Genomic DNA, 72,089 nt, shown 5'->3' on the forward strand with positions numbered 1-72,089 from the left:
ATGTGTTAAATGAGTGGATTCGTTGAATGATTTAAACTATATTTTTGTAAAACATTGAACAACATTTTGAGCATAATAGTTTGTCGGTTGTATGAGCAAATAGGAGAATATAGAGTTAAGATTTGGAAAAAGTGAATTCTGAAACCTTAATGTTTTAATTCATTTGATTTCATTATTTTCTTTAGTTTATGTTTTGTTTGCAAGTAAAAATCACGAAACGTGGAACTAGGTTAAGATAGGATTAGTTTAAATTAAAAATTGATTTTTGCAACACAACTCCTTGTGGATCGACCTCACACTTGCACACGCTTTACTGCATACGACTCGTACACTTGCGAGTATAATTAAATTTGTACATCAACGGAAAGAATACAATGGTAAGCTTGACGACTTAGTAAGTAAAAATGTACATGACATACATGTCATTAAATGATGAACTTAGTTGTTTATGAACCATTAGCAGCATTATGAGGTGACAGTTTATCATGAATGCATTATGAGAATCGTGTCATAATTCAACTATATGGTCTACTTGAGATATTACTAATTCTCAGTAAGGTTGGTTCTATCCCGAGGGACTTGTAATACAATATTGTTGCCTCGGATATTGCATGCGACCATCCATAACACTAGCAGCCCGACCAAATCCGACCTCGGGTGCCCACGCTACTAATGATGGACGTCTAGTAGTGACCTATCAATCAAACATGGTTGTACCAGTGACGAATCAACCATTGGATCTAAGCCCCATATAAATACACACATTTGACCATAGAGTTAACTTGTATAGTAAGCCCATGACCGTTATCCTGCACTTACTAATGTACCATGTCATACGATGCAATTAGTTTTGTCTGTCTTTTACATGGATGCTCTTACAAATCTCACGATGTTCATTATCTTGCTTAATCAACACATGTTTTTGACAAAATAGAGTTCATCGTAGATCAAAGTGTATTTCACGAGAGTTGTAAAGATGCATGTTTGGTACACATAAAATAATTGTATAGTGAGGGAAAAGTAATAACAAGTATTCATGTGAGTTTGTACTCACTCAGGTTTTATTGTTTCACATATTTGCAATCCGTGAAAAGACTTAACATTAGTTTTAGATCTGAGCTAAAAAGAGTCCTAGACCTAAACATGTTCAAAAGTAAGTTTCTACCTGATTATTGAACGTTCGGACAGAATAGCTCGAACGTTCAACCTTGACCTCGAACGTTCAGCCGTAGAGGTTCAAACGTTTAATGCTGGGCATAAAACCCTTTTTGAAGCAAACAACCTCCTAATCACTTTTAAGCAAGTTATAAGGTCATAATAAGATCTCTAACAGATTCCTAGCCTAAAATAACGTCTTCATGAAAAAAAAATTTACGTCTAATCATCGTTAAAACGCTAAACTATGCTTTACCCAAGATTAAAACGGATAAACGTTGAATGTTGCATATTCAAGCTTTTAACTCGCATATGTTAATTCCTTAGCACTGTTATCTATTTAGTTTTGTTGTTGTTTTAGTGTTTTTAGGTTTTTAATAAAGATGCAAGAAATTCCATTGATTTTGGGCTTAAAGCACACTTTGAGAAGACCTACATAATGTGGTTAAGTTTAATCAAATCAAGGAAATGATGAAATCAGAATTTCTCTAATTGGAGTTAAAATTGGATTGGATTAAATTTCAGATTCTGCACATATCTCAGTATATTAACCATAACTTTCAGCTCAAGTATTGGATTTAGGTAAAAATAGCAATTGAAAGCTAACTTAAAATGATACAAATCATTATGAAATAAGATTTTCCTAATTCGGATGCTTTCTATGCCAAAATTGTCCCGCAATATAATGAAAAAAATATAGACAAATCCTATTCCGATTTGTACTAGGATTTCTTCCTAATTGGACTAGGAGATTGAAGCACGCTTTTCTGGGATTTCTAAGGTTTTTAGGATTTTTTTTACACACTATAAATAGGGCTCTAAGCCTTGAATAGAGTGTGCTTAGCTTTAGACAAAAAATATTTTTTTGGAAGCTTGAAGAGTTGAAGAGAAGATGAACATAGCAGGAGGCCACCAACAAAACAATCATCTTTTAATTGAGTTATATTTAATCCTGAAAAACTTGATAACTACGCCAACACAGTTCTTGAGGTTCGACACCCTTTATGTAGCCATATTCTACAAGGATTTGTTCTATTGCGAGTGATAATTTTACTATTGATATTTTTGCACACAAAAAGACCACATCAAACACCTAAAACAACAATATAAGCCCAAATCTAATAGCTAAATTATGAAAAACACTTAACTAACATAATAACTAGGTAAAGAACAAGTCAAGTTAAAAATGTTACCTCTCTAGAAGCAAAGGCTTCAAGAAACTCTCTCCTTCCCAAAACTCACAAACACACTCAAAAAGGGTTTTCCCAACCCAACAAAGGAGAGGTCTAAAGGGGCGAGGGAGGGGGTATTTATAGGGTTGGAAAAGCTGTGGGTGTTGCTGTGACAGTTTTGCAGGTCATCGAACGTTTGGTGGTCCGTAGTTAAACGTTCGATGTACTATTACACAGTGGTTTTAGGGTTGTAGGTCGAACATTTGGTCATTACCCAGTGGTTCTAAGTTTGGTCAATGAACGTTGGTGGTCCCCTTTTAAACGTTTGGTGTACTATTGCCCAACAGTTCTAGGGTTGCAGATTGAACGTTCGATAGTCCCCTTGTCAAACATTTAGTTAAAACCAATAAATCAAAAAATCTTACTTGCAATGAACCCTAATGAATCAGGTGAACTTGGTAACCCTTCAACTAAGCTAAACACAGTCTAGTAATTACTCGGGGCACTACACTATCAAATAGAAGGAGATAAAGACGCTTTGAAAGTAAATATTCTGATTCAATCGGGAAAAACATGCAGTAGAAGGGTAAGATTAAAACTTGATCCTCTACCCTTTCCTAAGCGAAGTGTGCATAATGTCCCGGTATACACAAGAGGTAAGTGGACAATATATGAATTTTCCATGTAGCGCTACTACAGATTAAAAATTAATACTTGCAGTAAAAATATTGAGTATAAAATTTTTATTTCCTTTTTGAAACTACAAGCTCACCTCAAATCATAATGTATTAGAGCATCTAACATTTGTAATAACTTGAGAAGTTAATTAACTGGTAATTAATTTCACGGTTTGCTTGACTGTCCCATTCCACAAGGAATAAGACTCAAGGATCTCTACTCCTAAAAAAGAGAATACTAAACAACAAAACATTATAATTTCTATCATTCTATCAACATTAATCATTACAACCATAGTATCTACGAACAATCATCACATTAACTAAAATTACACGATAGATATCATCGCTACAAAGGATCCATACTATACCTTAAGAATATACAAGCATATTTGAAAACTATAAGTCTACTGCATCACCAAAAAGTACTAATTAGCTGAACAACTGACCTGATCTAGCAATAAGTCTTCAATCACCAACTGGATTAATATCATTATGCCAAAGAGCCACATCTGCCTCAAGGTCCATCTCGAATTTGACATCTAAAGGTAGTCAAACTATAAAACAACACATGTCATAGGTGGAAAAGCTACAAGTATAAGTCCATGACTTAGTGAGCAATAATACGCATGGTGTACATGTTATCATGTAGTGAACTTAGTTATTTATAAATCAAATGTACTAATGTAAGGTTACCATTCATCGTTTGACAAAATAATCATGAATAGATATAATATATATGCTATAATAGGAGAATCACACCATAGTTCAACATCATATAGTGTAATGACCCCAATGGAAAATCAATTAACCGGTAATTGACCCCATGGTTCGTCTCCCTTCCCTATCCCTTGTGGGACAGGACTCAGGGATCTTAACCTCTCCTAAACGAGAGAATTCAGCAAAAGACTTTGTTACTCTAGGGAAAAAGGAAAGCAATAACTAAAATGACCACAATTTCATACACTAGAGTAATCATAATACTCCATAATATAAATAAGTCACCAAATGTATTGGTCAAAAGACCATCATCAAATAAGGGTTACAGATCATAATCATTATTTGGAAATAAAACAACAAAACAGATTAACTCTTAATCTTAAGTAATGCCAACGAGATAAGAATCTCGATCATGTTGCCCTGGGTGGTTCCTTCGTCATTCCATATAGTCTTCTCAACCACACCGGATCCATGTCCTAAAAAACGACTCTAATCAAGTCCTGAGCAATCAACCAAGTTTTGTCCGTAGGCATCCTCCTCTATGCTAGCTAAACCGCACAATTGAATAAAATGGAGGGGGAGACATAAAAGTAAACGAGAGAGGGGGGGGGGGGGTAAGTTCAAGGACTTAGTGAAAATTAATGCACATAATACTCGTGCCATTTTAGTGATGAACTCCGTTTGGTAAAGAATGCAACAGGTCATGACAATTATCCAAGGATGCGATATAGATATAGTACATGCTTATAATCATGAGTAAGAGTGATAGTTCAACAGTATGGTGTACCCGAGATATTACCCCTTCTCAATAGGGTTGGCACTATCCCGAGAGACCTGTAATACAATGCCAGTGCCCTGATGTTGTACGCTACCGTCCATAACACTAGCAGCCAAACCAAGTCCGACCTCGGGTGGCCGACACTACTAATGATGTACGTCCTGTAGTAACTGTCCGTTAAGGCTGTGTCGGTCACGAAACAACCATTGGATCCAAGGCCAATATATCATACACACATTTGACCATAAAGTTAACATGTATAGTAAGCCCATGGCTGTTATTTTGTTCGTACCGGTGTACCATGTCATACGATGTAATTAATCTTGTTCGTATTTTACATGGATGCTTTTACAAATGTCAATGTCATTATCTTGTTAAGTAGCTCATTTTCACAAATGATAGACTTCATGCTACATCAAAGTGTATATCGTAAGAGTTGTAAATATGCATATTTTAGTACATGAAATAGTTGTGCAATGTGAAAAAATAAATGACGAGCATTATGTGAGTTAAAACTCACCTTGGTAGAATGAGTTTTTTGATTATTCTTCCGAACGGTCCGAGTTCTCCAAATCTGTGAAAAACCTTCTATTAATCCTAAGTCCAGCTAAACAAACCTAGAACGTGAAAACAGAGGTTATCGAACGGCTGGTCAAAATGGCATTCAATGGAACGCTTTTGGCCGTACGTCCGGACTTGTGACCATACGTCCGCCCAAAAGGTTCAAGTAGAACCTCATTTGTTCCAAATGTCCTCCTATCCTGTAGTGACCCAAATAATTAACTAAGTTTAGCTAGCTTAGTTAGGAGTTTAATTTGGACTTTGGGTCACTAGGGGTAGCTAAAAGGGCATTTTAAGAATTTTGGACTTTCAGACCGGATGCACGCTAGGGGTGCCGGACGTACGCTGTAGTGTCCCAGATTTTTAAAGTCTTATTTCAGAGATATTTATTTGATGATATATTATTCATATTAGGTAATGACATTTATTTTGAGGTGGAGATATTTATTGATGATATTAGGTAATAATATTTATTCTTGAGGAATTTATTAGATCTTATGAATATTATTGGAATGAATATTGATTTGAGGTTATTATATCATGATGTTGATTTTATATGAGAGATTATATCTTGATTATTTTATTGGGAGATTTAAGAGATATGATAACTGATGATTGATTGATATAATTTGGAGTATGATTGTAATAATTTGTGATTGATTTTATGAGTGAGGAATTTGTGGGATTCAGTTTATTAAGGGAAATTAGGTGAAAATAGTATTGGAGATTTTATTAGATTTGTTTTTAATAAATTAGAGTGAAACCTAACTTTCACGTCTACTTTTCCCAATTTTCTCACCTGCTCCCACTCTTTCTTTCTTATTCCTTTTTATTCTTCTTTTCTATTATTTTCATTCTTTTCTCCCTCCGCCGACAACACTGCCCCTTCCACTTTTCTTCTTTCTCTTTTAGTCCTTCCTTTTTCTTATTTAAATGCCTTATTCATACAAAAGAGAGGAGAGAAACCGAGAGTGAGATGGGGAAATTAAGACAGAGAGCTGAAGAGGAAGAAAGAGAGTTTAGGCAAGAGAAAGAGAAAGAGAGAGAGAGAGAGAGAAAGTCAGTGAAGGGATAGTTATGGGTAAGGACCAACTACAGCAGAACGGGTTTCGAGTAATTACCTTTGATGATCCATTCATGTAATCCACTGTAAGTATTCTTACTTACTGAGTATGATATTGATATCCAACAATACAGATTCTTGTGGTTTTATAACTTGTTTGGCATTTTGATATATATGATTCAACAATGATTTATATTGTCGGAAATCAATTGACTCACTACTTCACAATTTTTGTAGTGCTTCCAGGAATGGAAAATCAAGGTAATTATGTAGTTGTGATTAGAGATTCATATTGAGATGTACAGAGATTCCAAGTTGGTTAAGTTTTGTCTAGAGTTTAGACTGTCGGATAGATTTTTATAAATGCCTTGTACGACATAGCTTTGGGTATTTTTGCATAAAGAAAAGTATTTTAACGGTATTGTTTTGTATTCATAATCACAGTTTTTTCCACTATATGAGATTATTTCAGCGTAACATTCGAATTTATTTACAAGATAAAATAAGAGAAATATCGGGATGTTACATACGCTCCTGTTTTTAGTGCGGATGTACACATTGGGACCACTGTACGTATGCTAACAATAGTACACCGTATTCGGCAAATAGTACACGGACGTATGCTATTTTTGGAATACCTCTTGGATATTACTTGGACGTATGCTACAACCTTTGGACCGCTATATAAACAATACCGGAAGTACGTCCCAATAGTGCCCGGACGTCCGCTACTTTTCAGAGTAGTTGGTAGCACCCTCTGCTATAAATACCCCCTACCCTCAACGTTTCACACGCCCATTTACGCCCTAGGCTCTGTAAAATCCTCTTGTGAGTGTGTTCTTATGAGTTTTGTGTGTTTCGTGGAGAAGGAGGAGTGATTCTTGAGGTTTGGCTCCAAGGAGGTAACTTTTTGAGCCATACTTGTTAGGTTGTTATTACTCTTTTACATGATTAGCTTAGTTGTTGGTTTGAAACTTTAAGGTAGGTTATGCCTTTGATCTTGATTCAAGTTGGGTTAGCGTTTAATTCTTGTTGGGCATATTTCCTTTTGCGTGGAGGTGTTGTTTTGAGATAGGAGGTCCTAGACTCCTAGGAATCCTTTTGGTAGCTTTAGAACCAGTTTGGGAGGATAGGAGGATAGTTGAACCAAATGAGGTTCTACTTGAAACTCTCTGAGCGGACGTACAACCACAAGACTGGATGTATGAGCCTTCTAGGCGGACGTACGACCATGAGTCTGGACGTATGGTCAAAAGCATTCCAGGGAGTGACACTTTAGCCAGTCGTCCGATATCCTCTGTTTTCATGTTTTAGGTTTGTTTTAGTTGGATTTAGAACTAATGATAGGTCTTTTCTTAGTATTCAAGGTTATGGAGCCTCAATGGGATTTTATCGAGGAGCCTTACGACCCTGGTGGGTACAAACTCTCATGGATGCTTGTTGTTACTTTTCTTGCATTTCACGTCTATTTTATGTTTATCAAACATGCATATTTTGTAATTCTCATGAAATACATTTTGGAACTATTTTGAACTCTCTTTTGTGAAAACGTGTGTTGATTAATAAGATAACAATGAGGCTTGTAAAATTATGCATGTAAAAGACTGATAAGACTAATTGCATCATGTGACATGGTATACCGGTAAATGCGGGATAACGGCCATGGGCTTACTATATAGGTTAACTTTATGGTCAAATGTGTGTATATGTGGGCTTTGGATCCAATGGTTTCGTGACCAAGGCGTAGCCATTCCCTAATGGATGGTCACTATAGGACGGACATCATTAGTGGTGTCGGCCACCCGAGGTCCGACTCGGTCATGCCAGTAATGTTATGTATGGTAGCTTACGTTATCCGGGGCACCGGTGTTGTATTACAAGTCCCTCGGAACAACGTCAACCTTGCTGAGAAATGGTAATATCTCGGGTAGACCATACAGTTGAACTATTATTGTTACTCATGATTATAAGTATATATTATATCTATATCACATTTATAATAATCTGTCATCTCATAATGTTGCATGTACTTTATAAATTGAGTTCACCATTTAATGACAGGTACGTCATATGCATTTATACTTACTAAGTCGTCAGACTTACCCTTGTATTATTTCCCCTTTTTCTCCATATGTACAACTGTGCTGTTGTAGATAATTTAGCAAAGAAGGATACTGCGAAGCATCCAGTTATCTTGGAGGATTAGACCCGATAGATGCTTGAAAACTTATTGCAACCTTGGGCGGGTACTCATGGTAACTAGTACTTCTGAGTTATGTTGTAGACCTAGAGCTTTGATGAATGCTTTCATATTAAGGTATAATATAGATCTCTTGTAACGATGATGTGTATAGTATGATTTTAGCTAATTTGATGTTCTGTGATAGATGCTCTAGTTGTAATGATTAATGTTTATAGAACTTTAATACTTTTCGCTGCTTAGTATCCTCTATTTTTGAGGAGTAGAGGTCCCTAAGTCTTGTCCCGCGAGGGATAAGGTTGGGAGACGAATCGTGGAGTTAATTACCAGTTAATTAAGTTATAGTTGGTATCAGAGCAATTTCTCTTCAGACCATTAGAATGGACCTGTGAAGTGTTAGGTCTAGATTTATCAGAGCTTTTGACTCCGCGAACTATAGGAACTAATCTCTAGGAGATGATCTACCAGAGCATAGGATTAATTTAACAAATACAAGGGATACCGAGTTTTGATACCTATGATCTTGAGGATGTTGGACTTGAGGATCTTAGGAATTCAATATTGTATTGAAGTCAAGACTATGACCGCCTTGGTGATTTGGATTGATCGCACTAAGATAGTTGCATAAGGTCTTTAGCTTAGATCTACATTATGACATTGGATAAGGTGGTAGTAGCTTAGGCCCTTAGTAAGGATAGGTTTGGGATTAGGTTTGACGTTTTAAGTGAGACACGATGTGACGTTTTGATGATCGTTGTGACTGTAGAGATGTCACTGCATGATGGCATTAGGAGCAACGATGGTAAGGGACCATCCCAACCCGATGAAAAGACGAGGAACGTTCTGGATGCCACCCAAGCATTGGAAACTGTGGCAAGTATTTTGGTGGAGGCTTTGGTCAATGTACAAGAAGAAGGGACTCCAAGTGGAAACAAAGGTTGCTCTTTTAAGGAATTTTATGAGCACCCTTTCCCTATATTTAAGGGGAACCTAAACTCTAGAGAAGTAAGGGATTGGCTTACGAACTTAGAGTAATTGCTACGAGTTATGGACTGCACTGAGGAGCAAAGAGTCAAGTACGTAGCCTACAAGTTCTCTAGAGAAGCAAGGCGATGGTGGTACGTTAAGAGGAACTCGCTAGTGATGGAATTTGGAAGCGAGGATGCTATTATGTGGACCCAGTTCAAGGAAGAATTCTATCGGGAGTACTCGTGGAGCTTAAGGAGGAGGACACCCTAAGAGTTACGGTCCAACAAGAAATAGAGTCGTTGGTGCCATAGGTGTGGCAGGCTGCATTTTGGGAAATGCAGATCAAGGAAGAATTTGTGCTACGGGTGTGGCAAGGTGGGGCACTTCGTTCGAAACTGTAACCATGCCAAAACAAATGGTACTGGTCTACCTGGAAGGAAATGATGGCAGGACAAGGGATAAGCGTAACCATTAGAATTGTTTAAGGCATGCGGGTTCGCTTTGTTTTGGAGTTAGGGGCTGAGTTATTGGATGTAAACTCAGACATCAACTAGTTGTATTTTGTTTCGTATTTGCACTTGATTTGGGGTTTTGGACCTAAAAGTGTAACATTAACTAAGAGTTTTGTTAATACATGATGTTTGTTATGTTGTGTTGATGTGTGATGATAAGATTCTTGACCTTGTTAATTGTCCCTTTAGAAGGATGGAAAGGCGAGATATTCTTGAACTTGAATTTTGGAAAAGGGCAATTGGTGAATCTTGTACCTTTGGATCTTGTATATATGAGCTAAGAGATTCTAGAGGATCTTTCTGTACCTGAATGGACTAAGGAGTTATAGGGTACAAATGTCTGTGGAGACAAAGGAGGTGGCTAGAGCTAATCTAAGGATTTTGATCGCAAGATCAATTATCATCTTGGCAAGGCTAACGTAGTAGTTGATGCATTAAGTAGGAAGTCGACGGTAGAGCTTGCCGCTCTTGGAATTTCCCAACCCTAGTTGGTTATGGAATTCGCTAGGATGAGAGTAGAAGTGGTAGATGAGGGTGTGCTTGCACACTTGTCTAATCCGGTGGTTGAATCAGAATTGCTTGCTAAGATTAAGGTTTCTCAGTTGGAGGACCTTGAGTGCACCACGATTAAGTAGTTGCTAAGGTACAAGAGTTTTGCCTTAAGGATGATGGGTTGCTCACCCATTTCAAATAATTGTGTGTTGGGGGATAGAGGACTAAGAAAGGAGATCATGAGCGGCTCATCATTCTCCGTATATTGTACATTCCAAAGGTACCAAGATGTACAAGGACGTGAAGAGGATGGAATTAAAGTTTAATACCGGTTTCCACTCATAGACGGATGGTCAGTCAGAGCTGACTAACCAAATCTTGGAGGACATGTCACGAGCTTATGTGTTGGACTTCAGAGGTAGTTGGATTTAGTACCTTTGATCGAGTTAGCTACTGGCGAGTATTGGAATGCCGCCTTACAAAGCACTTTATGGACATAAGTGTTAGTGTATTGGGAAAATGTTGGAAAGAGACGAACGTTGGGGCTTGAAATGATTCAAGATACACATACCAAAGTGCTTACCATTAGACAAAGGATGAGTGCATCCTAGAATCGGCAGAAGAGCTGCGCTGATAACCGGAGACGACCTTCGGAATTTGAAGTAGGAAATCGTGTGTTCCTTAAGAAATCATTGATGAGGGTAGTGATACGATTTGGGGAGGAAGGAGACTAGCATACAGGGTTGCCTTACCCCTAGACTTAGTTGGAACACATGATGTTTTTCATGTCTCGATGTTAAGGAAGTTGATGTGGTATTTTTGTGACAAAAAATATCACTTATAAAAATAACCACTCGCAATAGGACGAATCTTTGTAGGATACGGCTATAGAGAGGGTGTCGAACCTCAAGGACTGCTGGGGTTTTATTATCAAAATTCGAAAGATTAAAATTAACTTAATTAAAAAGAGAATTGATTTGATTTTCTTTAAAAGTAAAATGCATGAAAATAAAAGAGATTTAAAATAAGAGAGAGAGTTTAAGGTATTGACTTCACCTCTATCCGCACAACAATGGCTAATCATAATTAATCATAGAAATTCATTCTATGCATGTTATAAATAAACAAGAAACTACCTTATTAAAGAATAAGCATAATCTATCTTCGGTTGGCACAGATCGTCCACCTAACCACTAAGATGCGGTACGACTCATCTTTCCTAGGTATAAATTATCAAATTCGTTAAAAGGATACATACAATCAATGAATAAGTGTAACCCATCTTTGGTTGGTACGGATTGTCTACCTAAATTACACTAAACTAGGGTGTAGTACAATCTGTCTTCCCAAAGCCTATCAAATCGTATTGATCATATGTCAATTAAACCCATTGTATAACCATCATCCTCATAATCACAGAAAACAAGAATGATTTGAGATCAATAAAAGTAAAATATTTTCTAAGACAAGAGAAGAATTTCACAAATATTGATTTTGAAATTTAAGAACAATTGCATTTAATATGCAGAACAGAAATCAATTGTAGCAATCCTCATAGTTATACAATCAACATGCATAAATTGAAAATATAGAAATTAAATACAATCAAACCATTGTGCTTGGATAGGGTTACATCAACACCCTACAAAGGGGTTTAGCCGCTCTTGATCTTTTAAGCTCCAAAGACAATTTTCTGATTTCTAACTCTAGAAAGCGGTGTGTTTTTTTCTCAATGCATAGAGGCCTATTTATAGGGCTTAGGAGAGTCCTAGAAGCCTTAGTAATCCTAGAAATTTCAGAGCTTTAAGTCAAAGTCCAATTAGGATAAAGAAAACCTAAGTCCAAATCGGAATAGGATTCGCCCAAAATTGCATTCCTATCTTGCGGGGCGATTTTGGCATTTCGACGCTCTGAATTATGAAAATGCTATTTCACAATGATTTGTAGAAATTTGAGTTAGATATCCAATGCCGCTTGAATCACCTTAATCAGATATTTGAACTAAAAGTTAGAGCCAAAATACCGAGACGTATGCAGAATCCAAATTTGAATCCAATCCAATTTTGACTCCAATTTGAGAAATTCCGAATTAATCATTTTCTAGGTCTTCCTAATTTGCCCTTTTAAGCCCAATTTTCAATGGTTTGTCAAATAAGACCTGAAACACAAAAATAAAACAAAATCAAACAAATTACAATGCTAAGGAATTAACATATGCAAATTAAGGGGCTTGAATGTGCAACATTCGGCGCTTATCAGAAGTAGACCACCAATTTAGACTTAGTGGTGGAATACAAACCTTTGAAGATCCAGGAAGGATTGATGTACACCGAGGAGCCGGTGAAGATCATGGATCGGAAGGAAGAAGTAATACGTACCAAGACGATTCCCATCATCAAAGTCTTGTGGCAATCATGGTGAGAAGTGGAGTAGGACATGCAGAACCATTATTCGCATTTGTTTGAGACTCTTTCTTGACTTCACAAGATTATACTTGGACAATATACCTATTCCTGTTTTGGTTGAAGGGATAGTTGAGTAAAAAAGAGTTTCTTTTCCTTTATAGGGTTATGGCATAGATACCCATCGATCCGGCCTATATTTGGAATTACTCGACTTGGGTGTCGAGATTGACGAGAACTAGTACAATGTAGGAAACACTAGGTACGATGTTGTTCATATCTTTACATTGAGGTTCAAGGATTTTATTCGTACAGTTAATTTCTTTTGTCTTGGACTATATGCCTATTCGTTACGGTTATGGAAAATTGTTACATTTGGATTATCAAAGAGTAGTCGATTAGAGATAAGTTTGCTTCCGGCTAAGAAGTATGGCATCATGTCAAAGATACCCACGGGCTTGACCCCATGCGGAGCTACTTGTTTTGGTAAATTTAGGGGTTGTTGAGTTTGACAATGATTGATATAGTGTAGATTTGTTACAACTTGCCATCGATTTGGTACAAGGTGCATCCCTCCCTAATCTCCCTACATATCGAATGAGCCCCGAGGAGCATCAAGAGCTGCAACGGCAAGTCCAAGACCGCTTAGACAAGGGATTCATTAGGGAAAGTCTTAGTCCCTGAGTTGTCCTAGCCTTACTCACTCCAATGAAAGATGGTGGTTGGTGGATGTGTATCGATAGTCGGGCCATCAACAAGATCACTGTCAAATACCGATTCCCCATTCCCCGGCTTGATGATATGATCGACGAATTACATGGATCAATGGTTTTCTCCAAAATAGATATTCGTAGTGGCTATCACCAAATTTGGATCCGACCCGGAGATGAATGGAAGACCGTCTTCAAGACAAGAGGTGGGCTGTTTGAGTGGCTTGTTATGCCATTTTGTCTCACCAATGCACAAAGTACATTCATGTGTGTGATGAAACAAACACTCCGGCCCTTCACTGGAAAATTTGTTGTCGTATACTTCGACGACATCCTTATATACAGTCGGGACTACACCGATGATAAGTGTTAAAATATTCATATTTTAGTCCCTTAATTTATATTTGTTAATCTCTCCGTTTTGTTAGTTTGTGCTTTTACTTCCTTTTTGTGTTTTCTATGTTTTTGTAGGTCATGGAAGAAAATGAAGAGTTTCTAGAAGTTCTGGGCTTAAAAGGGCAATTTGGGAATTCTAGAAGCTTTGGGATCGAGCACAAGACAATAGGCTCGAGTGCTTATACGCTCGAGCGCAGAAAGGAGTAGGATCGATCGTAGAGGTGCGCTTGAGCGCACCTCCCCTAGGATCGAGCATACTTGGGCACTAGAAAAAATTCAGATGCGGTCAAGACTCCCTTTCCTTTCCAAACTAGGTTTCCCAAGTCCTAGTTGAACTAGGACTTAAAACCTACGATTTTACTAGGTTTACTAGGATTTTTAGGTCTTTCCTAAGCCTATAAATAGACCTCTAATCCTCACCAAATTACACACAACTTCAGAGAGGAGAATTTGGAGACTACTTCCTGAAACTTTTCGATTTCTTCTTACCCTTTTATTTTTAGTCTTTATTTTAATTATGTGTAACTAACTCTTACTTATGGGCTAGATTGAAGCCCTAATCATGTCTTTTCAGGATTTCAATATTGGCGCCTTTGCTACAATCATATTTTGGTGTATTTAACTTGATTATTTCCTACTTAATTGAATTCCTCATATGAATGTGCCTGATCAAAATATGCATGTGGTATAGATTAGTTATTTAAGTCAATTTGGATGACTGAGTCTTGAGCTTAATAAAGTAACAAAAGATACTTTTGCGGGTTCTTGTGGTAATCAACATGGAGAACTAGGAGTATACACTCATGCCCTAGGCGTCGTGTGTTTATCGATTTCCATAGATTTATGCTTTCTTAAAAAACAACTTAGTATACACTCATGCTAAATCCATTGAGAAAGAAAAGAGTTAGGGCCTGTTTGAGATTGCGTTTGAAGGGCCTAAAAGTGCTTTTAACACTCAAAAAGTCTGTTTGAAGAAAAACGTACTCGTTTGGTAACACAATTAAAAGGGCTTTTAAAGGTCCAAAAAGCCTAAAAATGGCCAAAAAGCACTTTTGGCTAAAGCTTAAAAATGAAGCTTTTGTTCAAAAGCTCTTTTTGACTTAAAAGCTCAATTTCTCAAACTCAATCCCAAACAGGCTCTTAGAGTATACACCCATGCCTAATTCGTTGTTTAGGGAGATCAATAGCTTAAGGAGTATACATTTATGCCCTTAGGTTGGCAAACATTAAATAGACCGGTATGATTGGCGCATTGGCATATTGTTATCTTAATTAATCTGATTAGTGGTGGATATTGAATCCCTAACACTTTCATTTATCTTTATTTCTTTCATAATATCAATTTCATGACAATTTTAGTATTTTAATTTATAAAAACAATTCTAAAAAAAATCAACAATCCTCGTGGGAATGATCTCGTATTTGTTGTACTATACTATCGTTTGATCTTGTGCACTTACGAGTTAAAACGTACCTAGTATTCACCTATTAATTTAGGTGAGTATTTGGCACAACAGCCGAACATTTGGATCATCTCTGACAAGTGTTGCACACTTTACGGTGTCAGAATTTTTTTTATCCATCTAAACAAATGCTCTTTTGCACAAAATTCTTGGATTTGTGGTGTCTACGCAGGGAGTTTCAGTGGATCCCTCAAGGGTCCAAGTTGTTCTAGGTTGGCCAGTACCTTCCAATGTGCATAAAGTGCGTAGCTTCCACAACCTCACATCCTTTTATAGGCGATTCATCAAGAATTTCAGTTCCATAATGGCACCACTCATCAAGTGCACCAAGAATGGTCCCTTCCTATGGAGTAAGGCCGAACAGATGCATTTGAGACCATCAAGTGAAAATTGATGGAAGCTCCAGTCCTCCGCCTACCAGATTTTGAACAACCTTTCGAAGTCACTTGTGACACCTCACATGTGGGTGTAGGAGGCGTTCTCAGCCAGCAAGGCCATCTTATAGCATTCTATAGCGAAAAGCTGAATGACACCCGAAGGCGCTACTCGACATATAATTTGGAGCTTTACGCCATCATTCAACCCCTCAAATATTGGCGTCACTATCTCATTCACTACGAATTTGTGCTTTACACCGATCATGATTCGTTTCGTCACATAAACTCACAAAAGCGACTCAATGCACGACACACACGCTGGGTTGATTTCATGCAGCAATTCTCTTTTGTGCTCAAGCATAGGCGTGGAGAACAGGGTGTCATATGTACTTAGTAGAAAAACCCATTTACTTGCTTCCCTTGCGGTGGAGGTCATAGGTTCTGAAGAACTTAAGCAACACTACCACACAGACCCTAATTTTGGTACAATACACAGCCATATCTCTACTGGGTCCACCCAAGAGCATCCCAAATACACTCTTATAGATGGGTACCTATTTTATGACAGTAGATTGTGCTTGCCCAGGACATTTATACGAGAAGTTTTGATCCATGAGCTTCATTCCGGTGGGTTAGCGGGGCATTTTGGTAGGGACAAAACCATACGCCTTGGAGGACAGATTCTTTTGGCCAAGGCTAAAACGGGATGTATCTCGACAGTGGTTCAGCGATGCCAAGTGTGTCAACTAGCTAAGGGGCACAAACAGAATACAAGGCTATATGGCCCCCTCCCAATCCCAACTGATCCATGGGAAGACTTGAGCATGGATTTTGTACTCGGCCTTCCCCGTATTGTTTGCGGGAACAACTCTATCTTCGTGGTCATTGACCGTTTCTCCAAAATGGCACACTTTGTACCATGCTCCCGCACCTACTTTGCTTTGCGCATTGCCTCACTATTCTTTGCTGAAGTGGTCCCCCTTCATGGTCTACCAAAGTCTATTGTATTGGATAGAGATGTTAAGTTCATGAGCTATTTTTGGAAGACCTTATAGGCCAAGCTTGGCACTAAGCTCAAATTTTCAAGCGCCTTCCACCCACAAACTGGCGGGCAAACCGAAGCGGTTAACCGGAGCTTGGGAAATTTGCTCCACTGCCTCGTGCAAGATCAAACCCCCACGTGGGATCTTCTCCTCCCACAAGCCAAATTTGCATACAATAACTCTGTCAATTGAAGTACTAGTCATTCACCTTTGGAAGTTGTTACCGGCATTAAACCTCGGACCCCTGTTGATCTTCTAGCACTACCCCTTCGACCACGAGTCAGTGCAGGTGCAAAGGATTTCGTGACCCACATCTAATCTGTCCATGCTGAGGTTAGGCGCCAGATCGCACTCCACAATGCTAGTTATAAGCAACGGGTGGATGGTCATAAGCGCCATGTTGAGTTTCAGCCAGATGACCTTGTTTTTGTTCACATTCGTCCAAAACGATTTCCCAAGGGGTCTACCCATAAGTTATACCCTCGCAAGGCTGGACCATTTAAAGTCATCAAATGGCTGGGCCCCAATGCCTACCTTCTTGACCACCCAGTTGAAGCATCTTCCAACCCCATCTTTAGTGTGGCAGACATCACACCTTATCCAGGCCACGTAGATGAGACAGCCCCACCTCCACCTACATTTCACCCCTTGCTACTATCAAGCAAAGGGATGAGATTGAGTCCATACTTGATGATCAGGTTGTGTCCACTAGAAAAAGAGGCGGTTACCAGAAATTTCTTGTTAAGTGGAAGAACAGGCCCTTGTCCGACTGTTGTTGGCTCCAAACTGAGGAGGTCCAGCAGCGAAATCCCAACCTCTATGAGTTTTACCAAGCTCACCATTCATCGGAGTCGAATGCTTTTCTGGTGGGGGGAAATTGACGAAGTCCGTTCAGTTTTAATAGCTATTTAGTTGAACTTTATATGTTATTTAATTTTAAGGGTTGTATTATTTTAATTCAGTAACGGGCTTGTTTGTGGGCCAGACCCAAAGTTGATTAAATTAGGGTTAGGGTTTTATCAATGACGCTATTTAAGCATCCTTTTGTAACCTTAGAGGGATCATTATTGAATAAGAGATTATTTTCCTACGTGTTTTGAGATGAGACGTCTCTTGGCTCGGTGAGACGCGGTTGCCACAGGTGTGAGTGTGAGTTTTCCTCTCCTTGGCTGCGTCATTCCCATATCAGATACTTTTCGCAAATCTCATTTTTCTTCCGAACCTCAATCTCTTTTGTAAACTACTTTCCTTTTAAAGTCATTTTCCATTTAAACATATGTAAAACATCATAAAATATATTCATACATGCATTTAAATAATAGGGCTCAATGAAAACATATACCATATGCTTCTATAAAATAACGTAGAGCCAATAAACTAACAATTTGGGCTTAACTTCCTGATCTAGCTCTCTTTGTATGGATTTCTCTCTATGTATGGATTTCGTACTTGCTTTGCATTTCATTTTATAACTGCACATTAGGCTATATACTTTTCTTGAATCTTAAAAATGCTCTTCAAACCCAAATGGTGTATTTCTTTTTGTTGGATCAGTTTGTTATTAATCTTTTTCTAGTATCTCGTTTGAATGGAATTCCGAACGAGGCTCATTGTTTCCTTAATTTTTTTCTTTTATTTTGTTGTTTCAAAATTCCAATGAAATCTGAGCACCAGAACCTCTAATGTACTACTAATAATAAAACACTTAATCGACATAATCCAACCATTACTCAAATTAAACGGAAAGAAACAGGTAGAACCATTACCTTTCTTAAGCTCCAACAAAGTTTCTTTCTCTATAGACTCCTCCAAGTAATTCCTACCTTTCTCCTATAATTGACAATCAAAATCTTCTTATAGACGTTTATAAACTAAGAGGGAAAGTAGTAAATTTCTTCAATCCAAATTGGCCTATTTATAGGCAAATATTTTATGAACATGCGTTTCTTCGTTAGTAAGGAATTTGACATATGGCGTTGATGTAATCAATTTTCGACATATCGCAATTGAAGTGTAGCGTTCGCCTTTTTCGTTCAGACGAGCTAAATTATTGTTCGGACGAATTCCTTAATACTAATTTTCGGCTCTGCATGTTTTTTACTATCGTTCAGACAAGCTTCTTTGTCATCTGAACGTGATTTAACTAAAATTGAATTTTCTGTAATTACCCTCTAAATTTAATACCTATAGATATAAGTGAGTAAATCAGTCATAACTTTTGTTACAAGTGTTAGAATCACGCATATGACCTTAATTCGGAAAGATCATTTTGGCACACACGTTGTGGTTACCGAGAATAGAGTATTTTTGAGCTCAAAAGCCGTTGTTTTCACCTCCAAACACCTCATTTTCTTCCATATTCTATGTCAAAGTGTTTTTAAGGAGTATTTTTTGCACCTCATTATTCTTTAATCATTGTATTGTGTGTTTTATTTTATTGGGCATTATAGTGTTGCCCAAGAACCACCCCCTGATAAATGCCTCTGTTTTGGAGCCTCCTAGCGCTTTGCAAGAATTCATGGCTAAGGGAGAACAATTCCTGTGTGATGGGTGTTGTGGTGCGGTGGTAGGGCTTATTTGTTGGTGGGTTGTTGACGCAATACAGATAAAGAACAATATAAAGATAAAAGATTGGCATCTCACAAGAAACATGGAGTCTTACCACATAAAAGAGCGGTCACAAATCTCAAAGAAGAAAACATCTTTTTTCAATATCATAATCTGTTCTCCATAGGAGTACAAAAAGCATTTAAATAGACACTATAAAGTAAACCATAACCCTAATTTGAATGACTTTGGGCCAAGCCCATTACAACAAATGTTATAATATAAATAAAACATCAATCTAAATACAAACAACCTAATTAACTAATAAGACCCAAATGAAGTTAACAGGTGTTGATTTTCTATTTTGTTTTCTGTTTGGGTTTCCTATGGGTTCTTTTGGTGGTGGCCCACAATGGATGATGGTGGCTTGTGGTTTCTAGGAGTTTGGGTATTTTGGTGGAGTTCCGGCAATGTTGTGGGATGATACCAAACAGATGTAGGACAAACAAGCAATTGACATGAAAGTTTATAGAGACAAGAGAAACATAAAAAAGAAAGCAAGAAAGGAGAAGAAGTGTAATAGGTACTGTTATAATATAGTTTAGTTAGCTGAGAAGGTTATAATACAGTTTAGTTAGTTGAGAGTTAGTTGAAGTATTAGTTGGGGGATGTATAAATAGCTTGAATGAGAATGTAATCAATATCTTGATAGTCATTTGTTCAATTGTGGACCGGAGGAAGAGTCCTTGAATACTTAAAGAGGTTTAGGTATCCTCCAAAATACCCGGTTCAATAGTCAATTAAATTTTTCTTTCTATTCCTTCTATCTTTCCTTTTCATATTTGCATTCATTAACAGCTGTTATAAAAACAGAACTATTACAAGTAGCACCGAAGAGAAGAGAAAAGAAGAAGAAACAATAGTCAATCAAAATTTTTTTATTCATCATGAGTTGTTGAATACAATATTAGGTTTAAATAGACTAAGAATTAAACCCTAATCCTAACCCTAACCGTACTTGGGCTAATGGCTAGCTAAAAATAACATAAAGCCCAAAATAAAATAATAAAACGAGTCTAAAAAACAGACAATAAAACAAAAATGCAAACAAATAAAACCCCTATAATGATCCAGCTCCCAATTAGGCTAGGCATCCTCTGATCTATGGCTTGTGTCTGGGGTCCCACATCATAAAGTTGTATACGCACTACTACAACATTCCAAACCTGTTCATCCAGATGCTTTCAATTGAGTTAAAAATAGGAAAAAAGTACAAAATCAAGCCTTGTGGTTTACCTGATTTGTAATTAAGTTTCTGTGGTATCAAAATGAACTCAAAGATCCTTAAAATATGCCAAAAAAATAATTTACTCTCTACTACCAGATTCCGTTCACTGACTTAGCAGATTATGATAGCGTAAAATGTTAGAACCAATAAAATTGTGATACTTGTCTTATTTAAGTCAGTATCACACTAACAGAATCTGTTAAATTAGTTGACGAAATTTAACTGTATGGACGAAATTGTTTTTTTTTGGCATACCTCCTCAGAGACCTTTGAGTTCATTTTGATACCATAGGGAGCTAATTGTAAATCAGGTAAACCACAAGGATTAATTTTACATTTTTTCCTAAAAAAAGTAAGAAGTATTTACAAGAGAGAGAGATGGAAGTCTATGAATCTGATCAATCACCTGTAAAATTGAAATGATCACAGATTCAGTTGATGGGGTGATATTGATCTGAGACACGCCTAGGGGGCAACTTTCGCAAGATGAAGAGCACGAGAGCAGATGGGATAATCTCTACCAACTGTGCCAAAAGAAAGGTCCAACACAGTGAAAACATATAACACTATAATCCTTAGTTCTAGACTTAGCCATAAGCGTTAGGAAACCCTAGATTTTTTATTTCCTCAATATGTTGTATCAGCATATTTTGGTTATATTTCCCTAATAGGTTATTTTCTAGTAATTATAATTATAAGCTAAAACCTAATTTTTTTTAACCTAAATGAGTAATGCTTTATTCTATAAATTCAGTGTAGATGCATTTGATCCATTCGAAGTGATTAATTGGAGGTTGATTCCTTTGAAGCGATGATTTATCATTTTTCCATTTATTTTCTGATTTTTAATCGATATAAACCCTTGAAATTTAAACTTGAGCCTTAGTAGTCAAAGTTATTTGTACTGCAATGAGACAGAGGCATCCATGAAGATGAAGGGAGAGGACAATCTTGCATCCCAAATATAGACTTTAGTCAATTGTATTGTGGGCTTTTCTAGTAATGGAAAGCTTATAAAAGCTTGGTAAATTGGGATTTTATCAAATGCTTGACTGTGGCTTTAAAAATTGCATTTGTAAATCTCAAGTTTTAAAATCGCTATTTTTAAAATCGCAAACCTAAATGAACCAAAGTTTCTGAAACTTACCACGTAATATAGTAGATTCAGGATGGGATGATCCAGAACATCAACATCTAAATCCTCATCAAATGCAGAGAGAGAAAGCTACACCACACCAATAAAGATGTCCTTGTCAAAGATACAGAACATTTGGGTTTCTTGCATAAATTCAGCATCAGAAGGAACTCACCACAAGGCATCTTATCAAGAAACAAGTGCAACAAATTCCTGTGACACTGCCAACCTGCCAGTGAAATAAGTTAGGCACCAACACTTTTAAGAAATTTCCAAGGTGTGTTTTTGCATGCCTCTAACTCATTATGGCCAACATACTCCTTGACATGATTTTCATTCTTTTCATTTATCATTTTGTTCTGATTTGCATTGTTTTGCAATCATGCTCATCTACCACAAGTATGAATTATGTTTTGAGAAATCAATACAGATGTCAAATTTAGTTGCATTTCCTTGCAACTTGTATCAAATCAATAATTTTTTGAAAAACTTTACAAACGACTCCTAAACTACTATGTGTTTTGAGAAGACCCCCCAAATTTTAAAAACTCTCAATTTCATCCCTCGAACTTTCAATTTGATGCAATTTACCCCACTTCGTCAAATTTTTATGTTAACCCCTAATGGAAACTATTAAAAAGACCATACTACCATTGAATTTATTTATTTTTTTTAAATAACTTTATTTTTTTTTTTTTTAATTTGAAATTAAAAGTAAATTTGAAATTTTATAAAAGTTTTACTGGTATATATAAAGATCATTTAATCACTTTTAACGTTCAGAAACTGATGGAGACATTCCATCGAATTGAAAGTTTGAAGGATGAAATTAAGAGGTTTTGAAATTTTTTGTGGGAGGGAGTGTCTTTCACATCTCTTGGTAGTTCAGGAAACCTTTGTGAAGTTTCTCCATAATTTTTTAAAGGAGAAGTAGTTAACAAGGCAAAATATTGCTATAAAGAGAATATTCCACAGAAATCATTAATGGGGATAGTAAGGCCAACTTCATTTGTACATAGCTAGTAATCAGTCTTCTTTTCTACAAACTTCTATCACTCACTTCAAATTGAATTACAAAATTTTATCAATTTCAATCTATTGAACAACTCAAACACCTCAGGTACAAACCTCATATAGCTTTTTCTGACGACCTCTAGACTCAATGGGGAAGCACCTCAGCATGACAAATAACCTAAGAAGAGATGAAAGATGTAGAGTGAGAGCACATTTTAATTTATTGTCTTTTTCCCGAGTTTCAGTTCTTACCTCCCACCATATATCAGAAATCCTAGAGCAACACAGAATGAAACAGCTGCAAAAATAAAATAAAAATGAAAACAAGTATCTTTACATGGATGAATATTCCCATATATAACAATAATAAATTATTGGTTGTCTACTTCATGAAAGCATTATTGAGAATTCCATTAATAAATAGATAGGCATAGAAAACAATGATTTGAACAACATTAACCTGAAAAGAAGAGTTTAGCAGCTTCCACTGCAGCAGAACTTGGGCTTAATCTTATGAATATCCATATGCACATCTATTATCACAAAGTAATGATTGAGAAACCAAGACACATTGTAACAAGCATAATAGATCTGGCTCATTTCTTCATGGCCCAGCTACAATAGACACATAATTAGGCATTTTCTTTTCCCTACCTGTAGCAAGTATATAAATCCATTTACTGCATAATAAGCAGGCCTAAGCTTGTCAGCTGGTAGGCTTCTTGCCTGTTGACAATCATAAAATGAGTCTACCAATATCAATCAAAGCTCAATTGTTACTCATAACTCATAAAACAAGTAGAAATACCTGGTGATATATCTCAGCCCAGAACAAAACAAGTAACGTGTAGGTTGAAAAAAATAGAAGTCCGGGAAGTTCCATAAGAATCATTTCAAGTAGCTGTACCAAGATGATGGTTTAAAGGCAGTGCAATCAAAAAGAGATATTAATCAGAAACTTGTTTTTATTTTTTTTATTTAAATAATATACAACCATTACACTAGGAAAGTTTAAACCAGAAACCAGCAAACCAAGTAGTAAGTTTTCATCCATGTCTTGCTCTCATGTATTTCTATTGACTGCTGTCGAACATCCTATATGATAAAATGGATCCTAGATTTACCTCACTACTGTTTTTCAAGTGAAAGACACATTTGAATTATATATATATATATATATATATATATATATATATATATATAATAGAAAATGGTGAAGCATGTCATCTATCAGTTTCATGTGAACAAGATCATATAATATAATTGTTACACACCAGACAACATCAGTTGCTCAAAATCCAAAACTAGTGTTAGCAGATTAGGATTTGATTAGTATTTAACTCGATCTACCATAGTTACAATCATCCCCATAACAGTATTTAGAATCTTGACTTGGGTGATAAGAACAAAAAACTAGATGTAGGCATTTCCAGGAAGAAGTAGCTACACATTCTGCCTTACATATATTTTTCACTTAAAAATTTCGCAAATGATTTTACACTGAATGACATACCTTTGGCCTAATAAGGAACACACTTTTGTAGAGACCAAAGAGGACAGCCCTCACTGTGAAAATGCAATTTGATTTCAGCAAGCTTATAAAACAGATTCAGGAAGGACCACGACAAATAACACAGGACCCTTACATCCATTCACAACAAAATTCATCAAGTGGAAAACCTTTTGTGTTGTCCAACCATATTCTGGTACTCTTAAATGAATGCGCAGCAGTTGTACCTTAGAATTAAAGACAGAAAGGTCATTACAAAACTAAGTTCAGTGTACTTTTTTGGTAAGTGTCATGAAGAACACCAGGTATGACGATAGAAAGCTAGAAACAGGAACATTTTATTGAGAGAAATTTAGCAAGATCAGTAAATGTTTCATACTACATAAGCCTAAGGTGAGAGCCAAGCAAGAAGCATATATGCTGGTGATGCAAGTTTCAGGAAATACAGAAACACCATTCTCTAATATAAATGGGTAAGTCTGCTCAAAAGACCAGTAGAAACCAATAGATTAAAGCAGTGCATATTCCTCCCAGAAATGTACATGGAAAAGTAGATTTTTGATATATCGTCTCCCAAAAGCCTAAAGAAAATACAAACATTTTGATAGCTACGAAAAAAGCAAGTGGTGCTTACCTTTTCAAGCAAGTACTTCAATACAACCAGAAGGTGTATAAATATGGTTGCAAAATTAACAATAGAGATTGTGCTTGCATAAGTTATTATGATTCCTTTCAAAATGCAAGCATTTTTAAATCTAAGAGACCAGAAGCAAGTTTTATATGAATTCTCTGAATTTATTTTATTTTTTATTTTTTTAATTTATAAGTTAGTGGCACCAGGGAAAAAAAAAAGAAGTAAAAATAAACATAAGAGTTCAGAAAAATACTTTGGCACATTGGAAATATTTAAAAATCTTCTTATTGGTAGAGTATGATAGATAAAATGAATAGAGACTCCATTTAAGATTATTTTTTGAAATTAGGATTCCTGTTTTGGCTTTGAAAATCAAGTGGAGACAGAATTTTGTTAGAGCTTCCTTTCCTCCCTCTCCTACATTTTGCTCCCTTGGCATAGGCTTACATTCCATGCTACACAGGGACTGATGGAATCAAAGAGTCTCCCTACTTAGGTGGATTCTCAACCATAGCAGCTGTCGACGTGCTGCTTGCAGAGGCAATACGACTTTCAGGACATGGTAATTCTCCAGTGACATAACCAAAGCAGCTGTGGACGTGCAGCTTGCGGAGGCAATACGACTTGGAGGACATGGTAATTTTCCAGTGACATAACCAAAGAAATTATGTCCTTCCAAATAAGGGACAATAATGGTGCTCCATAGAGGATAATTGACACTTGTAAGACGATAGATGTAAAGGTTGGTAAGGTTTTGTGGTGTAAGTGTTGCTGATGGCTGGGTGACAGAGATATTGGTAGTTTCCTCAGACATAACGTTTAAAATAGAAGGGAAAAAAAAAAAAACAATTGGTGGGTTATGATTTGTAAAGCCTTAATCAGGTCTTTATCTTCTCATGTATTTATTAGCAGACTTACAAGTGAAGTTTGAAATATACAAACAAACTAAGATCTTATCCTAACAACTATGATAATGCTGTTACAAGTAAATCAAATTATACAATCAAAACAAATCAAAACAACCTGAGATACAATCTAAACAAATTGAGATAAGAATATCTCATGTAAGATGTAATTAGATTATGAGATTCAATAAGTAATACCCAAGAAACTTAGACATATGCATCTTGTCAATGTCTCCATTTATGTACACAACATTATCATTACGTACAGAAAGAGATATGCAGCCAACATGACAACACAAAACATATAAAAACGCAAACATTCTTAAAGAATCATCTATATATATATATATATAAAATGGTACATACCCAACTCAGAAACTAAATTCAAATATATTGTGAAAGCTAAAAAGGAGACCATGATTTTTCCGGAAAGCAGAAGAAAAGAAGGTACCAGGGCAACAAGGGAAACCACAGCGTAAGATACACATAAGGCATAGTAAATGCGGTTTTGCCATTCTTCTGATTTGTCGATCTCATCCCACCAATTGAATGCGCCAAGCGCACTGTAAATCTCTCCCTCTCTAAGCGCAAACTTCCTTGTTCTTGATGTCCACGCCATTCGGAGCAGGGAGCAGCAAAACAATAACAATTGCCAAGGGTGGAGTCTTTGCTTTGTTTAGAACAAAGTACAGAACATGCACGTGTAGAACAGAGGGGCAGTACACGTAGGACTGAGATGAACCACGTGGAGGTGAATAACGGTCGGGATGACCTCGTGGCATAGTCATTGGTTGCGCAAAGGACATGCTTTACTTTCTTTTGTTAGGAGAGATTACCCCGGGGATCATGATTTTTGTTATTTGACTTGACTTTTCTTTTCTTTCCCACCGGAGTTAAGATAAACACCCCTTCTTTTCCCTATTTAATTTAATTATTTTTTGTAAGTCTTCTTTTGCTTATTTATTCACTTTTACAAATTTATAAAAAGAAGGAAAAACTTCACTTACTTCTCTTGAATTGTCACCTCTTCTGCAATGTTCTTTCTAAAGTTCAAAACCTCTTAATTTAGTGTATCAAACTTTTATTTGTTTTCAATGTCCCCCTCTATTAGGATTTTTCGTTAAATTTCAACAAAATTATAAAAATACCCCCTTTTTATAGAAAAAATATTTAAATTTTTTTGCAAAGATTGGGGTATGGGTATTTTTGCAAATACTGTTAAATTTGGACCAACGCTTTAATTTTTGCAATTTTTTTTCCCTTTTTTCCTAAATAAATTGGGGTATTTTGGAAATGTTAACTGTTGATGCACAGTTTTCCGAGATGATGACGTGGCACGCCTTGCGGGGGGTGTTGAGAACTTCGAGGATATGTCAGGCTACACAAGCAAAGAAAAACAGGATTAGAGCCCCCGGTGGTGTCCCGGCGGGGAAGCTCCGATGCCTAAGTCAGAATGTGAGGAAGGAGTGTATAAGCAATCAAAGTTTCTGAGCAAAGATTGTGCTTACCTTTGATTGAAGTTGAAACTTGTATTTATAGGCATGGAGTAGAATTTGTTTCCCGCACGTCTCGGAATTCCTATTCCTCAATATATGTTTCACATCTATTTGATAAGGGTAGGAATTTTTAACCACTTTGTAATCTTAGTAACCTAAGATCCCGAGACAAGTGATAAGGTTTTTGTTTGAGTTAGATAACCTTTTGAATTTGAATGGTTACCTATTCCGTTTATGTAGGGACAACTTGTATGTTGACAACTATCTATGTTATAGAGAGCTTTTTTTTTATTTTTTATTTTTTTTTATTTATTTTTATTTTTATTTTTTAAAAATGTGAGATAATAATCACTTATTTTAGATTGAATACGTGCATATCCGTAGTTGTGAAATGACCGGTCTACCCTCGGCTCTTAACTATTTTGCTCCCGAGGAGTTGAGTCTCGGATTCGGCGACCTACACCTACCGAGGAGTTGTTTCGGACTCTTGTCCGAGACTTCCTCGGTTTCTAAAACCTCCTCGGTTTAAGTTGTCTGAGGCCTTGTCGGGTGTGCTGTCTTGCTGAGATCGGGCTTGGGACCTATTGGGCTTTAGAAGCTGATCCATGACCCAACAGTTACCCTCCAATTTTCTGATCTAAAAGACTATGGAAATTTTGTGTTCATAAATGGATCGGCCTTCCGAGGTTAGACTCTCTTTAAGTGAAAATCCGAGTCCTCTGAGGCAGGAAATTTGAATTTTGAATTTTGAATTTCAAATTTTGGCGGGAAATTTCTCTCCAATTTTTTGCCGAGACGGTTGACATGATTGAGGGCACGTTGGTTTTTCCATGTATCAGCACCAGGATGGACGTCTTTTCGGTTGTCGGTTGTCAGCTGTCACGTGGGATTTGCAGAGGTGCGTTTTTCTTGCCGTACTTATTGTGCATGTTTTTCGAGGCACCCCTTGGGCTTCATATGCTTTTCCTCTTTCGTTTCAGACCTTTCGTTTAGCCTTCTCAAGCTTTATAAAGGTTTTTTCCTCTTTTTTCACCATTCTCATTCACACCAAGCTTTCTACAAACTTTCTTGCTTTCTTTTCTTCTCGACTAACTCTTGAATCCGGTTATGTCTCGCGAAGAAGGATCAGAATCAGACTGTGGTTTGGGTAAGACCTACCCAACCTTATGGAGGCCGGATCTGACCAAAGAAGATGAGCACAAAATCATCTTGGATTGCTACATCCCTAAAACGGTGAAGCTTCGTTTTGATGATGAGAGGAAGGGCGCAATAGTAGACGTCGGAAGACATGAGGTCTGTCTCTATGAAGAGATGTTCCGAGCAGGCCTCAAATTGCCTTTCCCAAGGGTTGTACATGAGCTCCTGGGCCGCCTGAATGTGGCTCTGCATCAGTTGATTCCTAATGCCTAGAAGGTGTTCTTTGCTTGCGTGGCTGTATGGCCCATGGCTCTTGGAGAAGGGCAACACCTCACCGTCTCAGAGTTCTTATGGATGTATTGAATCCATAAGAACCCCAATTGCGATGTACAACTTCCAGACGAGAAGAGGGAAGTTCGTTCAGATGGACAAGACTTTTATGAGCAACCATGGATGGAAGAAGAAATATTTCTTCGAGCAGGGGCAGTGGGAATTCGCTCTTGGGGAAAAGGCGGACGGACCAAGAGTGCCTCGAGAAATGACGGTCCCTCACTTGGGCCTTCACAAAGATCTCTGCCTTTCTAATGATGAAATGGCTCGTGTAGACAAGGTTCTGGCTTGGGCCCAAACTCACGAACAAGCTATGACCTACAAGAAGTTGGTTACGACGGCTAGGTTGAATAGTTGTCTGTATACCACCAGAGACGGTGCTGAGGGGTCAAGGAAGAGACCGGCTCCAGCAGTTGTAAATTTGAGCCCTCCGGCGGCCAACACCCAAGGCACCACCCCTCAAAAGCCTGTTCTAGATAAAGGCAAGGGAAAAGTGGATGAGTCTCAGGTGAAGAAGGCTTTGCAGTTGATTGACGAGCCCGAGGAACCCGAAGTCCTTCAACCGAAAAGGAGGAGAGTGGTGAAGGGTAAGGGACCTACTGTTCAGGTTGATAAGGGGAAATCCCTTTTTGCTGATCTCCTGGCTGCACGGAGGAGAGTTAACCCAGAGCCTAAAGTGGCTCCAATAACGGCCTACAAGGCCATCCTTGCCCATAATCCCATTGCTGCCACTCTTTTGGCGGCAGCTCCGATGGATCCTTCTGGTACTGCTCCTACTACGGCCATCCCGGTAAAGTCGGTATCCCTTGTGCACTCCGCTCCTAATATTCAGCAACTCTTAAAGGAGGCAGACCAATTCTTAGAATCAAATAGCTTGGTTGGAATGGAGCCCGAGGAGAGTAGAGTGTGCACCAAGGCGGTGGAAGAAGTGGGAAGGCCTCGGGTCTTGTCTCCAATTGCAAGGAGAGGTCTCGAGCCTCGGCGCTGGTAGCTGAGGCTTCATCTCGGGGTCCTACACCTGCTGCCGAGGCTGAAGCTGCATCCGGGTCTGAGGCCTCTTCAAGTTACTCCCTGGTGAAACCTTAGAATGTTGACTAGACTGTGGGCAAGCCTCTGTCCAGGTTTGGTGGTTAGTTGTTGAGGAACCTGTTTCAAGCTTTGGTAGAACTAGTTCCCCTAGACAATTTGACAGGCGAGCGTGACATCTCTGCCAAGGGAATGGCGGAGTCAATGTTGTTCAACCAACTGTGTGTAAGTCTCCTTCTTCATACACGTTTTTCATTTTGTAAAATAACTTTCCTTTTATGACTAAGCTTGTTTATTGCAGGGTGCCATGAAGTCGGTAGTTTTATACTACTACTTTAAGAAGTTTTTCCAGGAGTCGGACTTGAAATTCGAGAGCCTTTACAATAGGTTTGCGGCATCGGAGGCCGAGAACGCTAAACTGAGAGATACGCTAGCTTAGTAGGATAAAGAGTTTCTTCTTCTAGGCCAGCAGCAGTCGATGATCCAAGCTGAGGTTGCACAAGCCGAGTCCAGAGTCTCGGATTTAACTTTCGAGTTGCAGATCCTGCATACTGAATATTCGAAGCTTCAAGTGGACAACTCCATCATTAAAGAGGATCTGCTTCAACTCGAAGAGAAGCATGTAAAAATTCTGGAGCAGTTGAAGGTTTCTTAGGCCGAGGGTGTCGGTCAAAAGGCCAAACTCAAGGAGGCCAACGAGGGTCAGATAGTTGTCGAGGAGTGGCTTAGATTCTTCTGAGGAAAACATGATGAGAAGAAGTTACGACTGGAAGAAGTCGAGGCCTGATCTGCCAACTATCTGCAGCAACTGTCACATGCTTCATGGACTCGGGATAGTGCTTAGGCAGATGGGATCATCCTTGGTTTCGAGACCTTTCGATCTTAAGCCATGGACCCTGCTCACATTGTGGACCTCGACACTGTGAAGCCTGAGACCATCCCAGTTTGGGAAGGGCCATGGCGAGGAGATTGAACTTAAGTCTTCTAGGAGTTATTTGGTAATGTTGGCGAAGCGTTGGCACTTGTCACAATTTCTCACTATCTGTACCGAGTCCAGACTCATGTTTGGCCAGTAGAAACCAGCTCAAACTGCTTTGTGGGCTAGCATTCTTGCTCCCGAATGACTGTCGCAAATGCCTTCATGGATCTCGCAAAGGACGTAATCACCTTCTTCCTTGGAGATACATTTGAGGAGTGGCAGCATGAAGCCCCGCTTGTACAGAGTCCTATTAATAATGGTAAATCTTGCAGCTCTAGTCCTCATCTGAGTTGTTCACTTCTTATTTGACGGGAGAATCCCCCTCTCCAAATACTCTACTATGCTCCTCTGCCATTCGGGTATAGTCTCGGTAACTGAGACCGAGATCGCCTTGGTTATTGTAGGTCGTGTAAAAGTCTGGATGGGTTCTTCAGGTTCTTCCATGTCGTTGGTGGTTGTCGACGCTATTCGAGCTAGCTAGTCTGCTCTTTCATTCTCTTCTCTTGGGATCTTTATAATACAGAATTTTTTGAAAGAATTCTACAAATCCTGTACTTTTGAGAAGTATATCTTTAGTTTATCTCCTTTGGCTTCAAACTCTCCTCGGATATGTCCGAAAATTACCTGCGAATCGCTTCGTAACTCAACGAACTCAACTCCCATCTCACGAGCTAAGCCGAGTCCTTCTAAGACTGCCTCGTACTCGGCCTCGTTGTTAGTAGTCTTGAATTCCAATCTCAAGGAGCTACATAACTCCTCCCCCTCTAGAGTGATTAATACTACATCGGCCCCACCATTCTTCCTGGTTGAGGACCCATCCACATAGACTACCCATGTTTCGTCTCCTGGCCGTTCTTGGGTGGTAGGTAAATTGGTGAATTCTACTAAGAAATCAGCCAGTACCTGCCCTTTGATAGCGTTCCGTGGGAGGAACTCCATATCAAATTCTCCAAGTTTGATTGCCTAGTTAGCTAATCTGCCAGACAGATCTAACTTCCTGAGTACTTTCTTTAATGGATACTCGGTCAAGACTCTTATAGTGTGAGCTTGGAAATATGGGCGGAGCTTTCTGGACGAAATAGTTAGCGCAAATGCTAACTTCTCCATTTGAGGGTACTGCTCCTCGGCTTCTCTTAGTGCTCTGCTAATAAAATAAACTGGCTTTTGTATGCCGTTTTCTTCTCGGATAAGAGCTGCACTAACCGCTGTTGGGGAGACAGCTAAGTATAAATACAGTGCTTCTCCGGGAATAGATCTACTTAACAGGGGTGGACTTACCAGGTACTTCTTCAATTGCTCAAAGGCTTCTTCACACTCTTCAGACCACTTAAATGCTTTTCTTAAGATTTTTGAAGAATGGAAGGCACTTATCAGTTGACCGAGAAATGAATGAGTTCAACGCTGCGATCCTACCCGTCAACTGTTGAAGTTGCTTCGTATTTTTAGGGGATTGCATGTCTAAGATTGCCTGGATCTTCTCAGGATTAGCTTCTATTCCTCGGCTTGACACCATGTAACCGAGGAATTTTCCCGACGAGACTCCAAATGCATACTTCGTGGGATTTAACTTCATTCCGTACTGCTTCAATGTTTTAAACGTCTCATGCAGGTCATCTACATGGTCTTGTGGCTGCACACTCTTGACCAGCATGTCATCAATGTAGACCTCCATTTTGCGTCCAATTTGGTCTCAGAACATTTTACTAACTAGCCTCTGATAGGTCGCTCCTGCGTTCTTCAGACCAAAGGGCATGACTTTGTAGCAGTACAGGTCTCGGTCAGTTATAAATGCAGTCTTCTCACGATCTTCTGGATGCATGTAGATCGGGTTGTAACCAGAAAAAGCATCCATAAAGCTCAACAGGCTGTATCCAGCCGTCGAGTCTACCAACGCATCGATACGTCGTAGAGGAAAGTTGTCTTTTGGACACGCTTTATTGACGTCTGTGAAGTCCACGTACATTCTCCACTTCCCGTTGGATTTTTTGACCAGCACAACATTGGCCAATCAATCAGGATAATATACTTCTTCTATAAACCGAGCTTTGAGTAGCTTCTCTACCTCCTCGACTATTGCCATATTCCACTCCGGGGTGAACTTCCTTCGCTTCTGCTTTACTGGCTTCATTCTTGGGTCTACATTGAGCTGATGGAGAATGTCATCGGGATTGATTCCCAGCATGTCGTCGTGGGTCCATGCAAATAGATCCAGGTTTTCTCGGAGAAACGTTACAAGAGCGTCTTGAATTTTTGAGGTGAGTTGTGTTCCGATCTTCACAACTTTGCCTTCCCCCAGTTTCACACCTTCTAATAGCTCGACTGGTTCCCCTTTTGGGGGGTCCTTGTTTCTACTACCCACCGTGCCGATTGTTAAAGGAACATTTTGAGCTCTTCTTGAGGGAAATGTTATAACATTTCCTTTCTGCAGCTTGATCTCTTCACTTCTCCGACTCCTTCTTCCGTAGGGAACTTCATCATTAGATGGTAAGTTGAAGTTACAGCCTTCAACTTATTGAGGGATGGTTGACCATTGATTGCATTGTAAGCAAATAGTCGATCGACCACCAAGAAATCCACCATGACTGTAGATTGCTTGGGAGCTGTCCCTGCAGTGACCGGGAGAGAGATGAGTTCTATTAGCTGGACTTGCTCTCCTGCAAATCCTACCAAAGACGAATCAAATGGTTGGATCCTATCCCGGTCCAGACCCATCTGCTTAAAGACTGACCAATACAAAATGTCATCCGAGCTGCCATTATCCACTAAGATTCGGTGGATCTTATGGTTGGCCTTTGTCAGCGTTACTACTAATGCATCACCATGGGGAATCATGAACCCCCTGGCGTCTTCTTCAGAGAAGGACATAGCCATTGAATCTTTCTTCGCAACCTTTTGAGGTCTCTCCACAGACAAAACTTTATCTTCGGTTTGCGCTTTTCTCGCATAAGCCTTTCTAGATGAACTGAATCTTCCTCCTCCAGCTATTCCCCCTGAGATGGTGTGGATCTCCCTCACTACGTCTTGATGCCGAGGCGGATGAGCATTCCGATCATGTCTCGGTTCTGCCTACTGATTGGGTATCGGTTCGACATACCGATCATCCTTCGGCCTCACTTCTCGATTTCTGAGGGCTTCTTGGTTCTCTTCGAATAACGGGGGTTCTTGAAGGTTTCTTCCTCGGTTTTGCTCATCTGCTAGGGATCTCACCAACTTCCCGTTCCTGATGTGATTTTCAATTTCTTGTCGTAGGGTTATGCACTCCTCGGTTAAGTGACCATGGTCATGGTGATACTCATAGAACTTTTGAGGGTCGTGCCTTTTAGGGTCACCTTTCAACTTACTTGGTCACTTGAAGGCAGGATCTCTCCTAATCTCCATCAATACCTTGGTCTTGCTAGTATTTAGTGGGGTGAACCTCGGGTTCTGTAGTTTCTGAGGATCCATCCTCAGATACGATGGGGCTGTCTTCTTCCCCAATTTCGTCACATTCTTCTCTTCTTTCTTTCCAAAGCTAGCCTGTACTGTCTTACCAGCACTACCCTTAACTTGGATTTCTTTCTCTGAGACTTCATGAGAGCCTTGACAGTTTCTTCTTGATTAATGTACTCCTCAGCCTTATTCATGAATTGGCAGAGAGTCACTAATTTGGAACTTTTCGCTAGCTCGGCCATCAATAGCCCCTCAACCCTCACTCCATGCATCAAAGCATCGAGTATTGCCTGCTCATTCGGGCTTTCAATCATTAGCTTCTCTTTGTTGAATCTGAGCATGAATTCCTTCAATGACTCATCCTTCCCTTGAACAAGGGAGAGTAGATAGGCCGGATTCTTCTTCTTCTTCTAGGTAGCCAAGAATTGACTTAAAAAGATGCGCCCTAGTGTTTTGAAGTCGTCTATTGAATTGGTTGGGAGTCTTCCGAACCAATCCTTGGCTACTCCAGCCAAAGTTAGGGGAAAGGCCCTGCACGAAATCTCATATGGGGTGCCATGGAGGATAAAATGCATGTGGAGACTCTCCATATGCTCCGTGGGATCTCCTGTGCCATCATAGTTATTGACTCGGGGCATCTTGAATTTGTCAGGCAGGGGAAAATTTATGACTTGAGTGGTGAATGGCAGATTCTTGTTCTCCATGAGTTCCCCTCCAGTTGACTTCTCTTCGCCATTAGCCATCTGGCGAGCCATCTCTTCATATTTCTTCTTGAGATCCTCCATCTCTTCACTATGCCTTTCATTGTGATGGTCCTCTTGGCGAGATTGCTCCCGTCAAGATCTACTATGACAAGACCTCTTAGGGTTTGTCTGTTGGCGGTACTCTTCGTTTTGAACAGTTGTGTGATGGCTGGCTTGAACTGAACTCATATCATCTTCATGATCATGGCCCTGGATTTGCTCCCTCTATGGATCTCGTCGCGTTTCTCCTTCTCGCGCCTATCCTCATGCTTTTTAGCTCTCCTTTCTTCCCGCTCTTGATCCCTCCGGCTATTTCGGCCCTTGGTGATCGTAAGCCTTGTGGCAAGATCTTCATTCTACTTTTGTAAGGCATTCATGGACTCAGTCATCTGCTTCATGAAATCAGCGAGATTAGGAGGAACGCCGGCTTGACGCTCTGGTTGAGAATGGGAACGTGTAGTCACCATATCGGAGTAATGGATGATGAGAATTGATCAAACGGTTCCCACAGATGGCGCCAAACTGTTGATGCACAATTTTTCGAGATGGTGGCGTGGCATGCCTTGCAGGGTGATGTGGTATTTTTGTGACCAAAAATATCAATTATAAAATTACCACTTGCAATAGAACAAATCCGATAGGATATGGCTATATTGAGGGTGTCGAACCTCAAGGACTGCAGGGATTTAATTATCAAAATTAAGAGATCAAAGTCAACTTAATTAAAAGAGAGTGAATTGTTTGTGTGAATTTAAAGTGCATAAAATAAACTGAGTAAAGGGAGTAAATATATGAGAGAGAGAGTAGGGTATTGACTTCACCACAATCCGCACATCAATGGTCAACTGTATTCAATTCTAGCTATTTATTCTATGCATATTATAATTCAAACAAGAAACACATGATTGAAAAGGAATTTCATACAATCAATGGAATAGCATAACCCATCTTCGGTTGGCACGGATCGTCTACCTAAATTACACTAAACTAGGGTGTAGTACGATCCGTCTTTCCTAGGTATGGTCTATCTAACCCTATTGATTGCATGTCGATTAAGAACCATTGTATAACAATCATTCTTATGATCACAGAAAACAAAAAGGATTTGAGTTCAATAATAATAAAATAATTTCTAAGACAAGATAAGAATTTTACTAATATTGAATTGGAATTTAAGAACAATTGCATTTAATATGACGAACATAAATCAATTGTAGCAATCCTCAGAGTTATACAATCAATATGCATAAATAAAAGAACTAGAAATTAAATACAATCAAACCATTGTGCTTGGAAAGGGTTACATCAATACCCCACAATTGGGTTTAGCTGCTCATGATCTTCTAGACTTCACAGCCAATTTTACTGAATTTTGCTCTAGAAAGCGGTGTGTCTGTTTACAATGTTTAGAGCCCTATTTATAGGGATTTGGAAAACCCTAAAACCCTAGAAGTCCTTAGAAAATCGGAAGTCAGTCTCCCAGTCCAATTGGGAGACTGAAAACCAAGCCCAAGCTGGAAAAGGAGTCTTGTCGTGCACTGTACGCCCGTGTGAGCTCGATCCGAGATAGTGTGCGCTCGAGCTTAGCTTTTGTGCGCACGAGCGCATTGCGCTCGATCCCTGACGGCAGACGCTCAAGCACAGGTTCGCTCGATCCCAGGGGTACTGCGATCGATCCTAGCTCCAAAATACTCAATTTGTTGTCCTTTTAAGCCCAATTTCCAATGGTCTGTCACATAAGAACTAAAACACAAAAACAAAACAAAATTAAACAAATAACAATGCTAAGGAATTAACATATGTAAATTAAGGGGCTTGAATGTGCAACATTCGGCTCTTATCACAGGGGATTTTGAGAACTTCAAGGATATGCCAGGCTACACACAAAGAAAAACAGGATTAGAGCCTGCTGGAGAAGCTCTTATGCCTAAGTCAGAATGTGAGGAAGGAGTGTAAAAGTAATCAAAGTTTTTGAGCCAGGATTGCGCTTACCCTTCTGATTGAAGTTGAGACTTGTATTTATAGGCATGGAGTAGAATTTGTTCTTTGCACGTCTCGGAATTCCTATCCCTCAATATCTATTTCGCAGTTATTTGATAAGGGTAGGGATTCTTAACCACTTCGTGATCTTAGTAACCTACGATATCGGGACAAGTGATAAGGTTTTTGTTTGAGTTAAATAACCTTTTGAATTTGAATGGTTACCTATCCAGTTTATGTAGGGACAACTTGCATGTTGACAACTATCTATGTTGAAAACTACCTATCCTTTTTTTTTTTTTTTTTTTTTTTAATTTTTTAATGTGAGATAATAATCACTTGTTTTAGATTGAATACGTGCATATCCTTAGTTGTGAAATGACTGGTCTACCCTCGGCTCTTGACTATTCTTCTCCCGAGGGACTTGAGTCTCGGGTTCGGCGACCGACACCTACCGAGGAGTTGTCTCAGACTCTTGTCTGAGACTTCCTCAGTTTTCGAAACCTCCTCGGGTTAAGCTGTCCGAGGCCTTGTCGGGTGTGTTGTCTTGCTGAGATTGGGCTTGGGACCCGTTGGGCTTTAGAAGCTGATTCATGACCCAACATTAACATAAAAGTTAACAAATAGGTGAGATTACAAACAATTGAAAAATGGACACACTAAATTGAGAGAAATTAAACTTTGAGGAGACATTGCAAATGTGATGAAAATTTAGGAAATTTAAGTAAAGTTTTCCCTGAATTGAAAGATCTAATGGTTTTTAAATGTAGAAGATAATTGCAAAGACATGATTTTGCTATTATCATGCCATATTACACCTCCATTAATAGTTTAGACATGATTACATATTCAACCTACACAAAGTAAATCTTAATTTTTTTTTTTCCCAATTGCTTTAATATCCATCATAAAATTTTAAAATTATTACAAGGTAGGCTAAATGTATTCCTATTGGGGTTTTATGCCAAAAAAATCTTTCTTGTGAATATTGTCTGTGTGTATGCAAGGGCGGAACTAATTTCTTATTTTTATTTTTATTTTTATTTTTATTTTTATTTTTTATATACATATATATTGGGGGTCCAAATCTAGATAAGTAAATACATAAATACAACTTTTTTTTTCTTTTTTTTTGAAAGTGGTTCATCAAATATTCATTAAAACTTCCCAAGCATTTCACTTGCTCTACAAGAACAATACTATGAATGAACATGGGACTCTCCTCTAACCACATGTGAACTAAAGACTGGTGAACCACTGTTTTGGCCAACCGAAGAGCTGCTTCATTCGCTGCCCTCCGAATGTGAGCGATCTTCCACAGTTGGAGACTGTTTAATTTAGCCTGGGCATCCTCAAGCAATTGACCATATTGACTCTAGCTCTTTCTCCCATTACACAGAGCTTGAACAATTTTCAGTGCATCTCCCTCAAAGAATACCCTTTGGAACCCAACTCACATACAAGGGTAATTGCCTTCCAAGTAGCCACGGCTTCCGCTACCGTTGGGTCTATTATGTAAAGCACTGAGGTACACATTGAGGCCCGGACAAACCCCTCTGCATCTCTAATGATCACTCTCACCCCCATTTTCTTATTATGACCATCGATGATTGCATCCCAATTTATTTTTACCATCCCCTCTGGAGGTTTTGTCTCTCCAGTGGCGGAGCCAGCTATTCTATATTGGGGGTGCCGTTAAAAATCCACTCATTTCTCAGCTGTCCTCCGCATTCTTCGATACCTGAAGGGGACATTATTTCATGGGCTTTATTTCTCCTCTCAGTCACCTCTACAGCTGCATGCTTATACTGATGCTGATTGGGCGGGTGATCCAACAGATCGTCGCTCTACCACTGGTTACTGTTTCCTACTTGGCACCTTGCTTATCTCTTAGCGAAGTAAGAAACATACTGTTGTTGCTCGATCTAGTACCGAGGCAGAATATCGTGCTCTAGCTGATACTACTGCTGAGCTTCTTTGGTTGCGATGGCTGTTACAGGATATGGATGTCTCTCTCTCTTCTGCTACTCCTGTATACTGTGACAACAAGAGTGCTATTCAGATTGCTCATAATGATGTTTTTCATGAACGAACAAAACATATTGAGATTGATTGTCATTTTGTTCGTCATCATCTTCTTCAGGGCTCACTACAGCTTCATTTTGTCACGTCCCGTGATCAGCTCGCAGACATCTTTACAAAGTCACATTCTTCAGGGCGTTTTCGTAATCTTGTGTCCAACCTTAAGTTGGTCTCTCGCACTCCACCTTGAGCTTGTGGGGGGCTGTTAATAATATTATGTTATGATTATTTACTTTATTTGGTATTCTAAGTCTGCTAGGTTTACCTTTTCTTATTCTACTAGGCTTGTATTATTAGCCTATATACAAGCTCCTTCTGTACATTATACAGTCTGATTCAATATACAACTTTATTCTCAACAATTATGGCGTGAATATCCCTTTACACTATCACCATTATATATAGATTTGAAGCCAAAAACTCTCCTTTAGGAAAAGAATGAATCTCATTTACCCATAAATTAAAATCATGACTTTTCATGTGGTGTAAACAGTCAAGCAATGATAAGAAGAGACATGTTCAAATGAATGATTACTTGTCAAAGTGGCATATGCATTTACATATATAAAAAAAGGATTAAGGATAAGACTTAAGATTGAATTACTATTATGTTTGGTAAGATGGATGGAGAGTGGGAGGGATGGATAGCGGAGGAGAGGAGAAGCAGGATAAAAGTGAGGGAAATCCACCTCTCATGTTGTTTGTTAGAAGGCAAATAACAAAGAATGATTGAGAATATAAATATTAATATTCTGATTTAAATGATTACCAATAAGGATAAAATTAAAACTTCACACGTTTGTCATAATATCCATCAATTCCTCCTTCAATCCGTCAACTTTAAGAAACATGATGAAAGTAATGATTACTTGCAATCTAACACAAACAATAAACAAAGCTTCGTTTGGCAAATGGTTCTATAGTGAGTTTTTTTGTTTTAATTTTTTTTTGAGTAATAATAATACGTAATTAATGTGATATAAATATGTTGATTTTTGAGAATAAAAATAAAATGTAGTTTTGAAAATGTGTTTACTTTTTTTTAAAAAAAAAGAGAAAATTTTACAAACTCTTTTTGAACTTCTACTCGTTTTGACACTACCTATCAAAGTTTAAAAATTCTCAATTAACGGTATTGAATTTTTAATGTCTTTCAATTACTCATTTCAGTTAGGATTTTAGATTTGGTCAAAATTTCCAAAAATACGTATGTTTCTTTTTTTATAAAAAAATTGCAAAAATGTTACAAAAATATTGCAAATATTTTTTTTATTTATAAAAAAATGGGTATTTTGAAATTTTGACAAGATTTAACAGAATAGGGTAATTAAAATAAATTGAAAGTTTGATACCTTAATTGACCCTTTTTAAACTTCGAAAATACTTTTGAAACGTGTGAAAGTTGAAGAGAATTTTGTAAAATTTTTCTTAAAAAGAAAATGAAAATAAAAGTTTGAAGAGAAGAAAATCATATGTCAAAGGAAAATGATAGAGTCCCAACTTATTTGCCCAACTTAGGTCTAATTTTTGCCTTATTTTTTTATTTAAAAAAAAAAACTAAATAGCAAATGAAAAAAATGTCTGAAGCAATAATATCTATTTTTGGTCCTTCCTTTTTTTTTTTTTTGGTATTTTTTAAAAATACAAAATGATATTTTTCTTCATAAAACTGTAATTTTTTTAAAAAAATTATATTTTAAAAAATACCAAATAAAAAAAAGATCAAAAATAGATATTATTCCTTCGCACACTTTTGTATTTGCTATTTATTTATTTTTTAAATTAAAAAAAAAAAAAGATAAAATTTAAATTTAAATTAGACTAGTAAATTGAGTGCCTATCATCCCTCTTTGCCAAACGCGTATTTCGCTCAGTAGAATGGTAACAGCACCCCTCTTGGTCAAAAGCAAAATGTACTTATCCATATATATAAAAATTAATATTCTTCTCCCCACTTCACTCGTCCAATATTCTTTCACGGCATTGAATTCTTCAAATTTCAACGAAAGACTGGTTGACTTTAGTAATGCTTTACAGCGAGACAGATAGAGAGAAAAAAAAAAAAAAAATTATTGTTTTAAATTCCATCATTTTTTTTTTGTTATAAACAGCAACTACAGAAGATTATGTAAATATCACAAAAAGTGTTATGTGTTTTATTAACGTTTTTTATAAGTATTTTGAGTTTTGTGTTTTAAAAAATGTGAAAATTAAAAAAAAAAAGAAAAAAAATTTAGTAGGGCCACATTTAATAGTTGTAGGTGGAGTTCAGGAGTTCAGGTAAGAAAAGAAAATAAATTAGTTTGGAAAAAATTTTTAAAAGTGTTGTTAACTAAGTAATTTTTTTTAAAAAAAAAATTAGGAAAACTTTCACTAAATTTTCATCCCATTTGTTATTACTCTCTGAACTTCATAAAAAAAAAAAAAAAAAATTAGGAAAACTTTCACTAAATTTTCATCCCATTTGTTATTACTCTCTGAACTTCATAAAAAAAAAAAAAAAAAAAAAAAACTCTCAAATTTTTGTAGCCATCTTTTAATTTTTTTTTTCAATTTCACCATTCTGATAAGATTTTTCCTTAAATCTTAAGGGAACAGTGTCAAAATTTTCAAAATACTATATATATTTTTTAAAATATTATAAAGATTTAGGCGTCGGTCAAGATTTAACAAAATTTACACAAATACCTACATTTGAATCTTTAAAAAAAATAAGGAAAAAAAATTGGAAATGACTGCACGGCCACTGGGTATTTATTTTAATTCTTTTTATGAATAATAAGTTAACCTCCATGCTTGAAAAAATAAGCAGGTGCTTTCAAAATATTTTATTTAAAAGTGTGAAAAAGGTTTTAATTTTTTGAGAAAAGTTCACATACTCCCCTTCAAACTATCAAAAATTGACAATATCCCCTAATGATGAAAATAACTTTAATAAAATAAAAAATAAAAAATTTAGGGTGTAAATTTTTTTTTTTTAAAAAAAATTATTTTTCTTAAAGATTTTTTCTTGTTATAATTTTATTTTTTCAAATTTATTAGAGTACTTTTGTCTTATTAAAAAAAGTTTAGGGTCACTTTTGTCTTTTTGTTGTCTTTTGGCGGGACATTGTTAATTTTTTGAATAGTTTAAAAGAATATTATTGCAATTGAAAGTTTAAGAAGAGATTGTCAATTTAGTAATAGTTTGAGGGGCATGGGCCCTCAATTTTTTTTTTTTATATATTTATTATTAGGAAAAATGTAAATTTAGTCCATGTGGTTTACCTGATTTGCAATTAACTCTTTGTGGTATCAAAATGAACTCAAAGGTCCCGAGGTATGTCAAAAAAATAATTTAGTCCCTACAGTCAAATTTTGTTCACTGACTTAACAGATTCTAATAACGTAAAACATTAGAGCCAATATAATTGTGATACTTGTCATATTTAAGTCAGTGTCATACTAAGGAAATTTGTTAAATTAGTAGACGAAATTTGATTGTAGAGACTAACTTATATTTTTGGCATACCTCAGGGACCTTTGAGTTTATTTTGATACCACATGAAATTAATTGTAAATAAGGTAAACCACAATGACTAATTTTACATTTTTTCCCTTATTATTTGAAAAGTATTTGTCGTTTTGAAAAAAGGTACAAAGTGTTTTTTTTTTTTTTTTTACATGTCCACACAAGGGAAAAATGAGGGAGATTTGAACTAGTGACTTCTGCTTTATGAGACGTACTTCACAACCGATTGAGTTATCCCTTAACAACAAAAGGTACAAAGTGTTAATTAAAATAGTTTGGCAACTGTTTTGAAGTGCGTAACGCAATTGGGTAAGCAGGTGATTTGGGGATAAAAAAAGGACTAAAAAAATACGTTTGGTGTGTGAGAGATCCTGATCCATGAAAATATTAATAAATTTTGGTCTCCGAGTTTGAATAATTATTGGCTGACTTTAAAGGAGTGGTCCCCACACCCACACCCACACCCACACGGTTACCAAATCAAAGAGAACCCCATTCTTCAATAACTCAAATGTATGTATTATTCGTCTATGATTGTTGGCACTCATTTATTATATTTATTATTTTGTACTGGCTGATGCAATTTGTTTTAAAGGAAAAAATTTTCTCTAGCTCATTTCAATGGTTTGTGTATTTAATGGTGCTATATTATTTAAATTTATTAATATTAATGTTATATATATTATTAGATATATAATTTTGTTAAAGATCACTAGCATAAAACTCTTATAGAATAGAGAAAAAACTCTTACAACACAAAGTATAAAGCTATAGCTACATATTATGAGGCTACAAAATCATAGATGCAAACAAAAATTCGTACAATCAAGTACTATCCATAACTTTTGTGACGTCCCACATCGCCTGGGTATGGAGATGAGGATGTGCTTAAATGTATACTACTCCCTTAATGACAACAATGCGTTTTAAAGCTGTGATGGTCATGATCCCATCAGAACTCTGCAGTTAAGCGTGCTTCCGCTGGAGTAGTACCAGGATAGGTGACCTCCTGGGAAGTCTGGTTCGAGGGGAGCCAAAAGCGGACAATATTGTGTGTCATTGGGGTGAGATGTTACAACTTCAATCTCTCCCTAACTCATGTACAAATACAGTTAAAGCCATGAGAGGTAACCCCTCACACCGAACTATCTAGATTCGAAGTTGCTGATTTGGTTGGAAAACACCTACAAACATAAAAAAAAAAAAAAAAAAAAAGGGAAGGGGAGGGTAGGTGCGGAGAGTAAAAGGGGAAGAGGAGAGAGCATATCTGCTCCCTCCTCCTCTCCAAATATGTTTCCTAAGGAGAAGGGTTAAGAGACGGCTTCTAGGATTTTCCTTTTAATTTCAACATTTATTATTAGATATATAAATTTAAAAGACCGACTATAAAATAAATATTATTAATTTTAAAGATGAAGTTTTAAGTGACTAAATTGGTGTGTTATTTTAATTTTTAAATTTTTTTTTTTGGAAAGGATTCCTCCTCTTTATTTATTTATTTTTTTAAAAGGATAAAACAAATAAACAATAATTCACAAACACGAAAAGGAGCATGTTGCTCTAAGCAACAATATCACAAAGACAATGAGAAATATCTTCCATCTCAATCTCATCTTTGGCATTTTTAACCGCTTGTCCAATTAAACAATGTGCTGCATCATTAGCTTCTTTATTAATATGACCAATCTATTATCTATGCATCAAATCAAGTTTTTAGGTGGCTTATTTGTATTTTATAAAGAATGATTTAGCTATTAAAATCATCATTAGATTTGTGATTGATCATTATTGAATTTTGATCAAATGATGATTTTAATAGCCACATCATTTTTAATAGGATACATGTAGGACACAAGTAGATCACCTAAAATTACTCAATCAAGTACTACACGTATATGTGCCACTACCTGTCCAAAACGACTCAAATTTCGTCCGTCTTGTGAACCTCATTGCATTCAAGGACATCTCCTTCCATAAAAATCTTTGTAGCCTCAAGTTCCTACTAAATTTAGTTGCATGAAAAACTGCTAAAGCTTCTGCTATCACGGGTTCTAAATGCTCAAGAATTGTTAGGCTTACATGCTCCTCAAAAAATCTCTTATCAATTGTAAATTATTTAAAATACGCTATATTAATTGGTGTTAAAAAAAATTAATTAAAATATATCACATTAATTAATATAATATGACAAATATAATATAAAATGAGATGATAAATATAATATAAAATGAACGTAAAGAGTAATAATGGTTATGCATATGAAACCTCGAAAACAGCTGTAATAATCAAAACAAACAAACATATAGCGTCAGCAATAAAACCAAAGAAACACTCGAACAAAAACTGCAAAAAGTCAATAAGGGCAAGCTCTACACATACCTTTTGGCAGCCATTCTTGAGGACTCGTCCCCCCAGCAAAACGATACACGGTTACTCCAGCGATTCTTTCTTCGTTAGGCATCGATATACATATTTATATCATTCTCTACCAATATTCCTGTTCTAAGAGGCTCCTGTGTTGTTATCTCTCTGGAAAACGACTTGGGAATTCAGAATTCTAGTCCTGCGTGGTTTGTTGTCTCGTTTTGCTGCAAAATTGTGCGCTTGTTGGATCGGTACAGATACCAATTTGGTGATTTTGTTTGATTATGGTTTCTTGGACTATTTAAGGGGATTTTTTATGGTGGGTTGTTGTTGTTTGGATGATCGGAATTTTGTTTTTGATTTTGCAGGTGGTGTGTTGGAAATTGGCAGAAGAGGTAGATGTTGACTGGGAGAGAAAGGAGGTGAGGTAGGGCTGAATTATATGGATAATTTCTGTTGCTTCAATTCTCAGGTAAGGATATCTCCTCCTCCTCTATTTACCTTTTTTTATTTTTTTTTATTTTATTTTTTTAATTTATAATTTTAATTTATAATTTATAATTTATTATTATTATTATTATTATTATTATTATTATTATTATTATTTATGTCTATAATACTTACACATATGCTTATATGTATACGTGTATTTTCCGTGCTGGGAATTTTGTAGGCTCGGAAAAGGCCCTTGATCTATCTTGTTATAGACTTGGTGATTGTATGTAGACCTTAAATTTAATGGAAAAGTCTGCTTTGTAAGTAACAGGAAAAGGAAGATTTATGCTTTTCTTTAGTTTATTCGGGTTACTGAGATGTGTTTTTGGAAATTTTGAATATTTACGAAGTTTCAGAATAAGGATGACCAAATTTTTCAACATCTTGGTACCCCCTCGCCATTCTCTATTTGTTTTGCAAGAAAAATATGAGGGAAAGAGAAGAAAGGTGCTTAAAGATGTTATATATATTAGGTAAACGATATATTAGGTAAACGGATTTTTAGCATTTTCTTTGTTTTCACTTGTACTTTTGTTAGCCAAGTAAGCAAATATAGGAAATGATAATGCCAAAAACCTATTGACATTTCAGGTAAAATGCCATATTTAGGCAAGTATTTGAAAACAGTGTCAGAAGCATAATCTCAAAGGCACTTTTACCGTATCATCTTTCATTTATGCACATTCTAAATAAGAAAGCCGTTTTTCATTTGATACTTTTGTCAAAAAATAAAAATTCCCATTTCCTCACAGTTTTGTGGAAAACTTTTGATGCTCTTGGAATTGCGAGGTCCTGTAAATGGTGGGAATAACACCAGTAGTGTTTCTTGCACCAGATAAACATTCAGAAATTGTTAGGTATATTATGTTTCCTTCAAAATTGTGGAAGTGGCTTCCTCTTTGGATTGGAGATGTCACTTTTTACATTAAGTAAAATTGGGAACATAGCCTTATGGTTCTCATGCAATGCTAGTGTTTCATGACATGTCTCATTAATGTTGCAACCACAATGATAAGCTGCCAGAAAAGGTGGGCTCGAATGCTTTCCTATTTATCTATTATCTTTTTTTTCATTGACACAATTGCAGCTTTTATCTTGGTTTGAAGATCATCTTTTATGTACTTAATGGGTAGAATTTGGTAGAATAGTGATGCTGATACTGAGAATGGGACATCATCTGTTTTGCCTGCTCATGGCTTTACAAGGATCCCACCAAAAATGTGGCAAATCCCTGCTAAACATGAATTTTTTAGATAAATCATATACTATTGGGTAATTAGCTTTAGAGCCATTTCGTGAAATAAAAGTTTTTACTTCTGCTTAGATGTATATATCTTGTTTTTGAAATTCATATTTTATCCCTTGGTTGAAGGTCAACTTTTGATTGTTTGATTAGGAGATTTTGATAAAAACTGATGCTGGTATTGAGAATGGGGTAAATCATCTGGTTGCAAGCCCATGGCTTTACCAGTTTTATCATGCTGAAAATGTGGTGAATCCCCACAAAGCTTGAAATTTTCAGATGTATTATGTATTATTGGGTTAAACTCAGAGTCCATTTCATTAAGTAAATCATTTTACTTCTGCATAGTTATATATGTCTTGTTATTGAAATTCATATTTTGTTCCAATCTTCTTTCCTGTATGAACTATGCAAGAGTTATTTGGATGCCTTTTCCTTGTCTTTAGGTTGGAGGACGTTCTTCATGTAGCTCTGGCAAGGGCAAGAGCCATCAGGGCCCTGTCAAGTATGGCTTTAGCCTAGTTAAAGGGAAAGCAAATCATCCCATGGAGGATTACCATGTTGCAAAGTTTGTTCACGACCAAGGACATGAGCTTGGACTTTTTGCTATATATGATGGGCATTTGGGAGATAGCGTACCAGCCTATCTACAAAAGCATCTGTTTCCTAATATCTTAAAGGATGTGAGTATTAGATCTAAATTGTGGCATTATTTGTTTCGATCCTTTCCTTTAGGGCTCAAGGGGAAAATACCTTTTTGATTCTTTTGTTGCATTAAAAGTGATTAGCTCGGCAATTCCTCCTCACAGAGATTAGGGTGGAGGATGAGGTTGTGGGTTCAAAACCCATTGAGTGCATGTTTAACTTATCAATTAAAAAATTGATTATATCAGAGCAATCACCGTAATTATGATTGTTCCATAAAGATAATAAATTTATTATCCTTTACCTATCCTTTTAGAAAAAGAAGAGAAATATTAGAAATGGATTTAAGAAGATCAATATGGTCTTCATGTTTTGGTGTCTTTTTTGTGTACTTCTTGTATGCTTAGGGGCGCCTTACACTTTTTAATAAGATTAGTTATTACTTATAAAAAAAAGAAGAAGATCAATTTCGCACCAATATTATGGTAAAAGATGGATTGAATATTCTAGTGAGATCTAAGTGCCCTTTTACAAATGCTGATTTGAGAAAGGTACTGACATTTTGTTTTATGATAAACTATAGGAGGAGTTTTGGATTGATCCCAGCAGGTCCATTTCTAAAGCCTATGAGAGAACAGACCAGGCTATTCTCTCACACAGTCCTGACTTGGGGCGAGGTGGATCCACTGCAGTCACTGCAATTCTATTAAATGGTCGGAAGTTATGGATAGCAAATGTTGGAGATTCACGTGGAGTTCTTTCCAAAAGGGGGCAGGCAATACAGATGACCACCGATCATGAGCCCAACACTGAGCGGGGCAGCATCGAGAATAGAGGGGGCTTTGTCTCAAACATGCCAGGTTCTTTTACATGTCCCTAGGCCTATGGCCTATGTGTGCATGTGTTTTTTCTTTTTGTTGGGGGGGGGGGGGGGGGGGCGGCGCGCAAGTGCATCATCGCGTGTATGGTGGTGGGGGGACGTTTACGAGTGCATCATCGCGTGTATGGTGTTGTGTATTATATTTCTGCAAGTGGTCTCACCTACATCCTGTTATTTCCTTGGATCGAACTTATGGCTCTACAATTTTTTGTATGGCCAAGTGTTCTTGATCCTGTTTTGTGACGGCTAAGAGAAAAGCGCTAACAACATCTGCGCTATCACCACAAAAATATTAGTCAATTTGGAGCTTCCCTAAAATTTTTTATAAAATCCAGTTTTACATCGTAGCTAGGCAATGTGGGACTTAGCATTCATGACTATCTTTATAAATTACCAATTCTACGTGAATTACTCATCATCTTCCCAATATGGGACTTGGGTGTTACAAATTCCCCCTCTTAAATTCCTAATGTCGTCAATGCCACTTTATGCTGTGCTCTAGTACCAGATAGTCTAGTGTTACTAGGTGGCTTTGATACCATTAATAATGATCCAGGGAAAAACGCTAATCACATTTGCACTATCACCCTAAAATGACTAGTCAATTTGGAGCTTTCTTAGAATTCTTTATAAAACTCAATTTCACCTAGTAACTAGGCAATATGAGACTTAATACTAATGATTATCTTTATAAACTACCAACTTTATGTAGGCTACTACTCATCTTTCCAATGTGGGACCGGGGGTTACATGTTTATTTGTCAATTACTTGAATATCACACAGATTGTACAAATTAATTTGAAGTGGACGAGTTGCTTTGAAAAGTGATGGTAAGAACCACATAGTCGAATAAGATTGGAAGAGTGGAGGACTTATAGATCCTTATAGAGTAAGGTGCCTGTCCTATCTATGTGAAGATTGTTAAAGTTGCATATAAATTAGCTCTGAAAAGATGAACCTGAGAAAGAATTGATGGCATTAGTTGAGACTTTGAAAAAATTGGGATGATTATGCATCTTGTTTGATCATGATCGAAATGTTTAGATCTGATTCCTTAAAATTATATTGTGCCTAGCAGGTATGCTACGTGTTCTGCACCATTTGAATCTCTATGTGTCTGTGCTTCACTTTCCCTTGCTTTTGCCTCTTCGTGATCATGCTTTATGCAATTATGTGTTTCATGGGTGCCCTCCCATGAAGTTTGAGAGGTTCATTTTGGTGGCATACAAAAGTTTGGAATGGGAAGAAATCAAGATGAGGTAGTGTAAGTTAGGAACCCCAGAGATTAGCTTCTTCATAATGTGTATATTCACTTCTTTAAGAAGTTTTCTTAATTAGGTGAAACTTTATTGAACTTAATCAGAGAGCAATTATAGCATTGGCATTTCTCAGACTTCCCCCCATCTTTTTGATAGGATTAGAAGACCTCCTATCTTTGTCCAGCTGGGGTAATTCTTAAAATAACAATGACTGCTTCTGCGATTGAAAGAGGACATGATAATGCAATATAGATGTGCTGAAATGTAAATCCTCATAAAGAATGAAAGACATGATGAGGATGTGACTCTTTCTGTCTCTCTCCACGCACATCCACGGTTCCATATAATATTAGTTTGACTTCTAAAGCAATGGCATGATTTACTTATTCCAGTTTTTTTTTTTTTTTTTGATGAATAACTTACTTATTCTAGTTTAACTATCCCATTTATATAGTGTTTTCATAAAATCTAACCATAGATCTTCTTTAAAATCATACTTCATTTGTATAAGAAAAGGAATCATATACAAGGTGGTCACTTTGCAACAGACACTTGTCACATGCACATATAGGCACACACACCAAATTAATCATTACCACTTGTGCATCGCATTTGTGTACAGTGAGTGTTCAAGAAGTGATGGTCATTGTCATGTGGTTAATACACCATCCAGTCTCCAAAAAAACTTACCAATTGTTTCGAACTTTCTATTTCTGGAATGGAATATTTACGTTGACTTTCTCAAGACTTTTATTCATCTGCTTGAGATTTTGAGTATGGGGCTTATGCGGTGGTTGGAACAAAGACATGTACATGGATTCTTTAAATAACTCTGTTGTCTCGGGATAATCCATCATTATTAAGTCACTTCGAAATAAGGTTTCTGGGCGTGTCCACTCAAAACGGTGGTAACACTTGGACTGTTAGTACAATCGTACTTATTGAAGGTGCGTCTTACCTCCAATATAGCATATAATAGATTCTTATTTTGAGCATTAGGGATTTTATGTTGAACTTTTGTTTCTTGTCCTTTGAAACATTTCAGTTACACTGCCCTCAAATGACAGGGTCACCTTAGGGACATGGCTATGCAGGTGTTTTTCGAATACATTATGTTTTAACATTTGTTTGCATGCAGAACTGCATATAGTAAAGCAGTTCTGCATTATGGTAAGCTTCTCTTGAAAAATTGCATGACATTATCATCAATCTGCATAATTTTAAGGTAAATGCTTGTGTACTTCTTGTGTATCTGGGTTGCTCTTGGGCTTTTAATGATATTTCGATACTTATAAAAGAAAAAATAATTTTAACGTCAATGAACTGTTAACTCTTTTTAACAGTCTCCAAGGGGATATGAAATATTGGTGGACATTCTTTTAACGTTAGTTCTTCCTCTTTTTCCTAATTGTGAGTCCTCCTTGTTAGCCCCTCTGTACTTGGGTTGCTCCCCTTTATGCCTTCTAATAAAGTGTTTGACACGGTAGTCTTGCAATGGTGTCATAGCAATCATAGTGTTGAACTACGAAACTTTGGAATTCAAACATTATAAAATATAGTATGTTCTAAGCCTAGTACTATGTTTTATAGACAGCATTTGGTGCACCACCTGCATTTTGGTGCATTCTTCTTTCTTCCCTTGGTATTTTGTTCCATCATTTTCCTAATTTATGTGCTTTCTATGGCCTCTGTTTAGCTTATTCTTGCTACAAAAGTTTTCATTTATCTTGTAGACTTTTGTGGATTGCGTCAAAGATCTAGAACTGTTGATCAATTTTCAGATAATTTTAAGTATCTCATGCTCATAATCATCCAATCTGCATTTGATGTGTACTGATGTCAATTGTTATTTTCCATGTTGTATCATATTGAGTAACATAGGAAGATGAACTTGAGTTTTTAGTATATTGTACAAAAAGTAATAAGATATGCAATAGTGTTTTTAATACTAGAGACTTATGAGTTACGAAATGTGCATATTTCTTTCAGACATTAGGTCTCAAACACATTTCATTATCAGTTATAAAGTACAGTAATTGTTAGGTCATATTAACTTAAAGAGTACAAAGATTAATTGCATTTTTCAATTCATAAACATTAACAATATTTGAAATTATAATGAAACAATGGGCTGTATATGTGCAACCACAAATTTTCTATCCTTTGGTTGTTATGTCTGCTGGGTCAGAGTGTCAACAAAATTACAAAGTCCAACATCTAGCTTCCATGTCAAGAATGCACCGTCATATGTGAACCTATTCTTGTCAAGTGTCAAAATAATTTTGTAAAGGTAATTTTCGAATGCCCCAATATGTATTATGTTTCAATTATATATCTTCAATTATGTTTGCCTTGCATGTAATAGTTGTTTAAGTATAAAGGGACATTCTATTTTGCTTTGTATAATGTTTCTGGATGTCCCATCTTTAGATCATAATTTGGAGGGCAAGTCCCTTGGTTTCTAGCTTATATGGAGTGATTCAAACTCACCTGAGTTGCAAGATAATCCTCACTCCGTCCTTTCCTACCATAAGGGGAAAAAAGAGAATCAAATTTAAAGCAAATATCGTCCTAAACATAATAACAAGTAAAGATACTACTTGATTTTACTAATTTCTAAAGTCTATATTTAATTATTTTGAAAATTAAATAATAAAAGAGCTGGCTGTTATCTTGGGTTGAAAGGTGAGCTCTTTACCTATGAATTTATTAGGGTTTGCGTTTGGATTCTTCCTTTAAGTCAATCTGTTTTGAGTCAAATTATTGAGAGGACTGAGAGAAAACTAGGGTGGCGGAAGAAGTTATATCTTTTTGAGGGAGGAAGAATTATACTCATCTGAAGTACTCTCTTTAACTTGCCTAGTTATCTTTTTTTTTTCTCTGCCAGTGAGGTGTAGTCAACAGATTCGAAAAGGTGCAGTGGGAGTTCTTTGGGGAGGTATGGTGGAGGAGAATAGGTTCAATTTAGTTGATTGGAGGATTTCTTGCTCACCTATATGGGTTTGAGGCCTGTGTATTAGAGAACTGTGTACTTTCAATCACCCTTTGTTGGGGAATGGCAGTATGCTAGAAAGCACACATGGAGTGGGAGCATGGAAGGGTTTAGAATTGGTTGAGAGTTTTTCTAGATTTGTTGAGTTTCAGATTCATGATGTTAGGGGAATTACTTTTGGCATGATTTTTGGTATGCTGCGAGCTGTTAAAAATCTTTCTTTCCTGAACTTTTTTGCTGATTGCTACTAATAAAGATGCTGCTGAGAATGCATATGTGGAAGCAACAGTTGGTACAGTGCATTGGAATCCTATTTGTGTGAGAGCAGTTCAAGGTTGGGAGTGTGAATCACTCTATCTTTGAATTGCTTTATGCAGTTAGGATATGTGGTTGAACGGATACTAAAATGTGGATGAAGTGGCATACAAATTGTATTTTTAATGTTTGCTGGCACTATGAGGGCTTGAAAGGGATAGCTAGTTCACATTTACCTTGGGAGGCTATTTGGCATAGGAAGCCATGTTCAAAGTTAGCTTTCTTTGTTTGGAATCCTTTTTTTTTTTTTTTATAAGTAATAAGAAGTTTTATTAAAGAAGGAGAAAAGCGAGAGGCGCCCCTAATTACACACGAAGTATACAAAGGGGCCCAAAGCGAAAACGAGCCCAAAGAAAACCCCAGCACACCCACCCAGAAAAACCAAACAACCACCCCAAAACCCTCAAACAAACACACCAAGACAAAGCCCACTAACCAAACACCCTCATCCCTTCACAAAAGACTATGACACAATAATCCTGCCCTTCCTTCTCCTGGAGGACGCACTAGCATTGCCATAGTTAACGGAGCTTTCTAAATTTAACAGCTCTGTTTGGAATCCTAAGTGGGGGAAAATACTTGCAGTTGATAATCTTATAAAATGGAATGTGGACTGGTGTTGTATGTTTGAGAGAAATGGTGAGACTGTGGATCATTTGTTACTTCCTTTACTAGTTGCTATCAAGTTAAGGCCTTTCATTTTTGTGGTATTTGGTGTGAGATGGGTTAGATAGAAATAGTCCATCAACTACACCGAATTTTTGGATTCATTTTATTCTTGGATGTTATTTCAAGAGAATGCTTTACTATGCAGCATGTGTACCTAGGTACTTACCAAAAACAAAATGTGTACCTAGGTTATTCTCTCTGATATTTGATAAATAAATTATCTTTACCTATAAAAAATAATTAGTCAATTTTGGTAGGATGTACCGTGTGAAAAGAGCATCCATTTGGTCTGCACACCAGATATATTGTGGTGTAAGTTTCGCAAGTCATGTAGTCCACGTCCCAGTTGACACTTTTGAACCAATGGGGTTGAACATGACCAACTATCAGATGGAGAAAGATTGTCGTTGTTGCTTGATGAAGCAAAATGTTGCGCATTAGAGTACCTAACCTTTGGAATAATTTTATAATCTTAAAGTAAGGTCAGTCAGATGATCGTGAAGACAAGTAATTTCTTACGGGAGAGTAGAATAGAAAGATCCGAATTATATGATATACTGAAGGCAGCATTCATAAAACGCTGATGGCAGCAAATGGTTTATGTTTTATTACATTAGGTTTCTCTCGTTATTCTATTGAAAGGTTTTGGTATATTTATTGAAAGTTATTTTTCTCTCCTAACTTGTCTTATACTTCTAATCAGTTGCCCTGTGTAAAGTATAATATTTGTTACCCATGTGTTCAATCTGAATGTCAAACAATTTCTCTCCATGTTGCTTATTATATTAGGAGATGTTGCAAGAGTGAACGGCCAGCTAGCAGTTTCTCGAGCTTTTGGAGACAAGAACCTCAAATCACATTTACGATCTGATCCCGATATACAACATGCTGATATCGACCCGGAGACTGATTTTCTCATACTTGCAAGTGATGGTTTATGGAAGGTGATCCATCTCTCTCTCTCCAAGACATGGTGATGCTGATGCTTATCTTTTTTGTTTGATTTCTACCAATCCAGGTCGTGGCTAATCAAGAGGCAGTTGATATTGCAAAAAAGACGAAGGACCCACAGAAGGCAGCCAAGCTACTAGCTGCCGAGGCATTGAAGAGGGAGAGTAAGGATGACATCTCCTGCATCGTAGTCCGTTTCAAGGCGTAAAATATAATTAAAAATTACTCTGTAGATTCCAGAATTTGTACATCGAGGATTTTCAAGATGGATGCAGCTCTATAGGCCAACACCAGTGCGGAAATCTCATGAAATCCCACATAAGTTCGGAATTGCTTTAAAATAGGTGGTTATTTATCCCTTTTCCTCTGTATAAATTTCTTGTGTTTAGGGTTGTGTGATTTGATATTTCATTTCTTTGATGTGTAGATTAGTACCATTATTTTTCTTTGTAATTTGCATTGTAACTTAAAAAGCAGCGTGGAGGCTGCCATAAATTTATATACAGAACAACAACTGCATGGGATGTATGCAATTTTTACAATGAACAAAGAATGTATTATAACCTTTTGAAATGCCCCTACCAGGAATAACTCCCCTCTAGGGTATGCTTAGTAAATGTTTAAAGTGATGGGCAAACTTGTGATTATAACAAGTTTAGACCACAAGCTGTTTCTTATGTGCTTAGAGATTGTTTTAGGAATTGGGGATATCACCCTTAAAATTGGTGGTCCTCACTGTGTGCTTATCAATTACCATATATAGTTGAAGCAAGCAAACAATTCACAAAAATTATAAACGGCATCTCTCTCTTTTTTTTTGGGAGAGAGGCTCTACTTCTCTCTACTTGTGAGGGCTTTTAGGGGAGGAGGAATGGATTTTTTTCCTCTCCTCCTCCCCTTTTTCTACCTTTCTTTCTTCATTCTCTCTCCCACTAGTGTTATTTGCTTTGTTTTTGCCATTTTCGAACAGACCAGAAGCTTCAGCCTTCTCCATACCTAGCGCTTAGCCTTCATCACTTTGCCTCCGCCAACCCTCTATCGTGTTGTGCCGCTTGTTATCTCCTCGGAATTGATTGGGTTTCTAAATCTTAATTTTTTAAAGTTAGATTACTCTCTTCAGCCAGTTTTGTCCTACCACTTGCCTATCCACCATGCTCCCTGTCTTCCCAATGTTGCCCTCCATGCTTCGATTCGACCACAACGTGCCAGCCCATGGATTTCACTCGCCAACGCATGTGTCCCATGTGCCAGCTAGTGTGCCTCGTCTCCTGTGCCTTGGCCACTGCTGTTGTTTTTTGGTTTTGTTGTGTTCATGTATTTCTTTTGTATTTATTTATTTATTTTTTTAGGTTCTTGTCTCCATTTAGTTTTTTTGGTTAGATCAGTTGTGGAGACTTTTGATCCATTCTTTGTGTTAGTTCCTTGTTCTTCTTCGGTACCTGATTCGGACTTTGACAGTGCATTTACCTCTTAGCCTCCTTTCGGTGGGTTTTTATGTGAAGGTTTAGATAGGTTCGCCTTAATCTATGACCTATTTGCTCTTGTAACCGCTTTGTGCTAACTCTTGAGAGAATCGGATCAATTTTTTGACCTATTTCCTACATTTTTTTAATGCATTTTTGCACTCTTTTATTTTATTTTGGGTCTATTGTTAGGAAGCCCACTCTTTTTTCAATTGTAGGATTTTCCACTTTCTCTTCCTTTCGAATTGAGAGTGAAAATGATTATCTCTTGTAACCCTTTTTTTTGTATTCAACTAGAAGAAAAAAAAAATGCCATATGTAGTTTTTTTGCTACATTTCAATTTTATTAATTTGTGAAGCTGATTAACCAAATAATATATATTATATGGTATTGCAATACAAATCAGATCTTTTTTTTTTTTTTTTTTTTCCCCTTTTATTTTATTTTATTTTGGATTTTTATTATTACTTTTTTTTCAAAATTCATACACATTTCCTATGAGGACATTCTAGTTTATATTATGAAACACGTTTAGTTTCAGTTTTGGGACTTTGGAAATGCTAGGGTTTTACAATTTGTACTACAATATTTTATAACTCAAGTGGTAGTACATGAAAATAGGTATTGCTATGGGTATTATAACTTTTACTATAAATTTTTAGGGATAATTATCATTTCCTTCCATGAACTACCACTCGATAATCATATACCTGCATCAACTACCAACTCCCATCAAATTACCCTTTAATTACCAAAACCCCATTTCCGTTAGTCAAAGTAGTTAAGTCGGACAGTTAACCCATAACGTGCGCGTCACATGCCTTGAATGCATATGCATTTTTTTTTTTGGGTAATTATCCTTTCCCGCCATGAATTACCACTTGATTACTATATACCCCCATTAACTACCAACTTTACGTGCATATGATGGGTTGATCGTCCGACTTAACGACCTTGATTGATGGAAGAGGGGGTTTCGGTAACGAAATGGTAGTTTGATGGGGTCGTAATGTAAAGTTGGTAATTGATAGGGGTATATGGTAATCGAGTGGTAGTTCATGGGGCAAACAGATAATTACCCCAAATTTTTATAAACTTACGTGGTAGTCCACCTACTTACAAGGTTAGTCACTAAAATATGGACCGAAAGACGGCAATAAGGACCTATCCCACTAGAAGAAAAGATCACTTGATAATCCTCCTTCAATTGATAAATTGTTTTATATAACAATTTATTCTTCTTTATTTTTTAATCAAATTAGTCATTTATTAAGATATTTTTATTTGATTTGATTGTTACTTTTTTTTCTTCTTCTCAAGACTAATTATTATTATCAATTTTTGATCATCGTATATGTTATATGTTTTAATTTTCATTTTATATAATCGAATATTTGTAATAAATTAATTCATTAACAAGAAGTTGTCATTTGTTCAATCTTGACGCTACATAGCAAATGTATTAAAAGTGAGTCATTATATATTTTTTTATATATAAAGTGATTCATTATTGAGTACATATGTTTCTATTTTTAAGCATATAAAATTTATGGTGAAATAATCGAGATTGTGGAGGATCTTAATGTAAATAATAATTGTACTGAAACTCAAATAAGCTCCGGTTATCTTCGGAGTGATCTCCTCAATTAGGGCTATAATTAGGTTGAGTGGAGTTGAGCTTTAAGATTTCAAGATTTGTTCGTTTATGAGGATGCTTATTCAAGTTGGGATATGAAATGTTCAAGCTCGGCTCATTGGAAGCTTGGGCGAGCTCAAGCTCAAACTCTAGCTTGTTGAGAATACTATTCGAGCTCGAGTTAGACTACTAAATTCTTTAATGTATAATCCAAGTAGAGTTTAAACCTAAATTTTTTGAACAACCTTTATACAAATTTGACTATATATATGAGCTAATTAGTCGGGCTAGTGAGCTGAGCAAGCAATCCGGTTGAGCTTTAAATGAGCTGAGCTCATGAGCTTGTAGCGAGTTTCTTGATCAAGCCGAGTATGTATCCTTTACTAATTGAGCGGGTTTTTACAGTAACGAGTAGGTTTTTACTGTGTCGAGGTCGAGTTTGAGTCAAGCTAAACCAAACAAGTGTCAAGCGGGTTGTCGAACATACTGATTTATTTAAGGTTTATTTACATCTCCATCCTCAATAATGACTCAATTTGATAGCGCTACTCCTAACTTTTTGTTCGAACTGATAAATGCTCATTCCGAACCAGTCATCACATCAAAGTCCTGTTCGAATTGGCAAAATGCTTGTTTGAACCAGACACACAAAGATAGTTCTGTTCTGTTCAATAGACCTCTCGGCTTAGCTTGAAAACACCCTCCTCCGTTTGAACCCGACTTGGAACAAAATTTAGAATAGAGCATTTTGAAAACTCCCGTTCGGATTGAGTTTAGAATAGAATCGAAACGAATGGTTCTAGAACACCACTGGAGCTCTCCATTTGAACTAGTTTGGAACGGAGATTAGAACGGAGCTCATTGCAAACTCCCGTTCAAACTGAAAACCTCCTAGTTCGAACCTAAGGCATAAAATCGAATGTTTATAGAGTTATTTCTAAGTGTTCTTTCATTTTATTAATTCCACTTGTTTACTTATTTAATCCCACTAGTAATAAACCTCTTATTTACTTTATTGAGTGCTATACTCAGATTAGTAGTAGTATCCCTTAAATTTTTCTCAAATTTACGGAACCAATCTACTTTTTACTTCTTTATTCAAATAAACTTCACAATAGTTTCTCTTATCATTTTCTTATACCATTTAAATATTATTTCAAATAAATGGTAGGGGAAAGAGAGAGGAAAGATAAAACCATTTCCATATTCTTTCAAATAAGAAATATAGAGGAAAGAGAGAGCATTTTTATATTAAAATAATCTTAAGGGAAGCAAAAGTGCACCTATATTGGTTCCCTTGATTTAGGGAACACTATGCAAGTCTGTTGCATGTGATTTTTTAGGATTTTTCCTTACATTTAGGGAACGGAATGGAATGATAATTAGTGCTCTTAGAGTATGTCTAGACTATAAAGTGTTTAAGGCTAAGCATGTTCAAGTTTTTAGAAGCCGTTCGGCTTACTTTCAACTAAGAGGTAAGTGATATTCCTCATCCTTTTTACATACTTGCTAGTTTTTAGTGTTGGCAAATTCAGTGTCAAAACATATTTGATTGTAAGTTTTAAGTTTAGAGTTAAGTAGGTGAAAACGTAGATTCAAGATATGAGAATTCAAGATTATTCATGTTGTCCAACATTGACCTAGGTAGTGTAAATTATCATAACTTTTGATTTCAAAATCAGATGAAGACAAACTTGCCTGTGTTGGAAAGCTAATTTGAAATTATACAATTTTTTATTTATGAATTGTTTTCAATTCCAAAAACACCAATAAAGAATTGAGTATAAAGATATTCTTCTTATTTTTACCTCTCTAACATATATATATATATATATATATATATATATATATATATATATATATATATATATATGCAAACACAACATTAGGCTACTTTAGAGTTATTTCACATAATTGATTAAACGTTAGATTTTCATACTATTGATCATAATATAAAATAAGCTTAAATCAAAGTAGTTAATATCCACAAAGTCAATTATGAAGAAATACATGTTCGTGAAAAGAGTCAAAAGTGGTAATGCCACAATGATGGGTTGTATATTATCACCGGGAGCAGGCATGAAGAACGTTTTACCAACGGCTCTCAACAGTTTGACAAAGAGAAAATCATGGCATTGCACGACAACATTTTCGGAGGACAACAAGCTCAAAAACAAGTGCCAAGCAGCTCCGGGGAAGGTTCTTTCTCAATCTAGATATGTTGGATGTTGTGCCAAATACCCACCTAAATTAATAGGCAAATACTTAGTATGTTTTACTCGTAAGTGCACAAGATCAAACGATAATATAGCAGACAAATACGAGATCATTCCCACGAGGATTGGTAAATTATGTTTAGAAATAAATTCCTATTTAATTACACATATAAAATTCAATTGTCACGATTGAATTTAATAAAAAGAAATAAAATAAAAGATAAACCAAAATTAAAAAGGATTAGGGTTTTGATATCTACCACTAATCAGACTAATTAAGATAATAATAAGCCAATGCACCAATTATACTAGTATATCTAATGTTTTTCTAACCTAAGGGTATGTAGTATATCTAATGTTTTTCTAACCTAAGGGTATGTGTGTCTACTCCTAAAGCTGATTTCCTAGCACAAATTAGGCATGAGTATCTACTCTAATTCTTTTTTTTGATTTAGCATGGTGTCTACTAAGTTGTTCTTTAAGATCAAATCTGCGAAAATCGAATTCAAACCGCCTAGGGCATGTGCACCCCGATTCCTTGTTGAAACCAAACCAGCTGGATATCTTTTGTTACTTTTATTAAACCCAAGACTCGGTTATCCAAATTGATTTAACTAACTAGTCCATACCACATGCATATGTTGATCAGGCAAACACATATGAGGAATACAAGATAACAAGTATTAATCAAGTTAAATATACCAAAATATAATTGTAGCAAAGGCGCCAATATTGCAATCTTAAAAAGACATGACTAGGGTTTCAATCTAGCCCTAAAGAAAATATAAACTACATAATAAAGATAAAATGTGGAAGAGAAGAAAAACCCAAATTCCTCTTGATCTAGCCTTCAGTTCCTTTCTAGAACTTGTGCCTCTTTCTCCATACTTATTCCTAGAGGCTAAAAGGTCTATTTATAGGATTTAGAACTCCTTGACAAACTAGTAAACCTAGAAAATTGTAGGGTTTTACTCATGATAAGTGCCAAATATTGTATATTTGGGGCCCTTAACTTATGTTTGTTAAGCTCTTAGCTGTGTTAATTTATGATGTTTTTAGTTAGTTTTCGTGTTTTAGTGATTTGCAGGTTGTTAAGAGAGAAATGCGGCTTTAAGGTGATAGTTGCAACTCATTCTGGGGCTTAAGACACTTCATGGAGCATTGGTAGCAAATTGGGATCGAGCGATGATTCGTACTCGACGAGTCCCACTAAAAAGGCCATATCTTGAGTTGTATAGCTTGGATTGAGGTGATCTTGGTGTAATTGGAAAGCTAATTCAAAGATCTACAAATTCATATTCACAAGAGTAGGCAAATTCTGAATGGAAGTGCACTCGAGCGCATGTTTAGTGCGATAGAGCACACTTGCGCCCTGCGCAGCAACATACATGTTGCACGAGTGCGATCGAGCGCACTCGGCTGACTTGGCAGCGTTAAAACACTAAAATTAGCGTATAAATATCATTCTTTTCCATTGTAAACAGACGGAGACGTGTCGGGGGCGCCGTTCTTGGTTGTTTTTCGTGTTTTTTGGGTTTTTGTAGCTTGGAGCTCGAATTCTTTTGTACGTTTTTAATTTTAATGAAGTAATTTAGTTTTTTTTATGATTTCTTTTGTCATGAGAGGCTAAATCTTCAACCAAGGTTGAAGATGAAGCCTCGCCATTGATTAGTTTTATATTTTTATGTTTTGTTCATACAAATCCGTCGTTTAATGTAATATATGTTCGTTTCAATTCAATTATGTGACAAAATTGTGAATGATTGTTGTTTATAAATCGTGAAAATGTTGGATATTCGTTGTGTTTCGTCTGGGGGTACATCGAATGATTGGATTGAGACTAATATCCATTGTGATCTACGGATACAGTGGATGATTTGATCTCAATTAAATATTCGTTGTGATTCTTTTAACGGATGGATTCATCGAATGATTCAATTGGTTTATAAAAAACAATAGAACATATATAGGGTTTAATTGTTTGTCGGATGCATGAATGAAAACATGAGAATGTATGCTTTGATTTGGTGAGGTGAATTCTAAAACCTTAGTCGTTTATCTTTTGATTATTTTTATTTTATTTAGTTTATGTTTATTTATTTTCAAAATCAAAATCATTCGGAACTAGGTTAAGATATAATTGATTTAGATGGAAATTAAATTTCACAAACACAATTCCCTGTGGATCGACCTCGCACTTGCACACACGCTATATTGCACACGACTCGTGTGCTTGTGAGTACAATTAAATTTGTACATCAAATTTTGGCGCCGTTGCCGGGAAATTGTCTGTTTTTTTGAAAATTGATTTTTGTTTAAATTGATTTTATTTTTCTACTAGTTAGTTTCTTTTTACAATTTGTTTCTTTTTATTTTTCTTTTTATTTTATCTTTATTTGCTTCTATTTACAGTTACTAAAAAAAAAAAAAAAAAGAGAAAAAGTTGTGTTTTTTTGTTTCTGTCCCAGTTTTGTCGGAGGAATTAGTCCCTGCCAAAGCACTCGATCGCACATCACTTGTGCTCGAGCGCATTCGAGCCTAACGCAGCAAGCATCCTGCGTCCCGGCAATCAACGCTTCCGCAATTGCGCGCGTGCGCACACCCTGTGCCCATCTACGCTCGATCGCACATCACCTGCGCTTAGCGCACCTTTGCAGACTGCACCAAAACGGGCCAGCAACTTGAATTTTGCCAAACTTATGTTTGGTCCGTTTTGTGAGTTTTTTTGTTTTTAATTTTTGGTATTTTTGTTTATTTTATTTATTAAAAAAAAAAAATTGGTTAATGTTTCATGTGGAAGTGTGTTTTATTTGAAGAGTGAGGATAAGCATGAATTTTCCTTTAGGTAATTTTAATGCTACTCTTAGTTGTAGGACACTCGCTCCTACCAACTATCCTCTCCATTTTCACCCACATGGACCATGTTCATACTGCTCTAACCCTTATCATAGTTCAGGTAATTGTCCATCCTGGGGACAATTTTCCAATTTTTCACATGAGCAAATGAACACCAACTTCTCCAGTCCGGAGTCTGAATCAAATTTCAATTGCTACACCCCAGACTGGAACAACCATTCTAATTTCTCGTGGCAAGCTAATGCTACGGGAAATTATGCTCCCCAATTTGATGAACTGCACCATCCTGAATATCCGCAGTTCGAAAACCAATCCTCTACCCCTTCACCCTGCAATTATCCTCCACAAGATTTATCATTGGAAAACACCCTCAAAGCGTTCATACAGTCTAATGGCCAAACCTTGCAAGAGCTTAAAAATGCCCCCATGGTCAATTCCTGAGCCATAAATGAAGTGAAGAATGCAGCCATGGCCAACACTCAAGCAATTGAAAACTTGGAAGGATAGCTTGGTCATTTAGTTGCTGAACTCACCAGAATAGAGGAAGAAGAGCTTCAAAGTCAATTGATGGCTGAAAGGCACTACATGATTGTTGAGGATGATTCCAGCAATCCTTGTCATGAGCATGTCCAAACCACCACCCCAATTGGGAGAGAGAAAATTGTTGAGACTGTTGATGAGCCAAGTCCGAAGGACCCATTGGGAAAGTGCTTTGCTCAATTTGGATGTGACCTAGACCTTGACAAGTTACTTGAGCAAGCTAATGTTTTATTGGGCTCCACTCCCAAGATGCGAACTGAGAATGGGGAAACCATTGAGATATTATTCCCTAACTCACCCTCATTAGCAGATGAGCCTTTCATTGTGGGTAACCATGAGGAGAAAGAAAAAGAGGAGCAAGTTGAGCAAATTGATCCCCCACCAACTCCAAGTTTGTCCAATGACAAGGAAGTGAGTACTGAAGCTCATTCCTTTGTCACAATCCCTCTTGAGACACTCCATGAACCCCAAGCTCCACTTATTCAATGTCTCAAAGAGCCATTTTATGCCAAGACTCTCAAGGATCTTTGCAAACAAGCGAGCAAAACTAGGAACCATCGTCCTAAGAAGATCCTTCGGAGCAAGCAAGTTGGCTACATAAGATGGCGAAACGTCCTTCTAGAGGGATATCAAATTCTTAAGAAGAAAGGGTGGAAGGGATTGGTCGGACACCCAAATGATTGGGGAAAGTGTGGTCTTCTTTCTTCCTGTTTATTTTATGCACTTTATTTTTGATTTCTTTTCCTTTTTTGTCACTTCATTTCTTGTCATTTCATTTTTTTTTTTTTTTTTGTCTCTAACAGCAATTAATCTTTTGATGTTTGTTTTTATGAGGAAATATTGCTGTTAGATTTTGACAGGTGTTTTGGTGTTTAAGTTTGGGGGACGCCCTGGCCTTTGCACACTCGAGTTTTTGCATTCCACGGTATTGTATCTCTTGCCACATTGGGGACAATGTGTCATTTAAGTTTGGGGGTGTGGAAAAACACATTATCTTTTTGTTTGTTTTTATCTGTTTGTTTTGTTAAAAAAATAAAAATAAATAAATAAAATTGTGCTATGTTGTTGATTGGGCATGAGTTACATCATAACTATGGTTTGCATGTCATTAGTGTGTTTAACTTTTTGAACATTGCATGTCATTAGAAATCTGAGTCATTTGACTCATTTGGTGGATTAGAGAGACTTCACATGTCTGAGTTGATTATCACAAGCACACTAGCATAAAGTTTATGAGGTATGAGATTTGGATTGATTAGGGTGTGCCTTGCGATTTGTAGGATGAAGTGTTGATGAAAACTTGGCTTGAAGATAGAAAAAAAAAAGAAAAAAAAAAAGTGTCATCTTCAGTTTGAGCTTTTCATTGAGTAACCGGACCTCATGCCTCACTAAGCATTGAGTGTTCGCGTAAAAAGATGAGAAATTCAACTTGGTTGACTGTATGGCTAGTTTGGCTTCGTAGCCTTTTTGACTTGAGTAATTAAGCCTTAGGGATGTTTTACATCTAGTGCCCTAAAACCATCTGGTTTGGGAGTCACTGGCCCAACACTCGTTACATAGGTCAATTAGAAAGCTTAAGGGAGCCGAACATTGCACAGCCTACACAAAAAAAAAAAAAAAAAAAAAAAGTAAAAAAAAAAATATATATAAAAAAATGCATGTCTTGATCTAAGCCTTTAGTGTTTTCATCTGTGTGAATTCCTATGAATTTTGAGGTACACCAAACTTTGAGAAAAATTGAAGCCTTTTAACTTTGTGTTAGTCACACTTTTTACCTATTGGAGCTTGTGTTGTTTTAAATTTTCACCTTTGAGTTGAATGATTTGTGGTTGGCTTGATGATTTGATTGTGGTGTTTACTTTGTTAAATCTGCTCATGATGTGAGAACCATGTGTTTGTGTGGAAATTGTGTTTGTCAATGACATAGTGCTAAAAATGTTTGTGGGCATCATTTCTGTTAAACCTTCACGAGACTTCACTCATCCACTAGGGATGCCTAGGTGTTTAAAAGGCTTGTTGCATATGCTAAATGCAATTGTCTCTCCCACGACAGAGGACTTATGTTTCATGTTTTGATTTTGTTTTGCTAAGGGACTAGCAAAATGTAAGTTTGTGGGTATTTGATGAGTGTCAAATATTGTATATTTGGACCCCTTAACTTATGTTTGTTAAGCTCTTAGCTGTGTTAATTTATGAAGTTTTTGGTTAGTTTTGGTGTTTTAGTGATTTTCAGGTTGTTAAGAGAGAAATGCGGCTTTAAGATGATAGTTGCAACTTATTCTGGGGCTTAAGACACTTCATGGAGCATTGGTAGCAAATTGGGATCGAGCGATGATTCGCACTCGATGAGTCCCACTAAAAAGGCCATATCTTGAGTTGTATAACTCGGATTGAGGTGATCTTGGTGTCATTGGAAAGCTAACTCAAAGCTATACAAATCCATATTTCATAAGAGTAGGCAAATTCTGACTGGAAGTGCACTCGAGCGCACGTTTAGTGTGATCGAGCGAACTTGCGCCCTGTGCCGCAACATACATGTTGCACGAGTGCGATCGAGCGCACCTAGAGTGCGATCGAGCGCACCTAGAGTGCGATCGAGCGCACTCGGCCGACCTGGCAGTGCTAATACCCTAAAATTAGTTTATAAATATCATTCTTTTCCATTGTAAACGGACGGAAACGCGCCGGGGGCGCCGTTCTTGGTCGTGTTTCTTGTTTTCTGGGTTTTTGTAGCTTGAAACTCGAATTCTTTTGTAAGTTTTTAATTTTAACGAAGTAATTTAGTTCTTTTATGATTTCTTTTGTCATGAGAGGCTAAATCTTCAACTAACGTTGAAGATGAAGCCTCGCCATTGATTAGTTTATATTTTTATGTTTTGTTCGTACAAATCCGTCGTTTAATGTAATGTATGTTCGTTTCAATTCAATTATGTGACAAAATTGTGATTGATTGTTGTTTATAAATCGTGAAAACGTTGGATATTCATTGTGTTTCGTCTGGGGGTACATCGAATGATTGGATTGAGACTAATATCCATTGTGATCTACGGATACAGTGGATGATTTGATCTCAATTAAATATTCGTTGTGATTCTTTTAACGGATGGATTCATCGAATGATTCAATTGGTTTATAAAAAATAATAGAACATATATAGGGTTTAATTGTTTGTCGGATGCATGAATGAAAACATGAGAATGTATGCTTTGATTTGGTGAGGTGAATTCTAAAACCTTAGTCGTTTATCTTTTGATTATTTTTATTTTATTTAGTTTATGTTTGTTTATTTTCAAAATCAAAATCATTCGGAACTAGGTTAAGATATAATTGAATTAGATGGAAATTAAATTTCAGAAACACAATTCCCTGTGGATCGACCTCGCACTTGCACACACGCTATATTGCACACGACTCGTGTGCTTGCGAGTACAATTAAATTTGTACATCAACTCCTATTACAAGTGGGAGTTGGAAAACCCTAATATGGAAAGAATGACAGTCTGACCGCCGCTTGATGTGTCACCTGTGCATAGGTACGATCGATTGCAGCCCGTGTGTGCACGATCGCACGTGGCCATAACGCTGTTTGTCTTCTCTGGTAGTGCGCTTGATTGCAGGGAACCTGCGCTCGATCGCACTGTTAGGGACTTCAATTTTTCCCAATTTCTCTCTTTGAGCCCAATTTTTCCAGATTTACTTCCTTATCTTCCAAAAGCCTACAAAAGCATGGAAAATACATAAAAGAACTAAAATAACATAAATTAACAACACTTAAGGAATTAACACACATCAGTTTAAGGGCTAAAATATGAATATTTTGGTACTTAACATTGGACCTGAAAAAATGCAACGATTGAGAATAGGCGTACATCCTTTAATTATTTGTGACGTCACTAGAGAATGTTGAACCGAGATATAGGTACATTGAGAAATCACTACAAAAAAGACAAGGTTTACTAACGCTTGGAATAGGGGCGCTTTAATAAAACGTCCCTATAAGGGGACGTTTTAATGTGTAAATGACCCAAAATAAAAGTAAGAACGCTTGCGCAGAAAAATGCCGCCTTAAAAAGGGGCGTTCCAATGGAGCACGCCCCAATTTAATTAATTAAGGGCGCTTTCTGGCCAGGCCTCCTTAATTTGGGGCGCTTGCTATTAAGGGCGCCTGGCTAGCAAGCACCTAGCAGGCGCCCTGAAATTATTTTTGGGAGCACGAACTTAAGGGCGCTTGGTTGGCAATGCCCCTAATTAAGGGCGCCTAGATAGCAAGCGCCCCTAATTAAGGACGCCTGGCCAGAAGGCTCCTTTAATTAGGGGCGTTGCCTACCAGGAGCCCTTGCGCCTGGTTGGCAAGTGCCCTTAATGGATAGTAGGCGCCCCGAAATTATTTTTTGGGAGCGCGCACTTAATTTTCCCTCTTACCAATTCCCAGTTCCCAGTACTTTCCTCCTCAATATTTTCCCTTTCCCCCGCCAGTCTCCCCTCTCCATCTCCGGTTCCCTATCTGTAGTGACCCAAATAATTAACTAAGCTTAAATAGCTGAGTTAGAGGGTTAAGATGGACTTTGGGTCACTAGGAACAGTTAGAAGGACATTTTGAAAATTTTAGACTTTCGAAACGGATGTACGTTAGGGTTGCCGGATGTATGCTCCTGTTTTTAGTGCAGACGTACGAGGGGGGATCACCGGACGTACGCTGAGAATAGTACGCTGTACTCTACAAATAGTACACAGATGTATGCCCCAATAGTACGGGACATATGCTACTTTTGGAATACCCCTTGGATAATACCTGGATCATATGCTACAGCCTTTGGACCGCTGTGTGATAAGTGCTAAAATATTCATATTTTCAGCCCTTAACTTGCATATTTTAATCCTTTGGTTTTGGTCAATTATGTCATTTTAATTCATTTTTGTGTTTTTCATACTTTTGTAGGCTTTTGGAAGAAAATGAAGTAAATCTAGATGATTTGGGCTCAAAACAGAGAAGATGGAAAATTGGGATCTCTCTGACACTGCGATCGATCACAGGGTACTTGCGATCGAGGGCAGTACCCGAGAAGACAAAGCACAATCCTGGCCAGAAGTGATCGAGCACATGCTAGAAGAGGATCGATCCCAGAACTGCGATCGAGTGCACACGGGTTGCGATCGATCGCACCCGTGCGCAGGAGACATACCACGTGGCGGCCAGATTGTCATTCTTTCCATATTAGGGTTTTCTAACTCCCAATTGTAATAGGTTTTGAAACCGTACGAAATCCCTAGGTTTACTACTTTGTCAAGGACTTCTGAAGTCTATAAATAGACCCTTAAGCCTTTAGAATAGGGATGCTTTGTAAGGAGAAGAAGAGGAGCTCTTGAAGTTCAAGTCTTGGGTTTATTATTTTATTTTCTTTTCTTTTATTTATGAAGATGTTTAACATCAATTTTATGTGTAGCTAATTTAATTAGTAGGGTTAGATTGAAGCCCTAGTTATGTTTAGTTAATATTTCAATATTGGCGCCCTTGTGATGATCTTGTTGTGCTATTTAACTTGATTAATGCCTACTTGCATGAATTCTTCATATGTGTGTGCCTGATCAACATATGCATGTGGTATGTACTAGTTAGTTAAATCAATTTGGATGGCCGAGTCTTGGGTTTAATATAAGTAACAAAAGAATCCACATCGTGATTCTTGGATTAATCAACATTGGGAATCAGGAGTATATGCCATGCCCTAGGCCTCATGTGTTTGTTGATTTCCATAGAACATATGCTTTCCTAAGGAACAACTTAGTATACACCATGCTAAATCCCTTAGAAAAGAAAAGAGTTAGAGTATACGCCATGCCTAACTCGTTGCTTAGGGAGATCTATAGCCTTAGGAGTATACGCCATGCCCTTAGGTTGACAAACATTAGATATGCATAACATGATCAAAGCATTGGCATATTGTTATATTAGCTAAATATAATTAGTGGTGGATATCAAAGCCCTACCTTTTATTATCATCACTTAGACAATCAATCTTTGTTTTTCTTTAAGAATTTATTTTTAAACATAAATTCAGCAATCCTCGTGGGAATGATCCTGTACTTGCACCATATACTATTATATTGACCTTGTGCACTTGCAGGTAAAACGTACAATTATTTACTTATTAATTTAGGTAGATATTTTGCATATCAAGTTTTTGGTGCCGTTGCCGGAGATTGTTTGATTTTGTTTGAAATTATTTTCCTTAGTTTGTTTTTGTTTTAAATTTTTTCTGTTTTTATAGTTTTTTCCGCAGTTTTTATTTTGCCTTTGGAGGTGCGATCGATCGCCCAATCGTGGCGATCGAGCGCACTCACGGTGCGATCGATCACACATCCAGAGAGCAGCACAGTTATTGCACTAATTATAGATTTGATTTTTTCTTTTGTTTCATGCAGGGCCAATCGAGTCTGCAGATTAGTAAGTTTTTATTTTTAATTATGTTTTTATTTCCCTTTTAATTTTAACTTCTTTTATTTTTAATTTCACATATGTGGGAAGGCATTCCGATGCCCTATGGACCATGTTCTTTATGCCACAACCCTTATCACCATGTTAGAGAATGTCCTTTAATAAGACAAATTCCTAACAAAATTTTTGAGCATAAGAACACATCATTCTCTAAACCGGGGACCGACCGCTATTTTGATTCCTATAACCCGTCATGGAGCCAACAGTCTAATCTTTCATGGCAAGCTCAAGCTCCTGGAATTCAAGCACCACAAGTTCATGAAGAGGATTCATCTCCACAGTTCTATGGTCAATCATATTCATGTCTTAGTCCCAGTCTGAGGCAATCCATTTTCAAGATAATGGCTCCTGAAGAGGAACCATCTCCCATATATGACTATTCATATTCCTCTCTACCTCAACAATACCAAGAAGAACTACCTCCTCCAAAAAGGTTTGCCTGATAAGAAGCAGTCCAACCAGCTCAAAAGCTAGAGAAGGATGACCTGAAGGATCTTGTATGACAATTGGTGACTTCACAACAACCAATTTGTGATTGCGTAAGAACAAATCAATACAAGGCGTGATCAAGCCATTCAAAGACTGGAAGTACAAATGGAACAATTTGCCAAGGAGCTGAGTACATTCCGCATCAATAGGCCTTATCAATACCAAGAAGAAGAATGTCAAAGGCAGTTGATGGAACACCCCAATGAACAGTACATGGAGGAAGAGTGCACCTTCTATCATGAGCAAGCAATTACCACATTGAGGAGCGAAGAGGTGGCAGAAAATCAAGCCGAAGTTCCACAGGAGCCACATCATGAAAAAGAAGAGAGCACTAAGATTTTTTCACCATTAGCTCTCATTCCTGAAACACCAAGAAGCCAAGAGAGAAGTCTGTTAGTGCTACCACATGAGAAAATTGAGGACATCAAGATAGAGAAGGTTCCTGAGTTTTCTTCTTACTATATTCCAGTTCATGATTCCCCACCGGATGAGCAACTGTTTGAGAAAACTCAGAGTGATCTTCCCCAATCTAGAAACACTTCAAAGCACCTTGCAACAGAAAGGATTCATTCTCTTTTGTGCAAGAGAAGAAAGGATTGGTGCTTCAAGTTTAAAGTGCCACAGTTTGGCTGAAGACGTTAAGCTTAGCGCTCATGGGAGGCACCCCATAGCATATCCTTTTGTTTTGTTGTTTATTTTATTTATATTTTGTTTTTGTTTTCCTTTGTATTTTATTTTACTTTGGTGCTTTAGTGTTTAAAGTCTTTTGTCATGTTTTTACATTCTGTTACTGCGATCGATCGCAACCTGCGTGTGATCGAGGACAGGTCTCCACTTGTGGTTTCATTGCATTCTGTTACTGCGATCGAGCGCACCCTGAGTACGATCAAATGTAGTAATCGACTTTTGGCTGTTGTACATTCTGTTAGTGCGATCAACTGCACCTTGTGTGCGCTTGAGCGCACATCACCCACACATGCATAGCCTTGCGCGAGTGCGATCGAGTACACCATGCGTGCGATCGAGCGCACTTGGGCAGCATCCCATAGTTATCTTTTTATTTTGTTTTGTTTAGTGTGTTTTAAGTTAATCTTTTTATTTACCTTTAGTTTTGTTTCTTTTTACTTGTTTGTGTGTTTTCTTATTTTGTAGGGACAAGTGTGCTTCACTTCAAGTTTGGGGGTGTGCTATGAGCCATGCTTTCCAAGACTATGTCGTCCATCTCCCAGGTAAATTCTTTCCTTTACTTAGACACATTGAGGACAATGTGTCATTTAGGTTTGGGGGTATGGGCACACATGTTGTTCACACACACTTTGTCCCAATTTCATGTTATTTGTTTTATGTGTTTGTTTGTTTATTTGAAAAAAAAAAAAAAAAAGTTTATGCATGTTCATGTTTGCTCTAAAATTTTAAGTTGATCTAGAAAGAATTGTGGCTTGAATTCATCAGTGAGCTTAACATTTTGAACACATGATCTGATGAGTGAATTTGTTAGTTTGGGTACTTGTTTAGGACAGTTGAAAAATCACATGCTTGATGTGATCACACAAAGCACATTAGCACATAATCTGTGAGGTATGACATGAGGTTTGATATGTGTTTTTTGCATCTTGGATGAAATTTGATGACTTATTAGATGACACTATGGCATATATAATAGTGATAAAAAAAAATATAGAAAAAAATGTGAAATAAATGATCATTGATGGCTTTTCACTGAGTAACTGGACCTCTTGCTTCAAAGCATTAAGTGTTCATGTCAAAAGGTGAAAATTGTTGATTTGATCAATCTCATGGTTAGTTGGTTTTATAGCCTTTTTTACTTGAGTTAGTAGGTCCTTAGGGGTGTCTCTACTCCTAATGCCCTAAAGCCACTTGGTTTGGGAGCCATTGACTTAACACTCACTACAAGGGTCAATTAGAAAGCTTAAGGGAACCAACATTGCACAACCTGACCAAAAAAAAAAAAAAAAAAAAAAAGAGAATAGAAAAAGAAATATGCCATTGTGTTATTCTAATAGGAATTTCAGTGAATTTTGAGATAAAGAGACATTGCATATTGGAAAGATTTGGATGCCTCATAATTTTGTACTAGTTCCTTGTACACAAATTTCAAACTTGTGATGATTTAACATGTCC

General features: G+C 37.0%; 2 protein-coding genes across 3 annotated transcripts; one reads left to right on the forward strand and one right to left on the reverse strand.

Moving 5' to 3' along the window:
• Nucleotides 1–20,249: 20,249 nt before the first annotated feature.
• Nucleotides 20,250–26,347, reverse strand: LOC132179426 (tobamovirus multiplication protein 1-like). Of its 2 annotated transcripts, XM_059592155.2 has the most exons (12): nucleotides 26,175–26,347; nucleotides 24,321–24,411; nucleotides 24,188–24,240; nucleotides 23,483–23,575; nucleotides 23,329–23,400; nucleotides 23,135–23,207; nucleotides 22,927–22,972; nucleotides 22,789–22,852; nucleotides 21,836–21,889; nucleotides 21,673–21,750; nucleotides 20,932–21,049; nucleotides 20,250–20,463 (listed from the first exon to the last, which is right to left on the reverse strand). In XM_059592155.2, the coding sequence occupies exons 1-11, from the start codon at nucleotides 26,340–26,342 to the stop codon at nucleotides 20,957–20,959; spliced, it is 885 nt and encodes a 294-aa protein (XP_059448138.2). In that variant the 5' UTR covers nucleotides 26,343–26,347; the 3' UTR covers nucleotides 20,250–20,463; nucleotides 20,932–20,956. The 2 variants fall into 2 exon arrangements, with proteins under 2 accessions (XP_059448138.2, XP_088371908.1); XM_088515782.1 differs by lacking the exons at nucleotides 24,188–24,240; nucleotides 24,321–24,411.
• An 18,413-nt stretch (nucleotides 26,348–44,760) lies between these two features.
• On the forward strand, nucleotides 44,761–54,815 carry LOC132176997 (putative protein phosphatase 2C 9). The gene is made up of 6 exons (XM_059589171.2): nucleotides 44,761–45,051; nucleotides 45,169–45,272; nucleotides 46,985–47,221; nucleotides 47,767–48,043; nucleotides 54,089–54,243; nucleotides 54,318–54,815. Exons 2-6 carry the CDS (start codon nucleotides 45,243–45,245, stop codon nucleotides 54,456–54,458), a joined length of 840 nt encoding a protein of 279 aa, XP_059445154.1. The 5' UTR covers nucleotides 44,761–45,051; nucleotides 45,169–45,242; the 3' UTR covers nucleotides 54,459–54,815.
• The last annotated feature ends 17,274 nt before the right edge of the window (nucleotides 54,816–72,089 follow it).

This window comes from Corylus avellana, chromosome 4, assembly GCF_965113065.1.
Source record: "Corylus avellana chromosome 4, dhCorAvel1.hap1.2, whole genome shotgun sequence".
Lineage (NCBI taxonomy): Eukaryota > Viridiplantae > Streptophyta > Magnoliopsida > Fagales > Betulaceae > Corylus > Corylus avellana.

Excerpts from the sequence above, each read along its gene's own strand:
- LOC132179426 (XM_059592155.2), bottom strand. The coding sequence starts at position 26,342 with ATGGCGTGGACATCAAGAACAAGGAAGTTTGCGCTTAGAGAGGGAGAG. Across the intron at positions 23,401-23,482 it reads GGGCTGAGATATATCACCAG|GCAAGAAGCCTACCAGCTGA; the intron begins GTATTTCTACTT and ends GATTGTCAACAG. Across the intron at positions 23,208-23,328 it reads GATTTATATACTTGCTACAG|ATGTGCATATGGATATTCAT; the intron begins GTAGGGAAAAGA and ends TTGTGATAATAG.
- LOC132176997 (XM_059589171.2), top strand. The coding sequence starts at position 45,243 with ATGGATAATTTCTGTTGCTTCAATTCTCAG. Across the intron at positions 47,222-47,766 it reads TTCCTAATATCTTAAAGGAT|GAGGAGTTTTGGATTGATCC; the intron begins GTGAGTATTAGA and ends GATAAACTATAG. Across the intron at positions 48,044-54,088 it reads CTTTGTCTCAAACATGCCAG|GAGATGTTGCAAGAGTGAAC; the intron begins GTTCTTTTACAT and ends TTATTATATTAG.